Here is a 71,423-nt window from a genome sequence, read left to right on the forward strand (position 1 = left end):
TTGCAAGAAATTATCTTCTACGATGAACTCAATCTTGAAAGTTAGGGCATGAGCAACATGGATTTTTTTAAATGCAAACTATGTATCTCATATCTTTTATTTTCACCACATGGAATTTCTCTATAGTCCCTTCCTCATTCACTCCTTTAGGATTAAGTTTCACTTCCATCTGGATCTTTTGTTTTGCTTCATTTTAGTGATAGTGGGTCGATACCTCCAATGTGGCCTAGTCTTCCCTTTCACCTCTTTACTAATTTGTGTGGCATCTTCCTCTATTTTTTCCTTACCATTTTGTAGAGGTAATGCCATAATGACTTTTCTTGATCTAGAAAAATGAATACAATTTCCATGACTCTTTAGCAAGAATTCACAGCTCGACAATTCATTTCTATTTAAGGCAATAGCAAGATGGTAACTTTTGCTATTTTCTTTTAAGAGTATGTAGGCCATATATTCTAATAGTAGCTAGTTTAACGGATTTCCTTGTTAATTATCATTACTTTGTAGTAATAGCTACTATTCAAATATACATTAATTTAATCATAATTTGATTTAAAATTTTAAAAAAAGTTGTGTAAAATTTTATAGTAATCTTCTCGAGAGAAAAAAACATCACTTGCAAATTAGATATCAAAAAAATATTAAAATATTAAAATATTATAAAAAGATAAACATAATTTTTATATGATTAAGGCATCAAGATATGATATTTAAATCCAAAGTACATATAAAGATATGATTATAATTTCTCTTTATATATATTATATAAATAAAAACATAACAAAGTTGAAAAAGAAATGTTGTGGCAAAACTCAATATGTTGTTGACCACATTAATATATTTCAAAAGACTATCCAATACCTCATAGACTAGCTAAGATACCCACTTGGTTTTTAATTTTTTAAAGAAATTAATATAAAGAGCACTTTAATTTATATTGTATATACATACTATAATATAAAGAGTAATGTATTATAGAGTACTTTGCTTAATCTCATTTGGGTAAAAGCATGATAAGGTGGGACATTGGTAGCATGTGGTAGCTATCATCAACAATAACCTCCACATAAAATAAAAAAGGAGAATCAAGAATTCATCAAACCCCTATTATTTGAATATTGTTAGAAAATGCAATGAAGTGCCTTCATTTTGAGCTATTGAGCACCAAATTTGAAGTCAATATGATTAGATAATACCCAATAGCTACTTGTTTAGGACATTGGTATTTGTATCACCTTATCGTGCTCATACCCATTTATTTAAAAATGGATTTGAAATTTTTATAAAAGTTTAAAAATTGATTGTGGTGGTAATTTTTTAAATAAAAACATATTTTATATTTTTTAAAAATCTAAAAATTCTTTTTTGTCATGCCGAAAAATGCATATTATATATTTTTATTTAAAACATCGCATGTGGCAACCGCATTGGCATCATGGCCAAAGAGTGTATTTATGACCATTTTTTAAAAATGTTCTAGTGGACATGTTTTTTGTTAAAGAAATGGTATCGTAGCCAAAAACATGTAATTTTAAATAATTTTTTGGAAACTATCCACATGGGTACCATGTGGATGTCCTTTTATTAATGCAATTGTGTCCAAAAAATATATGGTTTATTTTTTGAAAATCATCCATATGTTTGCCGTATGGACATTTGCACCGATACAAATGTCCATGTGGCTGCCATGTGGACACTAAGAAAAAAGACCGTTATTTATAAGGTAAAGAAAAATAAATTTAGTAGTATACATACTTCATATATTTAGTTATACAATTAATTATTTTTATTTCTAATCAAGGAGCTATAATGTTGTTTAGTGCTAGCACTAGCTCTACACAATATATTTATGTATTTAACCAAGAAAGAAATGTTCACTATCAAGGGGATTATCAAGAAACAATATGGATATAAAATGGTCTCTGTTGCTAATCCATGGACTGGAAAGGAGTTCTTTGGTATCCTATTTGCTTTGGATTGGGACAATGAATATGAGGTGATAGTAGCAGATAGGCCTAAAGTATCTATAAGCACAAAGTTGACTTAAAGCTAGAGATATTTTTTTAATTAAAAAATGTTAATCTCATTTCTTATTATGAGTGAGTCAAATTGATAAACAAGACTCTCATTTCTTTTCCTCCCATGCTCCACCCTACCATCCCAACCTCCATCTTGGCTACTATAATGCAAGTCTATCCTTGGCCACCTCTTACATACCCTCACCTCTATCTTGATTCTCATGCTTCTTCACTGCACACAACTTAGGTCCATGTTCTATTAGAGCTACCTAAACTATTAATTTTTCTTTCTTATGTGTTATAAATCCAAGGGACATTTCCCATGACCTAAGGCTTCAATCCATGCATAAGTATCATGAAGGGTGCATTAGCCTCCAAGCCCATCATTCTTATTAGCAAATATAGTGAGAGAGAAGAATAAATGACCTCTCACCACGCTTCGAGATTCATCACTAGGCCTCATCCCAGCCCTGTGATCCTAGTAATTCAACTAGACATTAACTTTAGAAAAAGAAATTTACGGTAAAAAAACTGTGGTACTATTACACAATGAGGGAAGTCAACCTCAAAGATCTCTTGGCCACTTACATACATTTTTATGGTATAGGATTTTCAAACATAGAACAAGGTTATGATCACTAACTTTTCTATCTTTTCAATTTTCTATCATGTCTTCTTTAATTGCTAAATCAAACAATGGAATAGTAGCCATTGAGAAGTTTTTTGGCATCAGGTTCTCCACGTAGAAGGATAAGATGTAGCTACTTATGTGAGATGACTTATGAAAGCTCATCACAAATGACAATGAGGCAATATAGCTTAACATCAAAGTTGTCTTGACAAGACCAAAAGTTCATAGGCAATCATTGCCCTAGTCATGGTAGACAAAGTTCCTAGACAAAGGTAGTCTTGACAAAGCTGAGAAGGTATGAGGCAATACAAAACATCAAAATTGTCTTGATAAGACCAAAAGTTCCTAGGCAATCATTGCACTAGTCTTGGTAGACAATCTTTTTGATCAATTTGATTTCTTCAAATGTGCAAAGGACATATGAGCAACCTCAAACTCTTGTTTGGTGGTAACATTAACAATTCAAATCTCTTTCTAAAAATGCAAGTTTGTAATATCACTATTGAGGATGCACTCACACTAAAAGAGTACTTAGATACACTAAATGTCAACTTTCAAAAAGTTGCTACTCTCAAATACACTCCTAAGGATCATGAAAAGTAAGAAGTGCTTCTAAATAGTCTTGCCAATGTTGACAAGTTCAAAGAGACAACCACAGTATTCAAGGTTGGACAGGAAATGTCATATGATAAAACTATGACATCCATCTTCATGAAAGAAGATTGACACAAATAGATTGAAATGCCCATGCTACAATTTGCATGATGGTAAGACCTAACTTATGCATGTCAATTTGATGCATATTTGATTTATTTCTTTAAGGGTAGTTTTTACCTAATGGGGATTTTTATTTTCCATATAGTCTCTGAGCCAAATCCAAAGACCACGTGGGGATTTACCTTTAAATTATGTGCCTGTTCCTTTGAGCCATGTTGATGTTTGTTCAACCACCACTGAGCCATGCATAGAGTACCTCTAATTGTGTTGAGCACTTCTTCTTTGAATTTTTCTGGTGTAGGATATGCGATGTTGGTGTTTTCCACAACTTCTTACTTGTTCTATACCCTTGACTTTCTTGTGCAAGAATGACATTGTTCCCTTGAGGAGTAAGATCTCCCCCCTTGGATCTCCAATTGCATGAATATTTAGGTTTCATCTCATATGTTTCAATGACATATGAGTTGAAAGGGTGTTTTCTAAGTTTCTTACTCTCTTTGTGTGAAATATCTCTACCTTGGATCTCATCATTTTGTGAGATGAGCAATGATGTCATCCTAGGAGGTGCATAAGCAACCTCATTATACTTTCACTCCATCTAATCTAGTGATGGATATTGGGTGATATTGAGTCTCTTTGTGTCTTTGTAACTCCACCATGAATACTAATAAAGTTGTGAGTATACCCACACTTAGCCAAATGCCACTTCAACAACAACTTGAGAAGTTACGATAGAGCTCTTACAAATGTAATTTTGAAGACAATGTAGAGGATAAATGACATATCAAGGTGCTTAGACACACCCTAGATGCTCAAGCCAAGAAGAAATAAAGCAAAAGCTCTTGATGAGCATTTACTTTTACGAAGTACAATTAAAAAAAGGATCTTGATATGCTACAATCATAGTTATTCTCTTTGGATGACTACTTTCAAGGAGAAAACCTCCATGAACAAGATATGATCACGTGCATAGCAAATTGAATGACCAAATGTGCTTCTCTTTGGTGAAACATGACCCGCAATAGACATAAGAAACCAAAGGCTTGGATGAAATTCCAAAGAGTGATAAAGAAATATTTTCCTCTTTCTCAATATAAAGAATTAGCTAGATATGGGTGGGATACCCTTCACTCTAGGAAACATGAAACCGTTACACAATACACATACAAGTTTTGGAAAATTATGCTCTCTTAAAACATGGAGAAATTTCTTGTTATGAGGACCATGCAAACACACATATGATCAAGATCTATACCCATGCCTAGCAAAAACTCAAGCCAAAAACACTCAGTTTTCAACATTGGATGTGTGGGTTATTTATTTGCAAGTTTTGTAGGATGAGGAAAGGTACCATTTGATGTCTTCCTCCATGATCTTTGCTTCTTTCAAATGTTTATTTTGTTGATCCTTGTGTGTGTGTTTTGTAAGCAAGGCTTGCAAAGGAAGGTAAGAGAGAAATCTTTGATTGATATTTATTATTATTGGGGGCCTTGGGTATAATAATTGAGGTTTGATTTATGTTTTGCTTTTATATATATATACATAAATACATGCATACACATATGTATGTTTGTATGTATGAATATATATATATATATGTGCATCTCCAAGTTCCTCACAAAAAAAGTGCTTAGCTTTAGACATATAAGAAGAACTTATAAAAGAGTCAAGAGGATCAATAAACTATGATTTGATCCTCACATGTTGAAGACCCAACCATAGGAGATTCACGAGCTTGATAGTGGTGCACATTTGTTCTTTTATAATGAATCACATTTGTTCTTCTATAATGAATGTTTGAAATAGTTATTGTACAAATAATCCTACATGTACTAAACCCCCAACACCCACCAAACTGTATTTAAACTATAGAGGGTTCTAGAGGAATCAAGTTAACCATGGTTGTAGTCCAAAAAAAGGATTTATTCCCCAATAAAGAAAAAAAGATTAATTCAATGATTGGAATTAAATAATAATACCAAAAAAACTTTTTTAAGCTGTACATGGTTCTAGGGGAGGCAAGTTAACCATGATCATAGTCCCAAAAGAAGGACTACTTTGCCCATAAAGACTATAGAAGTCTAATGGAAATGGTTGGGATAAAAGAACAAGTTATGCTTCTAAATGTACATTAAATCAAAATCACTAGACATAATTGATTTAAAAAATAAGAGTTCTTAGCTTTTTTTAAAATACTTTACACACTTTTAAAAGTATCAATCTTCAATCTTAGTAAAGAAATTTTCAAATGTACAACGTTTTCCACAATATTTTTCACCTCAAATTTTTTATTAAAGGTCTCAAAATGCTTGCATTCATGCTAACATTATGTAGCCCTATTGGATGTATAAGTTATAGAAATAGAAGAATACGAGACTTTCTAGCCTAGCCTAGTCTGGTCAAAAGAAGAAGGAACTTTATACCAACAAAGAACAATTAAAATTTACTTTTTGTATAGATAGAAGTGATTCTTAGGAGAAAAGAATTCGATAGCTCTTTTGTAAGTGGTCCCTTCGAAAGAGATCAAGCCCTTTGAATGACCCAACTTTCCTTTCCTCTTGTGACCTTGGTATATGCCTACCTATGTCTATTTTTAAAAGAGCCTCGGTAGGACTAGAGAGATATATATTAGGTGTTTTGAGGCAAAATGAGCCCTTGTATATCTAAACATATCCTTCTCTAGGATGAGTCCAACTTCAATTAAATTGGGTTAAGCTTTGTTGGAATGTGTAAACCAACATAGTTATACTGTGTTCTAGAAAGAACCATCCAACTTTAATTAAACTGCTACTTCATCAAGCTGGTAAGTCCTCCACCTTAACAAAACAACTACTTTACTTACGTTTAGTAGGTTGATAGCCAAAGTAGAAATAGAGGTTAGACATCCTTCCAAAGGATTCAATTTTTTCAATTCATAGGGGCATCAAGAGGAGAAGCAAATTAAGGAACCTTTAATAGGAATGAAAAGAAAGCTACCCTTATCCTAAATCCTATATATCCCATGTAAATAAAATATATCACCTTGATTCAAATAGTATGTTGCAGGGACTCTTTTCTAACCTCATAGGTTTCCACTACAAGATATGGATAAGCTAAGATGTTCCTCAATGTGACTTCAACTAAAGCATTCTTTCCATAAACCATTTTATTAGCAACCTCATAACCTACAATATGATCAAATCATAGTGTAACATCCCCTCAACATCTCACCAATAGAATAGAATGCCTCATGCCCTACTTTTAGAATTATCATGTCTTCCATATTTTTAGGGAATGAAAAAAAACAAAAGAAGGTATACATAAATTAGGATCATGAGATATGCCATCCCCAATTGTTGCATGCAAGCATTTGAGTTTGACCTTGAATGAATCCTATATTTTTCATTTCTTTGGAGCTTGCCAATGCTAAAAAAGGATATGCTTCTCTTTACATCAACTATGTATCAATGAATCTTGAGATCGAAAGTCAAGCTTTGGAATAGGATCCATAATGCACAAGCATTGGCAAGCCAATATTTAAATGACTTGGGAGGGTCACCCAAAAGAAAAAATTGGATTCAAACACTCTCATTCAACCATGGCCATGGCCTAGCAAGCTACATCAAAATAAAAGGCACTGAGAATTCAAGACCCAGGCAAAGAAAGCAATATTTATAGCAAATGTATGCATATACATATGTACACATGGCTAGACCCTTCAGAATTATAGTACCTTAGGCCCCATTAACACTACTTAGGCAATAGCCAATGCATGCTTTTTGTCGTGATGTTTTGGTGGAAACATAAGCCATGAAGTTGGCTATTGGGGATACAATTCACATTACTAGGGGAAAGTCAAGAATTGAAGCATTCCATGGATGAAAGAAAACACCCAAAAATGGGCAACCTATGAGGTTGGAATCTTTTTGTTTAAACCTCGGCCATAAGTCTATATACAACTAAGCATGACCTTCTCCTAGTGTGAATGGAGGCCTTGGAAGTTGGAAAGATGAATGGGCCAGCTCACATAATTCTATGTGGGTGCCTCCTAGTACTAGTTTGGAAAAGCTACGATTATATTGAATTGGAAGAAAAGAAAAAGATTACAGAGCTGCCCCAAAGTAGTGTCAACAACCCCAATTACAAAAGGGATGTCCTATTCAAAATGGAGGTGCCTCTGCCTCACATCTAATGAGGATTTCTTTCACAGTCTACAACAAGTTTAAGATCTGACTTTTGAGTAGTGACAAGGCTACAAGGATTTCTTCATGTTTGATCCGATTCTCCTCCATATGAGCCAACTTGGGATCTTGATCTTTGTACATGTAGCATTTCATCTTTTGCTCCAGGGCTTGCATCTTCTTCCTCACTTCTTTGAAAGAGTCTTCAATTTGTATACAAATGTCATGGATTAGAGGATGCACTATATCTTTATGAGTGAGTCTTCTTCCTCACTTCTTTGAAAGAGTCTTCAATTTGTATACAAATGTCATGGATTAGAGGATGCACTATATCTTTATGAGTGAGTACCTTGAAAGAGCATGTTGATACAGCTTATCCATACATTCCCTAATTTTCCTACTCATCTCGTTCCTATACCGCCTCCTAGTACTAGTGATAAAGCAACTAAAGAACTATAGACATACTATAGTGGAAGCCGCCAGAGCAATAAACACTTATTATTAGTCTTGAGGTTCACACATACTTACTATGAGTCATTGAAGTTTGGAGTAGAAAGAGAACTTACTATTGATCCCCTGGTTGTGACAACACAAATCTCTCCATGTAATCGGGGAATCCACCCACACTACACTTGGAATCTGGAAGAGACTTGAACACTTCCTGGAGGCTTGGGATAAGCCAAGCAACTCCGATCTTGTGCAAAGGTTGACAGCGACTTCCAATGCAAACCATAATGACCTCATGTACAACGTCGCCATGCAAGACAATATGTCCGAGCAGTAGGAGATGCACGCAGAAGTGGGTGAGGCGGGTTTCAAGATTATAGCAGTTAAGGCGCACAATGCTCTGATGGGTGAGGATGTTAAACTGCACCAACGAGGGCCACTCTGTGGAGTAGGCAGGCAACAGCAGAAAAGTAGGCATTGAATGTGTAGGTAGCTCGCACCATATTGCAGGAGGAGTTTTGAATGGATTCCTGTATAGAAAAAATCACTAGATAGAAATAAACATATGTAGAAAAAGTGCAAACTAAGAAAAATAACAAATTTACTCGGGTCTCGTCGAAAACTCGGAGATGGAAAACGTTGCCATCCTGTTCATCTCGACCGAAGCGACAGTCGCATAGCACCTTCACCTCAGACAGCAGAAGCGTTCCATCCTCCTGCACACTCTCCACCCTCAAGAGCCCTACAAAGTACCTCATCACATGGGCCTGCTCCGCCACCGCCCTCTCGCTTCCACACTCTACATCCTCCTGCAGTTCATGCAATTGCTTCAGCCGACGCCTCTCGCGCCAAGGTAGCTGCCGGTGCTCCTCGTGTCCGGCTAGAGCTACCTGCCCGCCTGTGAGATGAAAGCCCTGCTTCAGAGATGGAGCCCATGACATCCCCTCTGCAGAGCTGCCCACGAATTGCGCTATGCATAGTTTCATCAGCGTCGTCTCGTTTCCGCTTCTGATGAGCCGTTGCAGGTCTGATACTCCTCGCCAAACCCATGCGCGCAGACATAGCAGCCAGTGCTCTTGGCGTAATAGATGCCCATATTGCGGAGCTCTTGGCTTTTCTCTCCCGTCTCTCTTGCTTGGTTTATGCACAGAGCATCCAGCCACACGTACCTCACACCGTCTGCCTTCAGCAACAGCAAGAACTCTATGAAAGGACCATAGCAGTGGTGGGTGCTGAAATCCTCCCTTTGAAACAGATCCTCATAGTTCTCGCTGATGTGTTCTTCGTTGCCAGGCGATGGAGATGGCAATAACATTTTGCCAATCGTGTTGGACCACGACTGCACACCTTTACTCCATGTATGCGATTTGGTGTGAAAGTCCCAGCTTGTGGGCTTGTGGAAGATGATGCTCCCATTAGAGCTGCCAGTAGTCTGCTCCACATCAATAACTCGAATAGGGTAAACCACAGACATGGACTCTGCCCCTGCTATCGATCGTATGCTCACACAGAGAGGGGAAATGATCGATATCGGGCTGCTTGAATACGTGGCACCCGCTATCAAGTTGCCACACGGAGAGAGAGAGACTGATTAGAAAGGACTCGGTCGTGAGAGGTATTCAAAAGGCTTCAGCCTTCTTCTTCCTGCTGTGCATTGGTTCAACTTCAACGATGTGGATGCAGCGACGATCATTTGTGCCTTTTGCGCACTCAGCTTTTAGTTGACGTGCCATGATTGATGTACAGCGCCATGAATTTTCTGTGATAGAAATTTGGAACGAGGGCTCATTTTGAAGGATCACCCGAAACTTTTTCGATGGTAAAATCAATCATGCCTTTAAAAGGAATTTCACCGACAGGCTTTTTCTGGGGTGCCCTTAAGGGTAAAATGCCTCCCAAGGGCACCGAAGGCCCTAAAAATGAGCCTCGCGGTGTGACCTTAATTCAATTTCTTTTTCCCTGTAGCACTAGGTGTTCATGAAAAGACTAGTCTTTAGTGTAATTTCCATCGGTTAAAATTTCAAAATCTAAGCTAGAAAGCTTCACTCTCATATCGGCAAATATATACACACTTTAGTGTAAAAATCTAATTTAGCTAAAATAAATTGGGAGATTTACAACCATGTCTGTTTTTCCACTTGATGGAAAAAATATTTTTGTGAGGACTAGGCTAGAAGGTCTATATACTCAAAATTGAAGCCCTACTTTGTGAAGTCCCGAACGGTCCTATGGTCTTCAATTGTGCAACTTAATTTTCACAAGCAAACTAATTCACAAGTGTGAAACACACTTTTAACACGTAAACTTCACATACAATATGTTGCATATATCTTCAATGAAGCTATGTGCCATGACTTGATGAAAAACTTTTTGCAAACCCTTAGATTTGAAGGGAACCATTGAATTTAGCCCTTATAAATTCCTATTAATCTATCTGTCTTAGCATTGATTCTTCTTATATAGTTAAGATCCATGTATATGTATGCTTTTAGCCATGTATGCCATGGTCTAAGGCATGATCATAGACAAACTATTCATTTTTTGTTCTATTTTTTCTAGTGTTAGCGACATATGTCCCCTTTACATGTTCTCATGTCTTTATTTTAGCCGGTTGTGTGTGTCTATGTGTATCTTCCTTACTAGGCTTTAGAGTGAAGACAAAGCTCTCTCTTTTTTTACAAGGAACACAGGTCTGTATTGTTGAGTACAAAAAACCCCCAAAGATGCTTGAATAAGTCTATCTTTGGGGCAGTACAACAAGGCATAACTGCAGAAGCGACCAAAGCCAAGAATTGTTACAACTAAAGCACAAGGCTTATAAAAGCTGGAAGAAACCAAGGAAACTGTGGCAACTAAACTACCAAGGCCAATACAACTTGTAGTAACATGGCCCAAAGGCCTATACAACTAAAAAAATCCAAGGAAAAAAACCTCTCCTAAAAAGAGTAAAAAGTGCCCTGGGAGCTAAGAAGAAGAGAGATCTCCAAGCAGTAGCATCTGGAGGATAGGCACCCCACATCGATAGTCGAGGAGCATTAGTAGTCGAAGAGAAGCTGGCCTATGAAGAAGACCAAAGCTCATAATCAGCAAGCTGGCTACACATGAAGACACTAGACCGGACCACTATGTGAAGCTCAGAGTGAAGACACAACTGCAAGGGAGAGTGAGAAAACTACAACCAACTAAGGAGACCAAAGAGAGGTGTTGATGGAGAGGCTATGGAATCCTTAGTAAGAGAGGAATGAGAAGGTGTCAAGTCAAACCAACCATTAGACCAAACCCACCTCTAGGATCCATAGAAACCATGGAGACTGGAACACAACAAGAACATGAACCCAATCGATAGGGTAGGGACTGGAGCAGACAGTCTGGAAGCTGGCAAAAGAATCCCTGGAAATGAGGCTCCACAATGCGAAGGAAGAATCGAAAGGCTTGAAGTAGAAGAGGCTCATCTCCAACCACCAAGAGCTGAACGCCAGTGGTAAAAGCTCGGACGTCTGCAACCGAAAGAGCGGCTTGGGGGTGGGAAGAGCACCAATAGGCTAACAACTTTGATGCTTTGACTGGAAGGATAGATTGGAGGATTGACGGGAGAACCTTGGCCTGGCAAGGAAGTAGAAACACTAGACACTCAACTCACCTAGAGCCCATGCACCCACAGAAATGCAGTAACCACCCATGATCACACCCACAAAACACACTCACCCGCGCAAAAAAAAAAAGGGTGAAAAGCACACAGACTACACACACACATGCACACCCACACCAACAACCTCACACACACACACTCACATGCATGCTTATACACACACCAAACACAAACATACATACACGTGCACACACACATGTGCACACGTATACATGCACACACACTCTCACAACCACACACGTGCATGCATACCAAGAGTGAGCACTGAGGAGGCAGACCGGAAGGGGCACGTTAATGCAAAACTGTGGCACAAGTGAGGGGGAGGGGGTTACGCCATGAACAAAGGGAGGGGAGGTGGGCAACACTCTCTCTCGCTCGCTCACTCTCCCCCTATGTCGTGCTTGCACAGATGCAAAAGGGGAGGGGAGTGAGGTGTCGCTTGCTCTCTCCCTATGCACAGATGCAGAAGAGGAGGGGAGGGGAGCAAGCTACAACCAGTGCTCCCTCTCTCTTGCTCGCTCTCCCCGTGTCTCATGCTCTACATGTGTAGATGCAAAAGGGGAGGGAAGCGAGCTATTGCTCGCCCTCCCCCTGTCTCGTGCTCCCCTTCTACTTCTGTGTGTGCAAATGCCGAAGGGGACGGAAGTGAGTTGTTGCTGGCTCTCCTCGTCTCCTACTCTACATGTAGATGCAAAAGGGGAGGGGAGGGGAGCGAGCTGTTGCAGCTCGCTCCCCTCTAGTGCTCCTCTCTCTCTCTCTCTCTCTCTCTCTCTCTCTCTCTCTCTCTCTCTCTCTCTCACACACACATTGGCTTTGGCAACCTTTGGAAGGCAATAATCCACTTTACATAGGTGGTGCAGATATCTCACAAGACTTAATGTAAGAAGATAAAGCTCTCTCTCTCTCTCTCTCTCTCTCTCTCTCTCTCTCTCTCTCTCTCTCTCTCTCTCATTTGTTCTTTACTTTTAGCCAACCTCTTGGAAGAAGGCAATAATCCATTATTCATAGGTGGTGTAGATATCTTATGAGATTGTACGTAAGAAGATAAATCTCTCTCTCTCTCTCTCTCTCTCTCTCTCTCTCTCTCTCTCACATTATTTCTTTCCTTTATGTAAGAAGATTGGATAAAAAATTAAATTTAGAAAGTTAAATGCATTCCTATGCTAAAAGACTTATATGCATTTTTATAATCTCTCTTTTCTTCAATGAAAAATAATTATTTTAAAAACTCAAACCAAACTATGATTGCTCTAAATATTTGTAAGATATGTTTAATAAACTATATTCCTTTCAATATTTAAATATTGTTTTGGGTATCACCCAAAACCCCTCTATCTCTCTCTTCTCTATCTTGATAGCCCATGGTGAGAATTTTTTCCATCTTGTTTTTCAACCTTAGTGTTACCTTAGTAAACAATTAAATACCTAATGTGCTCTCTCTCTCTCTCTCTCTCTCTCTCTCTCTCTCTCTCTCCCCCTAGTTTTAAAAATTTCTCTCTAATTATAACCTTTTGATCTCTTTCTACATCCACACATTCAATAAGGTTTCAAAAAGACAACACTAAGTGTGCCTAGAAGGGATAAATATGGTTACATCAAGCGATCCGCTCTTACTCAAATAATACACATAATAATGCATCAAAGAAATGTACTTTTTTTGGGTATGGTGCTTCTTGGGAGATGGGATATCGGTTGTGGGATCCCAGAACCAAAAAGATTGTCTGCAACAATGACTAAACTTAAATGAAGAGAAGACAATCTTTATGGTTCAATTTTTAAGTTAGACATCCTTCCACAAGATTCAAATTTTTCAGTTCATAGGGGCATCAAGAGGAGAGACAAATTAAGAAACCTTTAATAGGAATGAAAAGAAAGTTACCCTTATCTTAAATCCTATATATCCCATGTAAATAAAATATTTCACCTTGATTCAAAAAGTATGTTGCATGGACTCTTTTCTAACCCTCATATGTTTCCACTACAACATATGGATAAGCAAAGATGTTCCTCAACGTGACTTCAAATAAAGCATTCTTTCCATAAACCATTTTATTAGCGAGCTCATAACCTACAATATGATCAAATCATAGTGTAACATCCCCTCAACATCTCACCAATAGAATAGAATGCCTCATGCCCTACTTTTAGCATTATCATGTCTTCCATATTTTTAGGGAATGAACAAAAACAAAAGAAGGTATACATAAATTAGGATCATGAGATACGCCATCCCCAAGTGTTGCATGCAAGCATTTGAGTTTGACCTTGAATGAATCCTATATCTTTCATTTCTTTGGAGCTTGCCAATGCTAAAAAAGGATATGCTTCTCTTTACATCAACTATGTATCAATGAATCTTGAGATCGAAAGTCAAGCTTTGGAATAGGATCAATAACACAAGCCTTGGCAAGCCAAGATTTAAATGACTTGGGAGGGTCACCCAAAAGAAAAAACTGGATTCAAACACTCTCATGCAACCATGGCCATGGCCTAGCAAGATACATCAAAAGATAAGGCACTCAGAATTCAAGACATGAGCAAAGAAAGCAATATTTATAGCAAATGTATGCATATACATATGTACACATGGCTAGACCCTAGCCTCAGAAGTATAGTACATTTGGCCCCATTAACACTAGTTAGGCACTAGCCAATGCATGCTTTTTGTCGTGATGTTTTGGTGGAAACATAAGCCATGAAGTTGGCTATTGGGGATACAATTCACATTACTAGGGGAAATTCAAGAATTGAAGCATTCTATGGATGAAAGAAAACACCCAAAAATGGGCAACCTATGAGGTTGGAATCTTTTTGTTTAAACCTCGGCCATAAGTCTATATGCAAATAAGCATATGACCTTCTCCTAGTGTGAATGGAGGCCTTGGAAGCTGGGAAGATGAATGGGCCAGCTCACATAATTCTATGTGGGTGCCTCCTAGTACTAGTTTGAAAAAGCTGCGATTATATTAAATTGGAAGAAAAGAAAAAGATTACAGAGCTGGCACAAAGCAATGTCAACAACCTCAATTACAAAAGGGATGTCTTATTCAAAATGGAGGTGCCTCTACCTCACATCTAATGAGGATTTCTTTCGTAGTCTACAAAAAGTTTAAGATCTGACTTTTGTGTAGTAACAGGGCTACAAGGATTTCTTCCTGTCTAACCCGATTCTCCTCCATATGAGCCAACTTGGGATCTTGATCTTTGTACATGTAGCATTTCATCTTCTGCTCCAGGGCTTGCATCTTCTTCCTCACTTCTTTGAAAGAGTCTTCAATTTACATACAAATGTCATGGATTAGAGGATGCACTATATCTTTATGAGTGAGTACCTTGAAAGAGCATGTTGATACGGCTTATCCATGCATTCCCTAATTTGCCTACTCATCTCGTTCCTATACTGCCTCCTAGTACTAGTGATAAAGCTACTAAAGAACTATAGACATACTACAGTGGAAGCCGCCAAAGCAATAAACACTTATTATTAGTCTTGAAGTTCAAACGTTCTTACTATGAGTCGTTGAAGTTTGGAGTAGAAAGAGAACTTACTATTGATCCCGTGGTTGTGACGACACAAATCTCTCCATGTAATCAGGGAATCCACCCACACTACACTTGGAATCTGGAAGAGACTTAAACACTTCCTGGAGGCTTGGGATAAGCCAAGCAACTCCGATCTTGTGCAAAGGTTGCCAACGACTTCCAACACAAACCATAATGACCTCATGTACAGCGTCGCCAGGCAAGACGATATGTCCGAGCAGTAGGAGATGCACGCGGAAGTGGGTGAGGTGGGTTTCAAGATTATGGCCATTAAGGCGCACAACGCTCTGATGGGTGAGGATGTTAAACTCGGCCGGTTGACCTGCACCAACGAAGGCCACTCTGTGGAGTAGGCAGGCAACAGCAGAAAAGTAGGCGTTGAATGTGTAGGTAGCTCGCACCATATTGCAGGAGGAGTTTTGAACGGATTCCTGTATAGAAAAAATCACTAGATAGAAATAAACATATGTAGAAAAAGTGCAAACTAGGAAAAATAAAACATTTACTCGGGTGAGATCGTCGAAGACTCGGAGATGGAAGACGTTGCCATCCTGTTCATCTCGAACGAAGCGACAGTTCCATAGCACCTTCACCTCAGACAGCCCAAGCGTTCCATCCTCCTGCACACTCTCCACCCTCAAGCGCCCTACAAAGTACCTCATCACATAGCCCTGCTCCGCCACCGCCCTCTCGCTTCCCCACTCCACATCCTCCTGGAGTTTAAGAAATCGCTTCAGCCGACGCCTCTCGCGCCAAGCTAGCTGCCGGTGCTCCTCGTGTCCGGCTAGAGCTATCTGCTCGCCTGTGAGATGAAAGCCCTGCTTCAGAGACGGAGCCCATGACATACCCTCCGCAGAGCTGCCCACGAACTGCGCTATGCATAGTTTCATCAGCGTCGTCTCGTTTCCGCTTCTGATGAGCTGTTGCGCCATGTCCAGCAGCTGCGCCTCCAGGCTCTTTCCTGCCCTCAATTGCACCACTCTCTCCATTCCTAATAGGCCTAGAATCGACAAGATCCTATCTTCTTCCCGTGTACAGTCTCGCCTTGCTACCTCCATGACTACTTGTACCGGCTCACATACGCACATTCCAGTTTCTAGTGCAGTAATAGTGTTCTCCTCCTGCCCACCGGTAGATTTTCTTCTCAGCTGCTCCATTATCGTCTTTAACCTCAAGAGTTTCCATTCCTCGTCCTCCGTGTTATCCATTTCAGGAGAATCTGCTGGTTCGCTTCTCGGAGACATGACCTGTCTCTGCTGCTCAAGAGCCATAGTCATAAACTCCACAATGCATTCCCTCTCTATAAAATAGAGATCTGAGTTTATCATTCGGGTCCCGGGCGGTGGGAACTCATCTGATTCAGCTAGCAGATGCAAAGTCCTCTTTGGCAGCTGCAGGAGCAGTACTTGCAGCTGGTCTTTGCTGGGTTTGCGGATGAGGGGATACCCCCTGCATCGTGAGCAGGCGGAGCTGGTGCTTGCGCAGATAATCTCGACCCGCTCTCCCATCTCGTAGGGATCCGAATTGGGGGACAGAACAGGCAAGCGTGCGCTCAGCACACACTTGCAGGGCCCGTGTACCCCTTCCTGGAGCACATCAGTAATGAGTGAGTTAATGGTTTTCTTGAGGAGCTGAGAAAGGTGGAAGATGAAGATGAGTCTGGGAGGGAGAAGCGACTCTTGAAGCGTCCATACTCTGCTGAACCAGCGCGGCAGCAGCAGCACCTTCTCGTTGACATCGCCTCCACGCCCACCCTTGCCTGGCATTTCCCTGCTCTTCCAGGGCTGATACCCCTCGCCAAACCCATGCGCGCAGACATAGCAGCCAGCGCTCTTGGCGTAATAGATGCCCATATTGCGGAGCTCTTGGCTTTTCTCTCCCGTCTCTCTTGCCTGGTTTATGCACAGAGCATCCAGCCACACGTACCTCACACCGTCTGCCTTCAGCAAAAGCAAGAACTCTATGAAAGGACCATAGCAGTGGTGGCTGCTGAAATCCTCCCTTCGAAACAGATCCTCATAGTTCTCGCTGATGTGTTCTTCGTTGCCAGGCGATGCAGATGGCAATAACATTTTGCCAATCGTGTTGGACCACGACTGCACACCTTTACTCCATGTATGCGATATGGTGTGAAAGTCCCAGCTTGTGGGCTTGTGGAAGATGATGCTCCCACTAGAGCTGCCAGTAGTCTGCTCCACGTCAATAACTCGAATAGGGTAAACCACCGACATGGACTCTGCCCCTTATCGATCGTATGCTCACACAGAGAGGGGAAATGATCGATATCGGGCTGCTTGAATACGTGGCACCCGCTATCAAGTTGCCACACGGAGAGAGAGAGACTGATTAGAAAGGACTCGGTCGTGAGAGGTATTCAAAAGGCTTCAGCGTTCTTCTTCCTGCTGTGCATTGGTTCAACTTCAATGATGTGGACGCAGCGACGATCATTTGTGCCTTTTGCGCACTCAGCTTTTAGTTGACGTGCCGTGATTGATGTACAGCGCCATGAATTTTCTGTGATAGAAATTTGCAAATTTGGAACGAGGGCTCATTTTGAAGGGTCACCCGAAACTTTTATCAATGGTAAAATCAATCATGCCTTTAAAAGGAATTTCACCGACAGGCTTTTTCTGGGGTGCCCTTAAGGGTAAAATGCCTCCCCAAGGGCACCGAAGGCCCTAAAAATGAGCCTCGCGGTGTGACCTTAATTAAATTTCTTTTTCCCTATAGCACTAGGTGTTCATGAAAAGACGAGTCTTTAGTGTAATCTCCATTGGTTAAAATTTCAAAATCTAAGCTAGAAAGCTTCACTCTCATATCGGCAAATATATACACACTTTAGTGTAAAAATCTAATTTAGCTAAAATAAATTGGGAGATTTACAACCATGTCTGTTCTTCCACTTGATGGAAAAAATATTTTTGTGAGGACTAGGCTAGAAGGTCTATATACTCAAAATTGAAGCCCTACTTTGTGAAGTCCCGAACGGTCCTATGGTCTTCAATTGTGCAACTTAATTTTCACAAGCAAACTAATTCACAAGTGTGAAACACACTTTTAACACGCAAACTTCACATACAATATGTTGCATATATCTTCAATGAAGCTATGTGCCATGATTTGATGAAAAACTTTTTGCAAACCCTTAGATCTAAAGGGAACCATTGAATTTAGCCCTTATAAATTCCTATTAATCTATCCGTCTTAGCATTGATTCTTCTTATATAGTTAAGATCCATGTATATGTATGCTTTTAGCCATGTATGCCATGGTCTAAGGCATGATCATAGACAAAAACACTATTGCATATAAAGTGGGTAACATTGCGCACAAACGAGAACTAAATGGAATATTCCTTTTGGAAAGCAAAATTTTAAGACTTTTTAAGTCAATCTAAAAAATAGTGTTGCATAGTATCGTCGTGAAAAAAATAGTGCTAAAAAAAGAGGCCTAAATTTGAACGTTATTTTCATAGCAATTTTGAAAATGAACAATATTTATGTAGTTTTAAAAAGTGAGGCAGTTTTCTTTTACAATGATGTTAAGAAAAATCCAACATTTTTTACATAGCTACAATATGAGAAAATATACATGCATTTCTAATGTTAATATGCAAAAAATAGTGTAAGCATCGATGATGGTTGTGATTCAATGATGATTCTGATTGATAATTGAACATTGTCATATTGGTGGATCATCAAAGGAAAATAATGCAACGGAATCAATGGAACTTAATGGTCATCTATTACAATTGTTCAGTGAGATTATAGGCCGACTTGCCTTGAGGCTATTAATAGCCATTTACTAGATCATTAGAAAGGCTAGCTGTAGTTAGTGTCAAATTATATTTGATGATATTACTTGCTCTATGAACCAAGATCTACATTTTCTTCTTTGGACAGTGATTCTTGAATAATACCAATGGGGCATCATTTCCTCCCATAAATGACATTTTTCTTTATTTTATTAAGTAATATCTTCCAAGAAGGTTTTATTAGATAACGATTGCAAGGCAATGATACAACATGAATTGGGTAGCCTACTGTGATATCAATCTTGTTGCTGCTTCAGCTCCATGTATTCTTTTGGAGGTGTCGTCCTTTCATCGCTGCTTGGCGCTGCTTGCAATTGACCCAACTCAAGCTTTGTAATTTGAACTCTGGTTTGTTTCTGGATATGTATCTTTGGCTTCAAGATTGTCCTATTTGTCTCAAATTGCATGTCAATTGCTGCTAACATAGAAGAATCCACCCATCTCACCCATAGCTATGGATTCTACGACAAATTGCTCTTCTGCGAACCCGATGAGGCTTCCTTGCATCGTACTCCCTGCTTGTTCTTGAAATCTAATCAGTACTTTGTCCCTTCCCTGTACCTCTATCTTCCTCAATTTAGAGAGGAGCTAGATCGGCTTTTCCCACAACGTGAGGCTGTCTTCCATCATATTGGGTGTTACTTGTTCTACCCTACCAACTCCGTCTAGAGCTCTATCATGCCTATCTAGTGAAGGTGTCACAGAGGGTCAGCATTCAGATCTGCACCTTTGTATCGAACCCGGCAGAGCTGTCTTCATATGTCACACAACAGATACTGACTTGCGCTGTTGAGAACACAGTGCTTCTGAAACCCCTCGTCTGATGCCAATAAGCCTAGCCCTTTGCCCAGATTTTGGAAGTATTCGTTGTCAAATATCTTGGGCATCATCATGTCGTTGAATGCCACCACCATCAGGTCCAAATTCTGGTTTGAACACGCTTGCCTTAAGTCCATCGCGTATCGTAAATCCTCTTCATGAATTGGTTGCAGTGCGAGAAGTCGATCGTATGCATCATCATCTCCAGCTCTGGCACCCTTTACGAGTACTCAAGCTTAAGGTATGCAGTCTTTCACACTAACACGATACCCAATCAGTGCAATTACTACTACCCGATCTACCAATCCCTTCCTTATAGTTGAATTTTGTGCAAAGACCCTTCGGATCCAATGCCTACCTCAACTTTGTTGTCCACCCCAGTTGCTTGATGTTCCAATTTGAGGTTTATACGTTGAATGGGAGAACGTCGCTTAACAATGTAGCTAAGCTAGTTTGCTAGGTTCGTCCAATTTCCAGATTGTCTAACTTGTTTCCTTTAAGCAAGAAGCATGAAGTCAATTATGGGGAGCTGTTCACAAGCTGCTTGCAGCACTCATGCCTTGGCCAGTAATAACAAACCTGTGAATCTTGGTTGCTTTGATTTTGATGTTTTAGACTGTTTTTAAACATGGCAGACATAAAGTTCATACAGAATGCTCTCGATGTATAATAATTTCCCAAGGAAACCTACATGATTGTGCTTATCAGAGTTCGTTGCATCTTCGCACAATTAACAGGTATAATGGGTCTTCGTTCCAAAATCAATGGAAGCCACGGCTAACGAACAATTCGCAAGTATAATGGGTCTTCTAAAACAACGACCAAAATTCGAAGGCCGCCGAACCCTCCTCTAATTTATCGTCGGCCTCCATGATTTCATGGAACCCGCCCTACTATATATTCCTTTCCTTCCCCACAAAGTCTTGCAGCTTGCAACTCCATCCTTGATATCCAACAACAAGCGTCTCTTTTTGTGTATGAGGGAGGGATATCTAGGGAGAGAGATATATATATATATATATACTGTGTGTGATTTTCCCTCTGTTTGTGTTTGAGAATTATCAGAGAGAGAGAGAGAGGACTATAAATGATAGAAAATGTGCTATAGTTCTTTCTTCTACACATTAAGCACCCTCTGGTGACGATTGTCCAATACGCAGCTGGTGACGATGGTGGAAATTTCGTGCATGGGCAGATGATCACGCATCGCTTGTTGAAAGGATCATGGCAGCTCCAACAACAAAAGCAGTTGGAGGAAGAAAGGGCCTCATGGCCTCGTATGTCCAGCGAGGTGCATGTGGTCGGCAGCCAAAAAAAAAACGACCAAAATTCGAGATTAGCGAAGAATTCAAACAATCCCAGCAAAGAATTACCGACGGAATTGATCACCAGCATACAGCAGTAGCAACAACAACACAATTCGCCCATGATTATCAGTGAGGATGCAGTTTCTGCAGATAGCTTTTGCGATAGCAAGAGAATTTTCATGTATGATTTGCTTGCCAGGTGCCATCACCATTTCAACTTCATCCCTCTCTCTCAACAAGGAAAAAATGGGCTTGTGGAGGGTAATGCTTATCTTTGCGGATACGCAACGGGTCGCAATTGTTCAGGGCAATCTCCATCCCTGCCATTCCGCAAAAGGTTCAAACAGCATTATTCACGAATCTAGTTTCGAATGAATGCTGATTGTTTGGCGCGACTTAGAAGGAATCTTTAATTCCTAAGGTTGGACGGATTTTATTGACGTGCAGGGGTTAAATGTGGATCAAGGCAAACCAGGGCAATCCTGATAGCAGCAATCGTGACACCATTGTTGATAGTTTCCGTCGTACCGGTATTCATCTTCATCTGGTTCAAGAAGCGGGCTTGCACCGAGTTTAATCGTGAGTGCCGATCAAAATTGGCAAGATTGGTTCGCGACGGATCCATACATGTTGGAGGTGATTTTTCATGCGAGAATGCAACACTATAGGTGCCGGACGCTTGATTCTGGGCGAGCAGATGCGTTCTTCATACCTTATTACAGTGGCTTGGATGCGCTCCATTTTCTTGTCACAGCTGAAATCTGCGGAAGTAAGGTCACTTACCCGAAAGAATCATGGTCGTCAGATTCATCCACATTCATGGTCAGCTGTGGAAGATTTTGAGGAACTTGTGATGCAAAAAGGGAGATGAGATCGGATTAGTGTGAAGCAGGGCAGTAATCCGATCCTGGGGATCGGATTAGTGTGCTGTTTGCATTAATATTGGATTACCACTAATCCAATATTAATGCAAACAGCGCTGTTTCATTAATATTGGATTAGTGGTAATCCAATATTAATGCAAACAGCACACTAATCCGATCCTCGGGATCGGATTAGTGCCCTGCTTCACACTAATCCGATTGCATTAATATTGGATTAGTGGTAATCCAATATTAATGCAAACAGCACACTAATCCGATCCCAGGGATCGGATTAGTGCCCTACTTCACACTAATCCATAATGCTTATGATCTCTTCTTGCATCACCATTGTGTCAAGGCTTCTGGGATGTATATACTATGCCACTAACTATGCACGGCCAAGCCCAACAACTTACCACCTGGTGTGAACGGCATGGCTCTTGTTGGCACCGTGGTCGGCTAGATCTTCTTCGGCTGGATGGGAGACAAACTCGGCGGGAAGAAAGTTTATGGCATCACGTTGCTGATCATGATTCTATCGTCTATCGGCAGCGGATTGTCATTCGGACACAGACGCCAAGCGGTGATGGTGAGCCTATGCTTCTTCACATTCGTTGGACCGGATTGAAGCAGAGCACTAATCCGATCCCCAGGATCGGATTACTATGTTGTTTGCATTAATTTCGGATTACCACTAATCCAATATTAGTGCAAAAATCACACTAAGTTGATCCTTGGGATTGGACTAGTGTGCAACATGCTACTAATTCAATCCATTGGGTCGGATTACTGTGCTTTTGGGACTAATCCAATATTAGTCCAAAAAATTGTTGCAACATACTTTTGATAACAAGCTGTTTGTGGATTGGCATTGTTGTATGTCTTCGAATCTCCAAAGTTGAGCCGATGATTTAGCCCACAAAGCCATATATCCACAATGAGGAGGCTTGTGCGAGCAACAATTAAAGGCTCAATAAGAGAGAGCCTTTATTCAAGAATACGTAGTTCAAAGTAAGAATGATTTTTTGCGTCACTTCTACTTGTGTAGAGTTGCATCTAAATTTAAACCAATGAAAAGTTATCATATGAATGATATGGAATATTATCCCAATGAATTTTTTCAAAGAATGGCATGTAAAAATGAAATTTTGAAAATGTATTATCTTCTTATCTCTTTATATTTTTAAATTCAAGCATAATTTAGAATTTTTACTATTAAAAAATAGCATTTCAGCAAAATTCAAAATATTTATGTGTTTTTGAACAACAACATTACAAAATCTAGCCTTACTTGGACATGTTAGTAAAATCCTAGGCATTTTTAAGGGAATCTTGAAACGGGTAACCTACAATAGTTCTCACTTAATATGCAATAGTGTTCAAAGTATTCATTTTTTAATCTAATTTTTCTAGTGTTAGGGACATATGTCCCCTTACATGTTCTCATGTCTTTATTTTAGCTAGTTGTGTGTGTCTATGTGTATCTTCCTTACTAGGCTTTAGAGTGAAGACAAAGCTCTCTCTTTTTTTTACAAGGAACACAGGTCTGTATTGTTGACTACAAAAAACCCCCAAAGATGCTTGAATAAGTCTGTCTTTGGGCAGTACAACTAGGCATAACTGCAAAAGCAGTCAAAGCCAACAATTGTTACAACTAAAGCACAAGGCCTCTAAAAGCTGGAAGAAACCAAGGAAACTATGGCAACTAAACTACCAAGTCCAATACAACTTGTAGTAAGATGGGCCAAAGGCCTTTACAACTTAAAAAAACCAGGGAAAAAAACCTCTTCTAAAAAGAGTAAAAAATGCCCTGGGACCTAAGAAAAAGAGAGATCTCCAAGCAGTAGCATCTGGAGGATAGGCACCCTACATCGATAGTCGAGGAGCATTAGTAGTGGAAGAGAAGCTGGCCTATGAACAAGATTAAAGCTCATAATCAGCAAGCTGACTACACATGAAGATACTAGATCGGACCACTACGTGACTTGTCTCCTATTCTACAGGTAGATGTAGAAGGGGAGGGGAGGTCTCTCTCTCTCTCTCTCTCTCTCTCTCACACACACACACACACACACATTATTTCTTTCCTTTATGTAAGAAGATTGGATAACAAATTAAATTTAAAAAGTTAAATGCATTCCTATGCTAAAAGACTTGTATGCATTTTTATAATCTCTCTTTTTTTCAATGAAAAATAATTATTTTAAAAACTCAAACCAAACTATGATTGCTCTAAATATTTGTAAGATATGTTTAATAAACTATATTCCTTTCAATATTTAAATATTGTTTTGGGTATTGCCCAAAACCCCTCTATCTCTCTCTTCTCTCTCTTGGTAGCCCATGGTGAGAATTTTTTCCATCTTGCTTTTCAACCTTAGTGTTACCATATTAAACAATTAAATACCTAATGTGCTCTCTCTCTCTCTCTCTCTCTCTCTCTCTCTCTCTCTCTCTTCCCCTAGTTTTAAAAATTTCTCTCTAATTATAACCTTTTGATCTCTTTCTACGTCCACACATTCAATTAGGTTTCAAAAAGACAACACTAAGTGTGCCTAGAAGGGTTAAATATGGTTACATCAAGCGATCTGCTCTTACTCAAATAATACACACAATAATGCATCAAAGAAATGTACTTTTTTTGGTATGGTGCTTCTTAGGAGATGGGATATTGGTTGTGGGATCCCGGAACCAGAAAGATCGTCTGCAACAATGACCATACTTAAATGAAGAGAAGATGCATAAGAGCCCTTCACCTAATGTGGAAATAAGGTTATCATTCAAGAGGATGGACATGTGCATGAGGGGGCTAATGCACACCATGGACAATAAGCACCTATTGTTGAAGAACAAAATTAGCCCATGGTTGATGGTGATGGAGTGGAACAAATCGATTATTCAGGCTCAACCAATTTTGAGGATGTCTACAAGGATTTCTAGACCTCTTGATTGTTATGTTCCATCTCAAGATTATGTCATGTTGACAGAATGCAAGGGGCCATCCTACTATGAAGAAGCTATGTTAAGAGATGAAAAGCTTAAGTGGGAGCGAGCTATGCAATTGGAAATGGATCATTAGAAGAACTCGGAGCTCATTTTGGGGCCCTGTAAGAAATTCACTATTTTCTTATTTATCTAGCTCTTAAACTACATAAAATAGTCACAATAGGTCCAGAACCGTCAGTTTAAGGCAATAAATATACTGTTGCTCACAAGTAACGAGGTCTTATCATTAAAAGCTTCGACAAAATACCTTTTTCATAGGTTTGGCTCACACGTGTGAACGATTCTTCTGTCAGTATTACATAACTAATCTCTTTCATTTTGAATTTAAAAATATTTAGCGCCTTCTTTAACTCTCAAACAAAACAATATATAGTAAGAAAGAATACAGGGCATTGTTGCGAAACATGGCAGAAGGAGAAACTAGCAAGAAACGACTCCATCATTTCCATGTCGACTTGGAACAACACTATGCACCAATATTGAAGCGCCAAAAGAGTATGCACCAAAGCATTGAGCAAAGAGACATGATGCGGAAAGGAGGTTTGCAGCATATAGACTTGTGGTGTGATGAAAGCATCTACCCAACATGCGTAATTGGAAATTCAACACCTCCATTCTCTAATCCGACAACTCTATTGAAGTTTGTAGGCGATGGAATAAATGGATTGTATGGATACGTATCAGCTCAATGCAATAATGCAAATATGTACAAGAGTTTATATCTACAAGAGGAGGCAATCAGAAGGCAAGACAAGATAGAGTGTGTGGCATTGAAGCAACTTCTGGAAAGTGAGAAAGAAGAGCATAAAAAGACAAAGGCGATGCTACTGAAAGCGAGGAGAAAAAGCACTGTTTTAGGAGAGAGAATACGGAAGAGAAAAATCCGCAACATTGCATAGTTGAAGGCTGGCTCTGGAGGATGTAAGCGCAGAATTCAAAAAGCAAGGTATTGCGATATCTTATTGTTAACTTCCATTATTGAGCATCTACCAATGTAAGTATTTGCATGATTATTTCTTTATTGTATCCAAACTGTTTACATGAAAGAGGAAGCTCCAAAGTTTATGACTTCATAGATAAATATATCCATACTGTAACCAAAGAATTTTAATGTAAATCAATGAGCTTTTAGATGTGAGTTAAAAGCGTTCCATTGTAGAGCAGTTATATATATTTAAAAATGAAAAATTGTAGATGTGTTTCTTTCTTATTGCAGGGAAATTTTAAGGCTTGGTGAAGTAAATGAAAATTCCAATCTTGTTCCAGTGAAGCAAATAAAAGGTTTAGTCTCTGAAGTTGTTGTAAAGAGCTTGATAGATGAAAAAAAGTTCAAAAAGGTGAAACGTGATACTGTCGAAAAGTTTATATCAGAAAGTAGAGTTGATGTTGAGAAGATTCAAGAGGCCCTTGATACGAGTGGGGTGAGCAGAAAAGGATATGCTTCAATCTTTAACATCGTTTCTTCTACTCTCAAAGATAAACGGATAAAACGTGTATTGTTACCCACCCCAGCAGCAGTGTGGCGGCAAAGAGGTCTTCTAAATCAGGAAATAGATGACTTCATTGGACAATATTTACATATAGAAAATGTATATGAAGGGGCCAAGGGAAGGACTGTATATGATCCTTTCAACAATATTTTTGTGGAGCTGCAACAATTACAGAGAAGAATGGTGGAGTTTTATAACATTACACTTGAGGAATGTAAAGGAGTTTTAAAGTTTGTTGTTAAACTTGACAAATGTGAAATTGTAAAAGAGAAGAAGATAGAAAGAGTGACTATTACCTTGATGAATCGGGCACTTGATCATCCATCAATCACAAGGACTAGTTCGAAGTACTTTAGCGTCCAATCAGAAAAACATGTATGGTGGTTGGGATCATTTGAGGTATGTATTTTTTTATTTTCGTGTTAGCATTTCTTGAATATATATATACATTTTAATGAACTTCTACCATATCATTCTATTGAAATGGCAGGTGAAGACAGAGGACCATGAAACACTTAACTGGGTTTTTCATCAGACAGATATACCATCAACTATAAGGAGTCAAATTTTGGGGGGACATCTTCATGTTCCAGGCAAAGGTGATTTCCAAGTAGAATGGCATATGGCCGGTGATCTTAAGACATTGAAGTGTATGTACAATATCAGTAAGGGGGGTAACTCCAAATCTCCTTGCTTGTATTGTAAACAACCAGCCCATGTCTTGGATTTCAAATGGTGGAGAAAAGCACCCAATAGGGACAAGGAAGATCCAAATTTTAATGCAGTTCTTGATATTCCATTATGCAATGTTCACATTTGCACATTGCATGCATTGTGTAGAATTATTGAGAAACTTGTTTTTCTGTATATTGGATTTGCATGGAAACTTCGGCCTGAGGTGAAAAGAAAAGAGGCAGTAAAATCATTGGAAGCAGTATTATCAGATATTGGACTACATGGTGGAGATGTTCATATAACAAAAGATCTTAAGAAATCTACAAATGGTAAGGAAGTACCTATCAAGCCATCAATTGGTGGAGTAAAAGCACGAAGGTTTTTGTCACGTCCACAAAATATAACAAGAAACCAGGGTAGACAATCACAATATATATCTAGAGTAAAATACAATGTGTGGAAGCGAGTCCACAATGCAGTAAAAGATCACATTAGGAAAATTCTGGACTCAAAAGAGGGCTGTTTCAATAATAATAAAATAATAGACACAAAGAATGAGTCACATGAAATCCTGGCAACGATATTCACTGGTGGTGGGGCCTCTGTACAAAGCCACCTAAAATGTGGAGAAGAAGGTGTCTTCAAGAAATAATAAAAAAGCCATCACCGCGTCTTAAAATATGTTAAACCGGTTTTCTTGTCAGCACCTAACACAATAAAAGAATGTTTTCCACATTCCTATGTTAAGACGTGGAGCATTAAAAAATTCTTTCCACCACCCCTAGAACTACTGATTTTGAATGCTTGGAATAGATAGATACCCAATCTCCTGGTTATTCCCTCATCTTGGTTTCACTTTTGAAACTCGCAACATCTTTGGCGCCCAAAAGGACACACCATCCCTCATTTCTTGTTCCCTCCTTGATCCACTAAAGTGGTTAGCTCAGTCATCAACTTTCTGCTGCGTCTTCTTTCTCATACGTCCGCTAATATCTCATGGCAAGTGAAAGTGGACGCAAACGAGCAAGGAGTAGTATCTCATCTGTTGTGTTGTATAACATAAAAGACGAGAACGAAGATTGGATTCCCCAAGTATACAGGAAGTACTCTTGGGTCACTATGCAGCCAGGAAGCCGTGGCCAATACCGAGTGAAGGGAAAGGCATCTGAAGACTTGGCCAAACATTGGAAAGGAAGGATCCTTGACTTCAAGATGGCACTAGGAGGGAAAACTGTCAAAGAAGTGTTGATCCACCAGCATGTATTCATGCAAAAAGAGATCAATGTGGGACCATTGGAAGGACTTCCAAGACACAGACCACATTGTAAGTGCTTGTGTTTTGTATTCCAATGTTGCAAATGAGGTGAATGATATACATTTTTCTATCTTGCACAGATTTGTACCCATCCAATCTCCAGGAGTGGGAGCCTGCACAATGCTTAACGGGATTCTTGAATGTCGTACATGGTGAGGTGGGGGAACTTCAATATGAAGGCCGTGCACCAAGTGATCTTGCGAGAAGTAGAACATATTTCTATGACTCATTTTATACGTTGCCCACACAATCTAGCCAACATGGAAAGTTGGAACGTATTCCTTTGCCTGCACTTGATAGTCCTAAGTGGCCATTGCTTGATACAGAAGTGATAGAGTCCTATAGGACCAAAATGTATAATGATATTAAATGTGCTATGAAGCCTAGCATTGGAGCAAGAAATGTCCACTTAAGTTTGTTTGTTCCAATTGCATGCTTTGTTCATTTATTTTCTGATTGTAAACAATTGAGAAAAACTAGAACAACTTTTATGTGCAAAGATATAGATGAAGCCTGGCTTGATCATTTTTTTGACAAAGGTTGGAGAGTGAAATCATCAAAGGGAGATGATTTGATCGAATGTCGATTGAACACCTTCGACATTGCATTTCGGTGAGCATTATAACATTCAAATGTCTTTTTGTGAAACAAATACGAAGCTTATTTGATTTTACTTGAGAAATTATCCTAATGATATTTTGGAATCAGATACTATATTGCCAGGCAACATCTGTGCATGTCATTTACTTATAGAAGGTGGCGATGGATCAACAACAACTGGGAAAGCATGGACCAAGATACAAGAGATGGCAGCCACTCTTGCTTGATAGAAATAGTTTTGATTCGACAGAGTCACCCATCATTGACATTGGAAGTGGAAGAGAATTGGACTCTCGAATATGTTAGGAAGGAATTAGAAGTAGCTATTCAAAATCCTCCAGATCAATTTTGTTTCAAGCTAGATGGTCGGAAGGTTAGCAGAAGAAGAGAGCATCAGATCATTTGTAAAGATGTTGCAGCCCCACATGAATTGGAGGCACTTGAAGATATATATGAAGTGACCATGTATATGTAAATGGTGACAATGAATTTTCCATATGCAATATACTAATCTATTTAAAACATTGCTTTTGTAGTGCTTTATTGTTTAAAACAATGTATTGAAGGCAAAAATATACACAATTGAATTTTTATATACACATAAAAGGCCTAAAGTAAGAAAACAAGAAGTGAACGAACGCAGTGGCAAATTTGATCCTCTGATTTTGAAATAAAAAGTGCATTTACAATGGATGTTCGCTCTCCAATAACACTAAGTATGTGTTAAAAAATGTAAATGTACATGGGTTGTTGCATTTTTACAAATAGCATGTTACAAAGCAGTACATTGTTGGAAGAAGAAATCCAACAAATTCATTCATAAGGAAGAAACTATGTATCACTGAACCCATATGCCTGGGCTTCAGGATGGAGCCAAGGCTCTTCTCCCAGGTATGGAGCCCATCTAAGCGGCTCCGGGGGGCCTATCCCCCCTCGTGGGTTTGGCGGGATGAAGTCCACCGGGCCGTCCGGAGGCATTCCTTCCGCAATCTCGATCAACTTCGCTATCGTCTCCTCCCTGAACGTTTGGACGTCCAGGTCCACGTAACGAGACAGTGATGGAAACTGCCATCACAATTCATGAAGGCATAAGATCAACATGACAATACACAAGAAAATAAACCGTGAGTACGCATGCATATGGGAGCTGAAAAATACTTACATCCTCAGAAGGAAGCTGAAAAATGCTCCGAAGGAGCAATAGCGCGTTGAGGGCCACCCTCCACCCACAGCTATGACCATCATCCTGTTTGGGCACAGTCACCCTTCGGATGGTCATTCGCTCCAGGGTGTCGGTGTCCATGCTGAGGCTCTCATACGCGGCCATTAGTTTACGCACGCTACTGTAAACAAAAGAAAACAAAGACCAATCACTATCCTGATCAATCCGGACTTCTAATTTAAACAATAATATGTGACGTAATGATTTGAACTCACAGCAAAACATTTCCATGGACCCCAGATGTCGAATTAGCAAGGTACACAACGTTCTCTTGCACGTCCACAAGAATAAGGCTCCAATGGGAACTGCATCACATCCAAAATGATTCATATTAGATTCAAGAAACGCATTGTGGTTAACTGTGAAGCGAGAGCATGTGCCAAAGGAAGCACTATATAACTTGTGAGTGGTAATTCGTATAAACATCATGCAAGAGACAAACTCACTTTTCGTGATATGCCAAAAAAATAACTCGAGCGTCGTCCAGCTGCACCTCCCGAAACCAGTTCAACACATCCAGGTAGGGAACTGAATCCACTACCAGAAGTGTTGAAACCAGCGAGTCAATCTGGTATACTTGATGCTGTACATCCGCGGGCAGTTGCGATATAACAAAACTTCACAAGACGACAGATCAAGAGTTCGGGTTTATTAACTTTGAAGAGCCAAGAATGGAAAATTGTGGGAGGATAGAGAAAAGAGTATACCTTAAGACACATCGAAGCACTTTGTCGTTCACTTCTGTTCTAGGGTCAAACAAGATGTTTATTTCCTCGGCATGAATTGGGAAATAACATCTTTGGCCTCTAATATTATACGGCACATAGAACTCCGGCAGTAAAAACTGAAGCGCCTCCCTGTTCATTTCATGGAGTGCACGAACATTCTCTCTTTTGATTTGCAATGCAAGCATTGCAGCATTGTGCTCCCTATGAGCGGCTGCCTGAATATTCGCCCGGGTCTCGTGCTCATGCTCTGCAGCACCCTCCGTCACCTCTTGAATTCTAATTTTCTGAACTGGCCGCACGTCCAAAATCTGCACCATTCGTGCATCTGTAAATGTGACTGGAGTAAGTAGCTTATCGTATCTGAAACGCAGGGCGGCGAGGCTGAAAAAGTCCTTGTTCATGACAGTGACCCTGTGTGCATGGGCCGCAAGAACATAACTGTCCAAAAAGAATTCAATCAACCAGTCCTCTGCCGCCTCCTGCAAGCAAAACAAGGCCGAAGCCTTCCACCTGAACAAAATTCCATTCCTCTCCGCAATCCTCCTGACAAGCCTTTGGAAGGGCAACCTTGGAATAGCTGCAGTTGGGTGCTTCATGAATCGTTTGATTTCTCGCAGGACCGAAGAGTGCTCAGCAAAACGCCTTTCTCTAGGCTGCACTTTGGACAATCGGGAAGGACTGCCTTGTTTCCTCGATCTTGAGGCCTTAAGACTCACCATCCTCTTTCCACTAGAAGAGGGACCTGCACTGTCCTTCGGTCTCGCAGTTTGCCTTACACGAGCCATCTGAAAATGCAAACAGGAGCAGAAAACTTAGCAATTCCTTGGTACACTATTAACAATTCACCATAACGCGATAGAGGGTGGCAAAGAAAACAATATGCACTTTCTCGCGTTATGATGAATCGATTGACAACAATGAGAGGTAACTATCAAGCATACTCCGAACATTGCTCTTGCGTAATGCTGAATTGATTCACGATAACGCGGGACGAAGGCATAGTCGAACCAAAACAATCTTCCTCGCGTTGTAGTGAATCGTTTCGCTACAACACATAACACAATGATTCACCATAACACATGGAGACGTATTAAGGTTCTAAACATTAGTCGTGTGCTTTCAGGTGAATCGAATCCCCATGATGCAAGATTGAATGGAAGAGGGCAAAACGTCGCAGAAAACACAAAACATTCAAGTACAATAGAAAGCATTCACTATAATGCGAGATGAAGTGCCACTGAAAGCACAATCATCCTCCTCGCATTATGGTGAATCGCTTGACACCAATGCGAGGTGGCCATCAAGCATTCTCTGACCTTTGCTCTTGCGTTTTAGTGAATTGATTCACGATAACGCGGGACGAAGGGGAAGACAAAACAAGAAAAACCTCCTCGCGTTGTAGTGAATCGTTTCGCTACAACACATAACACAATGATTCACCATAACACATGGAGACGTCTTGACGTTCTTATCATTTGTCGTGTGCTTTCACGTGAATCGAATCACCATGATGCAGGATTGAATGGAAGAGGGCAAAAAAGCGAAGAAAACACAAAACATTCAAGTACTATAGAAAGCATTCACTATAACGCGAGATGAAGGGCCACTGAAAAGCCAATCATCCTCCTCGCATTATCATGAATCGCTATACATCAATGCGCGGTGGCTATGAAGCATCCTTCGACGTTTGCTCTTGCGTTATAGTGAATTGATTCACGATAACGCGGGACGAAGGGATAGTCAAACCACAACAATCCTCCTCGCGTTGTAGTGACTCGTTTCGCTACAACACATAACACAATGATTCACAATAACACATGGAGACGTATTGAGGTTCCAATCATTAGTCGTGTGCTTTCAGGTTAATCGGATCCCCATGATGCAAGATTGAATGGAAGAGGGCAAGAAGTCGCCGAAAACACAAAACATTCAGGTACTATAGAAAGCATTCACTACAACGCGAGATGAAGGGCCACTAAAAGCACAATCATCGTCCTCGCATTATGGTGAATCGCTTGACACCAATGCGAGGTGTTTATCAAGCATACTTCGATCTTTGCTCTTGCGTTATAGTGAAACGATTCACCATAACGCGGGACCAAGGGGTAGTCAATCCAAAACAATCCTCCTCGCGTTCTAGTGAATCGTTTCGCAACAACGCGAGGAGGATTACCGTGAATATTTTACCATTTCATCTTGCATTTTTTTTTTTGGATTCACCATAACACACGGATCCGTTTTGAGATTCTAATGGACCGTCGTCCGCGTTAAGGTGAATCGAATCACGACGATGCAAGAATCTAATGGCAGGGGGCAAATAGTCGTAGAAGACACTAAACAGTCAAGGAATATACAAAGAACTCTCAAAATAATAAAGTTAGATTGAGAAACTCACGTTTCATTCGAGGGAAAGGCTGGAGATTGTCGGGTAGGAGGTTGAATGTCGGGTCAGTACGGTGGGGGTAGTCGGAAGCAGGAGGGAGGCAAGCAGGAGGACGGAGAAGGCGAAATCGAAGACGGGACGAAAAGGTGGCGAAATCGATTATAGGACGGAAAGGTGGCGTAATTATCGTCTTTGATTAGTCTTTAAAGCGTGCACACGTGTGACGTGCATTACGTGCTGCCACGTGGCATTCATTGAATGGGTGAAAAGGCGGTGCTTACGTGTCTCGTAACATTTATACCGCTTTTAATAGCCTCTCTTGGATTCCCATCATTTACCTCGACACCAACGGCATTTATCCATCATCCTCCTCCAACGACCATCTCATCCAACCTCCTTCATCTATCGTCCTCCCTCAGCGTCGTATACCAAACGACGCAGTGAAACCTTCATCCATCGTCCTCCCTCCAACTTCCTTCATTCCCCTCAAGGATATCGACAGCATCCTTCATCTCCATCTCCTGCGACCAACGTCGAATCGTTCTCCAGGTATTTTTATCTCTCTTGTGCTTCTTTATCCTTCTCTTATTTCGTTCTCTTCGTTTTTCATGCAAGAAACGTTACGGTGAATTAAGTAGCCACAATGCGCGGTTGTCAATTATAATTCGTTTGGCACCTCCTCTCCAAGTATGGGTACATCGGACGTTTTTTTTTTGTAATTCACCATAACCTGAGAGGTGGCTCGAAAGGATTCCAAATTCCTCATATAGTGGTGAATCTATTCACCATAACGCGATGGAAGGTCCCCTAGGTAGCACAATATGACTCCTCGCGTTATGGGGAATCGATTCGCCATAACGCGATTGAAGGTCCAATAGGAAGCACAATATTCTTCCTCGCGTAGTGGGGCATCGGTTCACAATACCGCGATGGAAGGTCCCTTGTGGAGCACAATTTGCCTCCTCGCGTAATGGTGAATCGATTCACTATAACGCGAGGAGGCATGTTGTGGCACCTAAGGGACCTTCAATCGCGTTATGATGGATCGCTTCACTATAACGCGAAAAGGCATACTTTGCCTCATATGGGACGTTAAATCGCGTTATGGTGAATCGATTCACTATAACGCGATTGAGAGTCCCATAGGAGGATAAATATGCCACCTCGCGTTATAGTGAATCGATTCACCATAACGCGATTTAACGTCCCATATGAGGCAAAGTATGCCTTTTCGCGTTATAGTGAAGCGATTCATCATAACGTGATTGAAGGTCCCTTAGGTGCCACAACATGCCTCCTCGCGTTATCGTGAATCGATTGCCTCTTTGCGTAATGTTCAATCAATTTATTATACAGGGATTTCGTGTTTAAGACCGTCTCTTGATTCAACCCCTTATCTTTTTATTTCCATGTCTTTTGATGGCCCTTGAATTAGCCATGGCTCGAGTTCAGGTGGAGTTTGATGTGGACGAAAAGATTAAAGAGACACCTGCATCTCTTTTGTATGACTTCCTGTACAAGTGTGGTCATCATGCTTTGCACCCATCCATTTCGATTATGTTCAATTGCGATCTTTCTTTGGAGGAGACACTTTCCTGCCATCCTGGATACTTTGAAGAGGCGAGGCAAGAGTTTGATGACCTCACTCATGAAGATACAGTGATGATCGATGGGAAGAATTACATTCACTTCAATCTCAAGGTGTCTCCGGAGAAGAAGCAGCGGTTAAACAGGGATTGGCACAAGGTGCCATCCGATAAGAAGAGAGCGGGAGAATTCCAGCTCACCAAAGAAAATGCCGCTTGATGGAGTACTATGCTGCCTTCCTGTGCTTCTTGCACATGAATGTGCAATTTACAGACGAAGAATCTACAGAGCCGCAAGCCACAAATGAATGTGAAGACACCGTTTCTCGTGAGGCTGGTCCCACCAATGAAGAAGGTGCTGAAGAGGACACTCCTCATGTTATTGAGGAGTTTAATGATGAAGAAGAGAGAAAACTCAGTGCCGAGGTTGACATCGAGGCACTGAGAGGACAAACCACTGAAGTTGGTCATCCTGCAATTGAAGCAGATGAGGTCTCCCCCCTCCCAACTCCATTGCTCCCCTCCTACCAAGTAGGAGATACAGAGTATATCTTGCTGACAGATATACAGCATGTTTTTAAGTTAAGGGAGGACCACTGCATAGCGTTCATAGCCCAAAATCTTGAGGCTGACGACAATTTTGTGGATGACGATGGGATAGATAAATATTTACTAGTCGACAGCCACGTGAAGGATACGGAATTCCTGTCTACTGCTGAAACCTTAAAGATGATCTATGCTGATGCACTTAAGTACGAAGGAAAAGATGCCACGGAGGAGGAGCTGCAAGAAGCAAGGGAACGACTTAATATCACCAACATGGGGCAATTCAGGGATATGCCAAGCACGTCAGCGGAAACTGTTCCAAGTTCCAGCACCAATTTATGGCAAGACGCCCTGCTTGAAGCAGATGAGAACCAACAGGTTATTTTCTTTTTTTGTGTTTTCGTACTCCTGTTGCGGATTAGCTTTATTAACTTTGTCTTGGATTGTTTGGTGATGTTGTTACTGGGCTAATGCTCCTTTATTTTTTCAATTGGAAATATATGAAGACACGTTCCTGAAACGTGCTTCAGGCAAGCGTATGGGCGGATTGGGCCACGACTCGACGCTAGGAACGTATGTACATAGACTAAAATTTCCTCAGGTTGTAATCTTTCACGCCAGCTTCAGCAAGGACCATGCCAATTTTCCACTGATGGCAATAAAGACACTTTCGAGGTATCTGGGTGGGTCCCATGTAAGGCTGAATGCAAACAAGGCCATTTTTTTGGAGCGGCAAGCAGCTGTTCGTTTTTTTGGGGAGGGACCAGGCCTATATTCATTGAGATGTAAATATTATTTAACGTATGCTGCTTATGGCCTGTCGTGTGGAATCACAGATCCACGTCTATTGAGTGATTGCGGGAAGAAACATCTTCTTAGAACAGCAAGGCCAATGGAGCCTGCTGTACCATTAATAGAGGAAGAAGTAGATGTTGTAGAAACTTCTTCAAAAAGGCCTCACCTGGGGGACGTCTCTACTCCAGACCAAGAGACTTAGAATGTTATAGTTGTAAAAAAGTTTCTTCACATTTGTTGATACTCTTATTGAGTCCTATGAAAAACTATGAAATGTATATATATATTGAAAACATTTGTATGGGACATATATGAAAGCTCTTGTTCTTTTAAAATCTTTTGAAGTCATAAATATATTGAAATCATTTGTATGGGACATATATGAAAGCTCTTGTTCTTTTAAAATCTTTTGAAGTCATAAATATATTGAAATCATTTGTATGGGACATATATGAAATCTCTTGTTCTTTTAAAATGTTCTGAAGTTACATCATTGTTTCATAACTTGTATTTCAATGATCAATTTCCTTCCACCCTCTGCCCTGTCTTTGTCGTTGTCTTAGCCATTCAGCATTATTCTGCCTCCCCTGTGAGGAGACATATATTGATCGTCTCCGTTCAGCCTGCATCTCTCTTATTGCACATGACACAGCTGATTTAGACTGTTTGATCTTCACACGAGCCCTCACTTGAATCCGCCTGTACCACCACTGACATAGTTGCCTCATGGGATTACTTTTCTTCACTCCTCCTCCATGTTGAGTGGCCCTTTGATAGGCACAACGTGCTTGCCAATGAGATCTTTCCATGCCTTGGGTAGACCAAATCCCAAGGCTTCCACACTCCTCCGCAAAAAAGGGTCCATGTGCATGCAAAATGTGCTACAAATGCTCACCAACAACAAGCCATTTAGTATCGTACAATATATTTTGAACAACAAAACAAAACTCAAAGCTGTAGGTATTCAAGTAATAACCATGTATTGTGTCAAGTTTGTGGCACTCCATGCCTTTTCATAGCTAGTGTAGAACTCTGTCACAACTGCCTCAAATTGCTCAACATCCCCATCTTCAAACCTGGCTTTTTGCAACAAAGGTGCTAGGCGATCAAGTGCCAACCAAGCTCTGGCCTTTGCCACCCTTGCTTGTCCTGAAGAGCCTCGATTAGGTACAACTGCATGAAGCTTTCTCCACACCTCAAAATCTGTACCCAGGTGACCTCTCTGGGTATGATTAGATAAGAACTTTCTGGCTTTTGCACCTCCAAAACATGGTTTGCTAGGAACGTTTCCTGTCTTCCCCGATCTTTTCAAGTCCTTCTCAATCTTCACTTGACCACAATGCAAACCTGCATCTGAAAGCACTTGCTCTATTTTTTTAATAGTTCTTTCACTCTCTAATGTTGGTTTCATAATCCATGCAAATTTGATGTACATGTACACTAGTTTTTCAATTATTCTAACCAGTGCATGCAAAACACAAATATGAACTCTGATCAAAGGGATAGCAAGAATTGGATCCCAATTAGGATCCACTCCTGGAGCATCACGATTTGGGGCTTGACGCCTATTACTGTTTGCATTTACGTATTTCCATTCTCTCTCTTTTCCTCCTTTAGAGACACCTCGTTCGGCCATGCAATACAGGCAAGGATACTTGGCCATTGCTCCTTGGGAAATACCAAACATGCATTTCAAAGTTTTGAGATCTGCAGCCAGGTGCCATTCAACCTCATATTCCCCATATCCTTCTACATAAAGCTTTTCACCGTTCGACTGTTGCTGGATAGTGGAAGGAAGCTCTGTTTGGTTAAAGTGCCACTTTAGAATTTCATGGGTCTCTGTTGGAACCTGTTAACAAGAGGCTAGTTAAATTGTCTACAACATGTAATGAATAGCAACATAATATTACTTTGTAAAAAATGGATAGCACCTCACCTCAAATGCAGCCAGCCACCAAATCTCATTTTCGGATTGTACACTAAAGTGCCTCTCATCAGCATTACTGATACTTGCATCCAAAGCTCTATTCATTAAAGTCAAGCTAACCCTTTCCAGCTTTTGTCCTTTGATCAACTCACTCTCATCAAGTTTTAAAACAAATATCAGCCTTCCATTGCACTCATGAACACTGATGTCATAAAATTTCACCATAGCCATTTGTAATTTCCGAACATCTATAATGAAATTGTTGAACTCTGTGAGCTCTATGATTTTCTGTTCCCCGCTCTTTTTGGTCACTGTCAATGTATTAGACACGTGACAAGGCTCTCCAACAAGTTCGACCATTTCCAAGTTGAGAATATTTCGAGCTTTGTTCACGTGAAATGGTTTGGGAAAGGGAATTACTGTTTTTTTCCCAAGCTTAGAATTGAAACCTTCTTTAACTTTATTAAACAACATCCTATAAGACTTTGTGCTTATGCCAGCCATGTCACATATACCTTGTGCATCTGCAGGAGTGAATGCTTCACTCACCTTCTGTAAGGATTGCTTTGCTATGTCTGATCGAAGTCTTGCAAACTTTGGATGATGTATTGCTGACACCACGATGTCTTTTGTCAGCACTTTGCCAAATATATCAGAACCTTGCTCTTTTGGACCCACAACATCCGTGACCATCCTGAAGCAACAACGATAGTTATTTCAGTCCAAATTTCATCTAACTATACCACCCCCCACACCGAATCTCCCATCTCCAAAAAAGGAACTAAAGATGAAAATGAAAAGTGAGTGCTCACAGAAATTATGGATCCCATAATACGTGCAAGCCTTCACACGACGCTTCCATTGGCCACCTCCAACATTGAGTTCTTCCAATGGTTTGAACTGTCTCTTGCGTAATCGAGCACCCAATGGCGTGTCTTTCAAATATTGTAATTTTTTGTTGAACTTCTCGAGTTGTTTTCTAAGGTCTGCATTCTCACTCTCCAAAGTGAAATTATTGATTTCTCGAACTGCTACCATTTCATTCTTCTCCTCAATAGTGACCTGCATCTTCCGAATAGTCTGCTGCAAATGATCTATCTCTTTTTGTAACCCAGAACAAACTCTTGCTTTGTCTTCATATGAAGCTTGCAAAGCTGTTGTGATTGATGCCAAGTAAAAATTTGCACCTTCAAGCATTTTTATTCTGGCATCTCTATCAATCAACTGTCTTTCAAAGTTACATTGAATGACACTTTGACATTGGTCAAGCAATCGTTTGCAATATCCAAGCAATCCATTTTCACCCTCACACACGAACTTGAAGAAACTTGTCAACCCAAAGAATGATGGAGATTGAGAGGAGGTTGGATCTGGTGGGTAGATACTACCATCCAACCATAGGTCCACATTTTTCTTTCCTTCGTTTCGAAGCTCGATAATGTGGGCTTGGTATGCTGGCCTAGACCAATTTCTCTTACAGCAGGGAGCATAATCGGCTTCTACTTGAAAGTGGACGTCCACCTTTTTCTTTTTTGGTTTCACAGGTTGCATTGCATTGTTCTGTACTTTAACAATACCAAAAAGCATCATGAACTCACACGTTAACCAAAACAAACCAAAGACAGTACACTTATCTCCCGTGAAGAAGATTGCTTCATTAAAACCAAAAGACAACATCACTAACTAATACCTCCTTATCCATGAAACAAACTTGTTGGTATCCTGGATGCACTAAAAGGTACACAATACTTGTAAGCACAATCCTCACTTGAAAAGGGTAATAAATGGGATTGTTGTTCATGCACAAGCAGGTATGGCGCATGAACAACAAATTCTTTTCCATCCTTTTTCAACACCCGCCGCCTCAGTTGCTCCTCAAACCTTGATGTATGCTGAATCAATGTTCCATTGAATGTGCCACGAACCTGGAGGCAGGCAGGCACTCATGAGATGGAGAGGAAGATTCAGGCGTGGGAAAGACGCGGGAGGTTATGAGCTTCCAAAATGGAAGGAATGTGAATGAGAAGAAGAGAAAATCAAAAACTTCCCGCTCAAAACAATTCGGATTTGGAGTGGTTGTGGAGTAGGGAAGAAAATGAGGGAAACAATGCAAGATGATGGGTTGCAGGGACGAAGTTTGGTTGGTGAGGTTGGCTTGGTTTCATTCAAAAGTGTAATGAAGAAAGATAATGGAGCCTTTTTTCAATAAAATAAGGCACCATAGTGGGAATAAAAAACTATATGTAAGAGGCATTGTTTTGAATTAAAAAACACCCCACATGTCAGTTCATGGAATAAAGAACTCAAAAATGACGCATCTTCCCTCCAATATAATATGTGGGTTTATTGGCTGGCTTTGTCCACATCACCATCCTAAGGGAGCTGTTACAAGGCCCCTTTTTGAGTCCAAAATTTCCCTAATGTCAGGCAGATGGGATGGCACGAGATGTGAAGGCTGAGGTGTGAAGATCGTTGGATAAGCTATTTGTTTATTGTGACAAAGTTTCATGGAACAAAAATGATCAACAGGCATTTGAGGAAGAGGTTAAGAATTTCGGAAAGGCAATGAAAGAAGCATGGACAGCCCACAACATTACCCATTACATGGTGACAACACTAACTTCACCCCAATTTTTCAATTTGCAGAACAAAATTATTTAAATTTTCAGTGTATTTTAATGCCACACTCTTTCTGTGTCAAAACAGCACATTATCTACAACCATCTTCCATTCTTTGTAAAAAAGTACGGATGCCCTGCAATCTGGTCGACACAAGGCATGGAAAAATCACACTACATGGCCCGTAATGCTTTCTTTAGACATACACAACATTTTGGAGGAAAACAAAGAGGCAACAGCTTAAAGGAAGTGTTTCAATGGTTTTATCGAGGCATACTTCAAAAGATCCAAACAAAGAGAAAGGTCAAAGCATCTCAAGTCAGGATAGCCTTTCAAGTAGCTCAGAAGCAGAGAAGACAGATAATTTTAGAGAGTTCAAATGCAGCAGAGAGACATGCTGAATGGAGAAAAACAAAGGTCTTTGTAAATCACAAATGGGTGGATAGAATACAAGTGTAAATATTGTGTATCCCATAATCTCAGAATTGAAAACACTTCTAAGTTTTTGATGAATAGAAATACAAAATGTGTATTTGCAATTTCTTTGGTGGTGGACGTAAAACATACAACACTCAGATAAATTAAAGAATTTTATTTCTAAACTATATAATCTCATAATTCATCAACGGCATGTGAGTGTCAGTGTAGTTACTATCGATATAATCGAAACTTAATAAATTTTTGCGTTCATTTATACAAGATCATACCAGACATCAAAGACTTTGCACAAAGCAGTTCAACTTCAACGTAATGTTTGCACTATATTTGATGACTAATACATATTACTCCCATGGCCTGCCAATCGGAACTCTCTTTTTGATCTTCAATGGACTCTTTTTCTTCCTTGTTGGCTTCATGTCAGATGTCTGTTTATCAATGATGGCCTCTGGTGCTTGTCTGGGAGGGGTATCCTTGTTTTCAGCTACATCCACGTGTTTTTCTTCCTGGATTGTGTCGCCCGATGCAATCATGGGTGGCTCTCGAAACCTTATGAGCTTGTGTTTTCCATAGCCCTCCAGACATTTGGGATCATTAACACCGCATGCCAATGCATACGACGTGTAAGACAAAAAGTAAGAGGCCCTAGAGGCCTGCTTATTTACATAATCCCCAAATATATCTATGGCAGATAATCTCTCTATCAAAATGATCTTTTCCTTTTGCCATGAAAGTTCATGTCCACCTAAAACCCTAGACAAACATTTAAAGAAATACACAATGGCTTCTCCATTGTTGCTCAACTGCCTGTGGTAAATCAAAATCTTAGCACTGGCTAGATCATGAATGTAATGAGCCACGCTCGACAGTTTGCCAAACCTAGCCTGCCTGCTTCCACTTGATCTCTGGAGGAATGTGTCATCTTCAATTTGTAGCTGCCACATATCAAAAGATTGGAGTGAGACATGATACACAACCCACAAAACAATTGAACACAAGATAAAGTAATCGATTTGAAGTTATAAGATCATACTTTCTCATTTTCATCCGCAACTAGGAGTTCATCTTTCCAAAGATTAACTCCTCTCCCCTCTAGTCCAGCCTCTTCTTTAAGCTTTCCCCTGTATACGGCTGAGAGATTCATAGCTTGCTGTGTGCGCTAGAAGGCAAATTCATCTGGTTCTTGGAACTGTTCAGCCTCTTTGAAACACATAGCAAGGGCTTCGGCAGGATCAAATGTTGTTTCCAAAGCCAGGAGTGAGTGGTCATCCTCTATGCCAACCTCCTTGTCAAGCCTGGAAGCCTGGGCAATGAGGGAAATGGCATAGTCCTCCCTCAAATTGAACATACATTCTATATCATGCAGAAAAATATAATCTTTTCCACCAATCAAGACACCTGGAAGCATGGGCACTGCATAGTTGCTGCTCTCAACATCAAAATCTTCAACAGGTTGTGCTGCTCTAAGAGTTTCATTCCTCAGTTGAACAAGGTCAAGAGCAGCCACTTGCAGCCCCTCATCCTGGAGGTTGATATCTTCTTCCTGCTCTGCCATTTCCATTGCCAGATGAACATCCTCTTTTCCTTCAGATTCAGCTGGGTCTTCTTCCTCAGCTTCCTGCCCTTGGTCTTCTAGAGAATCTTGATTATAGACAATGTACATTAAGAATGCCAGGGTTTCCTCAAGCACTCTACACTTTCTGGTGTGCAAGTTACAGTTGATTTTATATTCTTCAGGAAGGCTGTCAAATCTTCTATTTACATGATACCTCAGCCTGTCGATGGAGACAATATGATTGAGATGCACAAAATTCTTCTCCCCTTCCACAATCCTTCCTTCCTCTGTCAGTTGCTTGAAGGTATCCCAGTGTTCTGAAAGAAAATCCCTGTGCTGCTCCAGTACAAAGCCCATAGTGAATTCCCTGTTGAAAATATTATGGTAAATGTGAAAGTTCCTCTGGGCCTTGCATTTGTGGAGAAACTCAAAAAGGAGTAAATCTGGAAATTTGTCTTCTTCCTGTTCTTTCTGTTTTGGAAGGGAAGACTCAGGTTTCTGTCCCAGTCCCCTCCTCTTGCCTGAAACAAAATTTATAAATGATGAAGTCTTTTTGCTAAAATGCAATCAGGGAATGTATTTGATATCACCTGACAAATCACCTCATGAGCACTCATGACTCACCTGGTGATTGCTGAGGTCTTATTATAGAAGCAGAAAAGTCCAGCTTCCTCTTGAAAGGAGGGGCCTGAGAGTCAACTGTTTCAAACAAAGAACCTTTCTCATCATCATGGAAGAACTCAAGAGGGTAAGAAAATGTAAAACAATGATGAAAAAATGAAGAACTAAGGGGAGACAAGAATTTGCAGGAAAACGCGATCTGGATACGTTTGAAAAATGTAAAGCACCCTCTTCGCGTTTTGTTGCAAATTTCTCTTGATATTCATATCCAGCCAAATGCTAGGACAATTAAACATATCTCTCAACATATAGATCTTTTGAGACAATCAAAACATCAGGGAAGAAATCTCAGGGCTATTAAAAGTGAAATATTGAGAAGAAAGTGAAATCTAAGCTGAACAAAACAATTTGCAGGAAAACGCGATGTGGGGAGGTTTGAGAAATGTAAAGCACCCTCCTCGCATTTTGCTGCAAATTCTTCATTTCTGATGTTATTCATCTCAGAATCTCCTGGATAGTTGGATGTGATATGCAGAGGGGCAGGATGAGCTAACTGTTGCTTTTAATGAGGATCTTGTGGAGGAAAGGATTTTGCAAAAAATTTTGAGATAAGTAAACTTGAGACATGCAAAATTGGAGGTGAGATTCATACCCATCTCAAACCAAGTCCTAGTGTGATCTGAAAGATTTCTGGGCAAAGGCACTTGGACATGTAACAAGAAGATTTGAGATAAATGAAAATATTGATAAGAATGTGTCGGGGTAAAAAATTTGCAACAAAATGCGATATGGGTTGATTTGAGATTAGTAAACTGCTCTCCTCGCATATTGTTGCAAACATACAGGATGTGCTTTGAGATAATTGGATAGTAAGACTTGGACATATGAAAAGAAATGTTGGATATGACACATGGTGGATGGGAATCACATAGATATCTGAACATCAAGAATCCTATGAATGGAAGAAATATTTATCAGAAATAACTGAAATGAATTCAGAGCTCTTACCTTTCTTTTCCTTTTCCATGCTATTGGAGTTGAACTGGTGAAGCTCCTGCTGTCTGCCAAACTTGAGCTCCAAACTTGTAAGTATTCTGAAGGCAGGTTGCTATCTGGATGCAGTGTGTTGGGTAGTGAGTGATGAGAGAGGGAAGGGAAAGGATGATGGGAGTGTGCTCAGAGGTATGAAAGATTGAGAGGAAGAGGAAGGAAGAGTCATTATGGACATCATAATGAAATCATGCTTGGCACAAGTTCCAAAGCAGGAAGTGTCCCATCCACATGTGCGAAAAAACGACTCCATTTCACACGTGTGGGATTAAGGAGCTGCCTTGATGGGATTATGTACTGATCTTTCCTTCCTGTTAATGCTCTTCTGCCTCTGTCCTCCCATCCCAACTGTCTTGCCTCCCTAAAATTTCAACCATAGCATCATCAGCGTCCTCAGCAGCACAGCAAACTCACAGCATCCTCATCATTCCCAGAACAAGTTGCCCATAAGCAGCAAAGCACACCCACAGAGAGGTTCCAGGTCAGTAACACTCTCTTCATCCTTATCTTCCTACTGAATACTTTTCATCACAAACACTTGGAATCCTTAGCAATGTATGCAATCCTTAGCTTTCTCCATTATGTGTCATAAGAAGGAAATCTGCAAGATGCATTGATTGTCAAAAATTTTTTTATGGGGTTCCCTTCCAGTCTGTGAACTCCTCTTGCCTTCCATAGACCACATCCATCCTGAATGTAGTTGCAACCAAAGTGAAATGACTAAAAGTATTATCTAGCATGCTGCCTAAGGAATTTGCCAGAAAACGCGAGGAGATGGTTTTAGGAATCTCAAACAACTGAAATCGCGTTTTGTAGCAAAATCTTAAATCCTCCTTCAACAATACATACCATTGTGATCTGTTGCCTTTTTATGTTGTTCTCTCCTTTCATGAACTCTATCCAATGTGCATTGAGCTTAAGAGGCAGAGAAATCGCTGTTGGGATGCACTAGACTGTTATTTCCGTGATTTGCAGAAAAACGCGAGGGTGAGGTTTTAGGATTTTCAAACTGCCGATATCGCGTTTTGTTGCAAATTCCGAAATGTTGCTTCATATTACTTTGGCATTGTCCTTTTGTGACATTTCATGTTCTTTGTGGCTGTTGTTCAGATTTCAGAGTGATGGCAAGAACCAAGTCCACTGCAAGGATTCCTGGCAAAGGACCAGGGCTTGCAGCAACAGCAGCTAGGGCAGGTTCCAGGAGCTTGAGTGTGCCTGTGGAGGGAAGAGGTGCACATGTTAGAAAGGGGAAGCCAATGAGCCTTCTCCAGCAAAAGTCCAAGAGATTGAAGCATGGTGCAGGTGTGCTTAGGGAGATCAGGAAGCAACAGAAAGCTGTTGGCTTTGCAATCCCCAAGGCACCTTTTCAGAGGCTCGTGAGGAGCATATGTGATGGTTGGCACATTGGTTTCAGGTGGAACAGGACTGCCATTCTTTGCTTACAGGAATTGGCAGAGGATTTCTTGGAGAAATATTTTGAAGATGCCATGCTTGTAGCAGCTCATGCTCACAGGGTTACTCTTATGGTCAAGGACTTCAACACATTGTCCAGAGTGAGATGGAGGTATGACAAGTTGGTCCATCCTGTGGAATGGCAGGACTTCAGGATGAGAGACATATTATTAATTCCACCTACAAGAAAATCTAAGGTAGATGAGGTAAAGGTTGTTGAGGTAACCCATTCAAAGAACACCAGAGGGAAAGCTGCTTATGAGGAGTCACTGAAGCAACAGAAAGCAGATTCTAAATCTGTTATAGATCTGGAGACTGCACAGATGGAGCTGCAGATACAGAGAAAGTTGCAGGAGCTGGGCCCTGACATAGTAGTCCATATTGAGGATGAAGTCTCAGTTAATAATTTCCACTTGACAAAACAATGCTTAGCAGCATTGGCTATTAAGAATGAGTATTGCTTAGATACTATCATTCTTGGCATGCTCTAGTAAGTGTCTTTTATTTTACATTTCTTTGCAAAACAATCATTCTTGTACCTTCTTTACACAATACCCTTATTATTTTTTGGTCTGATGCAGCATGATGAGAAGTTGGCTTAATCACTCTGTACAACACACAATTTATATTATTGATCCTGCCATTTCCTCCAAGTTAAGAGATGCAAAGGAAACTCCCTTGGAGCTTTCCAAGTGGTTCACATACTGCAATTTTGAAGTGGTCGATGTTTTGCTACTTCCATACCATAACAGGTATGTGGGTGACTCTGCATCTTTTGGGATTCTCTTTTAAGATTGAGAAGTCTTGAAGCCTTTGATTTCTTAATGCTTTTTTCCTTATGCAGTGACCACTGGAGTTTTGCTTCTATTGACATCCAGCAGAAGCAATGCTTTATATTCAACTCTCTTAAAAACACACATAGAGAGCTGAAATTGTAAGTGTTGTGTGTTCTTTTACTTTACTTCAAACTTCATTATTTTGATTATATGCACACTAACTGAATTATATGTATTGCAGTTGTATTAGAAGGCTTTTGGATGCATTAGATCACTGTCCTCCTAATGTCAATCTTTTGGATTCGATAGATCCAGTAAATTTAGAGGTAAAAAGTCGTTCCCTCTACTGATGTCTTTTTCATGCTATGCCACATAGTTTTGTTATGTTTTGTTGTCAACAATTTCTTACATCTCTTTCCAACTGTATAGACACCACAACAAGATGATTCAAGTAGTTGCGGCTGGAGGGTGCTGATCAATGCCAAATATATACTTTCAAGCTATTTTGAGATTGGACAGCCAGAGCTTGTAAGAAAATGTAATTCTCATTTAGCTTCAAAATTATTGATATTGGTACAATGTGTTCTTAATCATCATATGCCATTGCAGATGAAAGAAGATAGCTTCAGCTCGAACTATGTATATAGTTTTAGAGCTGATACAATTTGGAAGTTTTTGAAGTATGCCTCCCCAAAACCTATTGTACCAGCTACTGTCATGTTGGATCAGAGCTATAAAGTCCAAGAAGGAGTCGTACACCTTGACACAGATCATGCTGATGAGGAAAAGCCACGGGAGCAAGGAACTAGTGCTGATGAGGAGAAGCCACAGGAGCAAGGACCTGTTGTTGATGTTGTTGAGGAGAAGATGGAGCAGCAGCAAATAAATACTCCAGAGGCAGTAGAGGAGACAATGCAGCAGCACCGAGAGACTGTACAGGACAAGATGGAGCAGCAGAAAAGAGATCCTCCAAAAAAAGATGACACGGAGGGATGGACCATGTAGAGCAGCCTCTGGATCAGGCTGTAGATAGATAGGAAATACTTGTCAAGAATATGTAAACACTGTACAATTAAACACTTCTGTACAAAATTTTACTTTATTGAATACAATACCTTTGTTTATGGAGTCTGTGTTATTTCAATTTTCAAATTTTCAATATCTTTGCATTTTATTGAACTCTCTCTTCTTTTGAGTACCTGCAAAAAAGCAATATGAATCAGTAGGATAAGGTAAACTTATAGCAGTGCTTAATGAGACTAGGATAAGTCAGATGGTGTACCTTCTTATTGTTGTAGATAAATAAAAAGTCCTTTGAAATAGAGCCTTCTGTCTCAAACAGAATGTCATTACGCAATTGAGCTAGGGAGCAACATTGTCTTAATGAGATATTGACTAGTACATCACCATTCTCAACAACATCAATATCAAGAAGTTTATTTTCTGCACCAAAAGAGTCTTCATCTTGATCCATTGGGACTAATTTTGTGCCTAGTATTCGACTGCGCTTATAATAAAATGAAAAAATAAAATTTTGTGATGCAACCATGTACTTCAGTTGCATAGAAGGTTGGACAACCTCACAAAACACTGAGCTACATGTCTTCTTATCCCAACCTTTATCCAAAAATTGTGGCATGCATGCCAGAGTTGTTGCTTTAACTGTGAACATTGTTTTTGAAACCTTCACTGGAAAGGTATTGAACAAGTCTACAAAAACTGTGAGAGGCATGCATAAAGAAATTTTTATTATCCTTGTGGCAATATTGGGCCTCAGAGCTTTCTGTACTTCTTTGAAAAGCTTGGCCCTATATGCCTCTGTAACACTAAAATGTGGGTGAGGCCAATCCTTTGAATTCCATGCCGGAAGGTCTTGTTTTCTTAACACACCATGTGTGTTAGCATTGTCCTGCAACTGATAAAAATGATCAGTAAAAAATATTCCCGATTGAGCTAGCTCTGTTGCACATCGACCTTGGTATTGTTGTTCTCCTATCGATCCATGCAAAACATCTATAAATCCCAGAATACAATCAATGTTTTGCCATGTCTCATACGATGAGGGGTATAAATCTGAAAAAAAATAACACAAGAATGCCAATCAGCATAGAAAGGAAGCTTCATCTTAAAAATCACTACACCTCATAAAGAACAAAACCACAATAAAAAAATATACAATTAGGCCTGTGTTGGGGAAGATCCTTTGGATAGTCTCGCAAGACAAGTTCTTTATGCATGTACACATGCTGAATCAGAACTTCTTTCACCGATATCTTCCCTTTGGTGATTTTAAAATCTCGTACTCTTCCCTTCCATGATGCCAAGAAAATATTTTTTGTCTGGGGTCTCTTTCTTTTGCTAGGTTGCATGAGCACCCATGCTCCTTTCGAGACACTAAACCTTTCCCAAGTTCCTTCCGTTTTGATTGTACTTGAATTCTCTACCGAAGAAATAGAAGAAACAGGTCGACGGGGTAAAGATGTGTGGTATACTTCTGCCTTCATAGCATTATCATCCACAGAGCGTCTTCCACAAGAACGGCCATAGTTTTTATTCACCATGGAGACCTTGTGAATCTGTAACAGCAGCAAAGTAATGTCAACAAGATATTCTAGTGAAGTTTCAAGAAAGAGAAAGTGGGCAGACAAACAGTTGACAAGAAGCATCTTACTCTAAGCCAAATAGGATCAAGGGAGTAGTTTTGGAAAAGAAGAGGCTTCTGCACAATGAGGCAGTGGTGTAGAATGGTAGACCTTTCGAAGGAAAGGCAGCATAACATTTCAAAGTTCAAAGGAAGGTGGAAGCGGGAAGGCCCTTGTCAGAGCAAATGTCAGACTAGATTCTATCTTCATGTCCAAAGATCTTGTGAGAATAAAAAACCAATCTCCACATTAATGTAGCACGCTTGTACCTACATAAATTATTGTTTCTTTTATCTATTTTCTCTTATTTTTGTGAATTTCCAACGTTACGTTGGCCCTCTGTTGATTGGTCGAGAGCTTATTTTTCCAAACCGTAAAAGGCCCCAAAATGAGCTCCCTTTTTTCCTAATGTCACTACATGAGAATGCTTTTTGGGGTTTGGTATAGTTTCCCACCAAGAATAAGCAAGCATTACCTTGCAAATGGTTATACAAGAGATGAAGATTATGCCCAGTGAGGATGGCAAGCCAAAGAACAAAGCATGTTTGGTTTTGCTAAGGATTTAGGCAACAACAAGGTGTTAATTTTGATTAGATATTCTCTCCCGTTGTTGAGATGACCACTTTGTAGTGTGTGCTTGGGTTGGTTACCACCACAAAGGACATGGATCTTGTTCAAGTGGATGTCAAGACAACATTCTTGCATGGTGATCTTCATGAAGATATTTACATCAGTAGCAACAGAGGGTTTGTGGCTAAAGGCAAGGAGCACTTGTTGTGTAAACTAAAGAAAAGCCTCTATGGTCTTAAATAGGCACCAAGGGAGTTGTATGCAAGTTCCATGGTTTTATTCTCTCTTAAGGTTATCGAAGGAGAGATGTTGACCATTGTCTCTACACCAACAAGCAAGCTATGGATGGTAGTTTCCTAATTTTGATCCTTTGTGTGGATGACATAATGATTGCCATGGTGGCCGAAACAATGATGAAACTTCAGCCCTAAAGTTAAAGTTAAGTGAGAGCTTTGACATGAAAGATTTGGGGGAAGCAAGCCATATTCTTGGTATGCATATTGTTCGAGATAGGGGGAAGGCATTCAGTACTCCATTGCCTCCATATGTGAAGTTGAGCTTGAATGACTATCCTAAATCTGTTGAGGAGAATGCGGAAATGACAAAAGTTCCCTATTCATCTACTGTGGGGAGTTTGATGTACACAATGATTTCTATGCACCCAGACATTGCTTTTGCAATGGGATTTCTGAGTAGATTCATGTCAAACCCTAGCAAGAAGCACTCAAAGGGGTCATAAGATACTTCAATGGTACAAAGGACTTGTGCATATGCTTTGGAAAGCAAGAAACAAGTGTAGTTGGCTACACAAATGTGGATTATTAAGTGTTATAGACAAGAGAAAGTCCACATCAATCATGCTACATCTTCATTTTCACTGGTGGTGCAGTTTCATGGAGATCTCAATTATTGAAGGATTGCATAATTATGTCTACCACATTGAGGCAAAATATGTTGCAGCTTCAAAGGCATGCAAGAGAGCCATTTGACTTAGTCATCTAGTGGGAGATTTGGGTATAACTATTGAGATGCCATTGTTATACTATGATAGTTAGAGTGCTATTCAGTAGCCAAGAACCCACTATTTCATGCAAAGATAAAGCACATAGTTGTGAAATTTCATTTCATCCAAGAAGTGCTTGAGGATAAGTGCATGCAGCTTATTAAGGTTCACATAGATGATAACCCCATGATCTACTAACAAGGGGGCTACCATCGGAGTGTTTTGCACATTGTCGTGTACTTATTGGTTTGAGATAGGTGGTCTATCTCATAGATGTATGTACATATATACATAGACACCCTGAACTTAAATGTGTTGAGATATAAAGCTCCACCCGTGATATGCTAGGGTGACCATTGTGCATTTATGTCACCAACTGGTTAGCTGCACATGCGGTTGGTACACCGCCCATGAATAATAGCTGGATGAGAGCTATCCTTATGTACTCTAGTTCGTGGCTCAGTTAGTATGCCACCTTAGTTAGCTGAGTTTGGTTTGAAACCCACATATGGGGTTCTTCTATTTCTTTGTACCAAAGTTCTTTTGGCTTTCACAACTAAGAAGAGGAAAACTATTTTCAGCCTCCACTTTTGTGTATATTTCCCCATTGTGAATGTGAGAAAGCCGCAAGTGAGACTCCTTCCTTCTCTCCCACTATCTTCACATGGTATCAAAGCCTGGTTCGTGGTAAGGAGCTCAAGAAAGCAAACCAAGTTCGTAGTGTCCTAGTAAGAGGACCAGTGTTGCTTTTCTTTTTTGAGTTTGGGAGCAAATCTCGACAGGTAGCACAACTAGAAAGTTCAAGAGTGCATTGTCTCAAATTGAGACGCCCTTCGCGGTGTGGCGAGAGGGTGGTATATGCTACAGGCAAGGCGTAGCCCTCGGTGACTTTATTTTTTTGATTCGAGGCCATTTCGAGGCCCATTTTGGAGGCAGAAGTTCTCCACACGCACTCAAAAAAAGGCCTTGTTTTTGTTGTGTGACCACTGTTCTGCAGGTCAGTGAAAAGTTGCCACAGAAATTGCATCGTATGCTTGTGTGCAGAGATATTGGGAGTTACAGAATTATCCTTGTTGCTTGTTGACACAAAATCATCACTAGGAAGTGACTGTGTGGTCAAATACCACTTTCCTTAGTTTTGCATATTTGCCCTTGTGAGCTAAAGCTGTGTTTTTTACAGTGGCACAATATTTTGTAGTGTTCTATAATGGCGTCTGATTCTCTTTCACAGATTGTCACTAAAAAGCTTGACAAGAACAACTTGCAAGCATGGAAGTTTAGAATGACGAATTTCCTTATGGGAAAAGGATATTGGGAATTCATTACATGAAATGAAGAAGAACCAACTTTTCCTAATGTTTCCAATCAACAGCAAATGCATGCATTTAAAGGATGGCGACAAGATTGGAGTCTTTGGAATCCAATTGGATAGTAAGGCAGGCGCATGGTATCGAGCGCTTAAGGACGAGGAGAAGAATACGTGGGAGACGTTGAGGGGTCGTTCATTTTGGAGTATTCTCCAAAAGGTCCGAAGTGGAGCCCTGTCAACCAATTGAACCAAGTCAAACAGGGTAAGGATTCCTTGGGGGATTATATAGCAAAAATCAAAAATTTGAACGCAAGGTGCGAGCCTCATGAAAGGCTCAGCGACGAACAGCTCTTGCCTCGATTTCTATTAGGGTTAAGAAGTTTGAAATTGCATGACCAGCTTATGGTCTTAAACATAACATCATTCGAGACATGCAGTAAAGAAGCAATCAAGTTAGGGGATAACATGAGAGAGGGCGATGAACTTGTTAATACCTTGGTACCCTCAATCGTGGGATCCAAGGATCTTGATGCGAGTTCATCCAAGATCTCCAGGGAGCAGTCCAAGGAAGCCAAGGACTTGAACATAGATAAGCTTGCAGACTTAATAGTCCAAGATTGAACCCTCAATCGAAGAATGCAACTCATCAAGATACACATGGAAATGCGCACTTATACCTGAGAAGAGACATGGTATGGTGCAGTGTATGTTCAGGGAATCATCCCTCGAACGAGTGTTCAAGGTTGAGAGCAAGACCACCGGCCTTGTGGTGCGGACACTGTAATAGATGGGGAAACCACGATACATCACAATGTAGATACCCCAGGATGTTGCCGCCAGCACAAACTTAGACCTATCAACCAAGGCTGCAACACCTAGCGTTGCCAACTCCTCCGTTGCAATCGAATCAATATATGCAAGGAGCTAGTAGTGCTAGGCCAATGCCATATCAACCATAGAACGTGCCATTACCACCACCAATACTAGGACCTCAACCACCTCCACCACGAATCACGCCAATGAATCAAGTGATGGTGGAAGAATTGTCCCAACGTTGGATGGAACCTGATCCACGGATCACAGAGACCTACGCGAAACAACCATTAACCATGCAAGAGGATGACGAATATATGAGTTACCTCAATCACTATGTTGTTCAGGGGGATCAACATATCCCAGTGTACCAAATAGCACTAGTTAACGCCAAGGCTAGGGATATGAATAACACAAACATGAGACCTCCAATCCAATGCTACAAGTGTAGTGGACCACACAAGGCAAATGAGTGCCCACTGAAAGCGCAAGCAAGGCAACCAGTCCAATGCTATGGATGCGTGAGACCTCATTATTACAAAGACTGTCCATATAGGCACAATAACGCACCGCCAGTTACACCTACGGTCGCTGCCAATGTTCCATTGTGTAGTGGCTGTGGTATTGACCATTTGTACAAAGACTATTCGATGAGATGAGCACCTGTTGATGCTTCAAACCCAAGAACGACAAGTCTTAACTTGTTAGGGATTGAACCCGGATGCATTGCTCAAGTGTCTCTGAACGCGATTACACGCATGCAAGCCAAGGCAATTACGCGAGAATTGCGCAAGAGGGAAAGAGAAGGTCAAGTTGGGACATCACAAAATCCAAAACCCCAAAATAACCTAACCAAAAAGCAAGCGATCAAAGTGGGTAAGGGTAAGGATAAAGTGATAGTGCAAAGTGGTTCTGACGAGGACACGGCCACGGTCACAACCTCAGAGACCATAGGGAGCCTAGAGTGAAAATCAAGTCGAAATGGCAAAGGAGAGGAAGGTCTAAGAAAAGAAGAAGCGCAAGAGCCAAGACCAAACACACCAAGTGGATTCCACGAATATCCTAATCCTATTTGGGAAAAGGAAAACTTGGTGAAAGCAAAGGCTCTAGTAGAAGAATGTCAAGCAACGAGGGTGGAGTCTAGGGCACCGGTTGACATTAAATTCCCACCAAACCAGAAATACCTCACAAGAGAGCATATGATGCCGCGGATACACATGGCCTAGTGCAACAAATGCTCAACCCCTTGGTCAGCAATTCGGATGTGACACCGGCACCAACAATGTTGATTCCAGACTTACCGATAGAGATGCCACAGGTGGAAGAAGAAGAGGATGCAAAGCCAAGCAGAACACCAGAGCCACCCAAGGAGTGGACCGAGCATGTCTACACCTTCCAGGACCTACAAACACAAGCCAACCTTTGCACTTGGACAGGCGAGATGCAGAAACAAGGCATCAGAATGATAGACATCATGGATGTCCGCACCCTCACCCGCTTCATACAGAAATCCATGTGGTGTTGGGTGGATGATCACCCACGAAAGTCACGTGGAGGATACGAACAACCACAAGCAAGCAACTTCCCGCCGACCACCGAACAAATGGGGACTACAGCTAGCCTGGCGAGTCAAATTTTTGCAGCAAAATCTTCTTGCATGGAGCTACTATTCCAATGAGCACAGGGATCGACAAGTCAACCCAACATTTATGCCCATGACAAGAAGGTGGAGCTGGAGCACTTTTAGGGATTTGCGGAAGCAGAATCCAAATATTGTATATAATTTCCCAAAATTCAATTTTGCTCCTACAGCAACCTCTACCGGCTTAGCACAACAACTCAAGGATTGGAACCAAATCCACCAGGAGGTTCCAGATCCAGCTTTTGTCACCGCAAGCCACTTCAATTGGCTGATCAGTTTGCTCTTGGATACGATGCCACGGGAATCACCAATTTTAGAAGAGCAAGAGCTGGGACTGCGGCACGAGATCACATTCAACCCTGACATCGGCCCAGATCTCAAGTAGATATGTCGACTATATATCCGTGTTCGAAATCTACATGCTTGTCACATAAGGACATTTGAGGATATGGTCGATACCCATTTTTGGCCACCACATCCGTACTTCACAGGGTTGTCCAAAAAGTTGTTTGCCAGACATGCTCTAATTAAGACATGTCTGACAACCAACATTTTGAAGCCAAAGCATAGCTATGTATTAAAATTCCAAGGATGGAATTTCGAGCAGGAAGGGGGGCATGTTACGCAAGTCGCAAGTAACATAGTCCATTCAATTGTATGCTATTCAATATAGGCCAAGGGCCAACAAGGGAAAGGAGAGGGCAAAAAGGCCTTAGGGCAATTTTAGGGTTGAGCCTCTCTTCAAAAGGACTATGTATAGAAGGCAAGTCATTTGACTTGGTCTTCATTCTCCTTGTACGAAAGCAAGAATAGAGAGCATTGCTTCCTTTACCCTTGTGTGTTGAGTCTTGTTTCTCTTCCCATTTGCTTCCATTGTTGCTACGTTTACGATCGATTCACCCTTTCACCATGCTCACGATTCTCCTCCTCTTACTCTCTTCCCCATCCCCCTTACGATCGCGTAGTAGCATGAGTGAGGATCTGAGGATGATGCCCGTGACAACATCGCAGCGACATGAGTGACCAGCTCCCACAAGGAAGTGGCTTGGAGGATTGAGCACCCTCAAGCGGCTCGTTGCAAGATCCCCATGACACGTGAGTCTCCGTCAAGGAGAGCTTAACAGATGTATTAGCTCTTTGCAGGGTGCCTCAAATGGGAGGCTTGCCTTGCTTATATACAACTCCGACGGGGGGGTGGGTTGGGAGGTCTTATCCATCTTTTCAGTGGATAGTGTCTATCCCATGTGATACCCATGTGCTTCCCATGTACAAAAAGGTAAAAATAATAATTTTCTGGGAGGTCTTATCCATCTTTTTGGTGGACAGTGTCTATCCCATGGGATACCCAAGTAAAAAATAATAATAATTTGGGGTGATGTTATCCATCTTGTCAATGGACAGTGTCTGACCCGATACAATGTCTTTTGGTGCCTTTCGGCAGGTTTTTTATTTTTTATTTTTTCTGTGATTTGTATGTACATATTTTTACATTGCACCTTCACGAGTAAGCATATCCACAAGGGAGTTAACTGTACCTTTCTTCCATTCCACTAAGAAATCAAACTTAAGGAAAAACTCCTGCCATCTCAGAAGTCTTCCTTGGCCAAGCTATCTTAAAATTTTTCGATCTTTGAAGGTCTCAAAGTTTTTGTTATCAGTGCGAACGTGGAAGTCCTCATTAAGGATGAACATTTGCAATTTTTCAATTGCCCTTTTTACTGCGAGGATCTCTTTCTTAATGGAGTGATATCATAGTTCAGCCCCTTTGAACACGTTATTTTCTCAGAATCCAAAACGATCCTATGCCAGCAAAAGATCGACTTTTTGGGCATCGAAATCAACAAAGGTAAAATCACCCTCCAAGATCATGTCTTACAATCCTTGAAGAATTTTCCTGACAAGCTTACAAACAAAAACCATCTACAAAGATTCCTAGAGTGCTTGAATTACATAGCCCCATTTTATACAAACCTCACCAAAGATAAAATACCCCTCCAAAAATTGCTCCAATAGAATGGTGATACATGGACAGAAGAACACACTACTAGTGTAAGAAAAATAAAAACTCTTCTCCCCCCTACAACTACCTGGCCCTGGCAAAAAGATCATTGAAACGGATGCATCTGACACACATTGGTTTGCCATCCTTCTAGAGAAGGTCAATGGCAAAGAAAAAGTTTGCACTTATAGGTCAGGCTGTTGGGATATCTCAAGGTGTATGCCTCAGGCACACCTTATGTTTCTATGTGTGAGTGCTAGAGGCACAGTTAGGTGCCCACAAGCACAGTTAGGTGGTGGAAAAGCCACATAGGATGATTGAGTGAATCTAGGAGCAGATTGAGGAGATGATTGTGGAGCTTTGAGGTCATCAGTGATGTCAGTGACCTTGTATGAGGTGCCTACTTAAGGACCTCTTTCTTCTTCATTCTATAAGCAAGTATTCTGATTTTGTGTCCACTCTTTGCTTTCCTTTCAGTATTCCAACATGGTATCAGAGCCCTTTGATCCCCCTTGAGCCCATTTCTGCCACATCATCATCTTCTTCTTCTCCATTTTCCTCTTTCTTCCCAAAATCTTTGAGAGCTTGGTTCTCCATCTACAAACAGCCATTGCCCAAACCCTCTGAGCTGGAAACTCCTCTAGTATGGGCGAACTTCCACCTGCAAGCAATTGAAAAAAAAACGTCTGTGGTGGCTGCCATTCTCCAAACAGCGAATTTCTTCTGTTGCTCAATACTCCCTGCCTACTCCGCCATTGCCTGAGCCCTCTTAGGAGTAGATGGGCGACCTCAAGACGAAGATTTTGAGCCATTTTTCAGGTCATTTGGTTCAGTAACAAGGGAGAAATCATCAAAACTCAGTTTCAGCCTGTAGCAACTCTCCCGGGCAAAAGTGCGCACCATTTCGTCCAACCTCTGTGCTGGACCTTCTCTGGTATATGAGCTTTCTTTTGCTTCAGAAAGCCCTCTTTTCCTTGCTTTGAAGAGTGAGCTACAAGCCCTCTAAGTTCAGCTTTTCAGTTTTGACAGTTTTGGACAAGTTTTTGAAGATGATGCTACATAAAATGCTACTCTAGCATTTCTGGTTTTTTGAAGCTTTCAATAACTTCAGTACAAGTGTGGATTCAGTTTTGTTTTGACTTGCTAGACCTGGTTTTGATTGGAAAATGTTTATTTCATCCACTTCTATGAAGCATGTAAGAAGAAGCATCATTGTTTGAAAACTAGTCACTACTATTTGCTACAACAAGTGGCTATACTTTGGAAGTATTTCAGTTCTTTTTGCCTTGTAAGAGAGAAGACACTACCCAATACTTGGGTTAGAGCCTCTCATGGCTTGCTTATGCCAAATATGTGAAAAGCCAAAACATAAAGCAATGTCTTGTTATGCTACAAAGGATGAAAATGCCAACCTGACTTCCTTATTGAAGATTGCCAAAACAATGGTTGCCAAAAAGGAAGCAAATACAGAGATCTACACTCTCATGGCATTTTTATTTGACTCCAAGTACAAGAAAAAGATGAAGGTCAGACACCTAAGATATGCTTCTCTACACAACTATGGAGATGACAAGATAATTGTTCTCATGAAGGATATGACTTTCAGATCCACTTGTTCTATCATAGTACCATCTTATAAGGCACTAGACACTGCCCATGTGGTAAGACCTTGCCTTGACATGGATATTTTGCCTCCACAAGATGAGGCATCCCATGAAGATTATGCATTTTAAACTCATCTCTATGTATGCTCCAGATCACTCTTTTTATGTCAAGGTACTCAGCCTGGATAGTCCTCCAAAATGAATGAAAATAAACTATTGTGTGTTGTGTGTTTTGTAAACACCTCTGGTCACCTTATGATGTAGGCCATGTGTATGGTTTGTTCCATGGTACCTCCTACAGACATTGTGTGCATGTACATGTAGGAGAGATAACCATTGGAAGGTCTGTTTGTATCCCTTTCTGTTTACCTTACACCCAAGGGAACCCTTGCTAGCATGAGAACCTAGCCATAGATTAATCCTTGACCACCATGAGATGGCATGAGAAACTATGAGACTAGATGTATCCTTGACATAGCCTGAGGCATTTCCTTGAGGGGGGGTTTGTTGGGATATCTCAAGGTGTATGCCTCAGGCACACCTTATGTTTCTATGCGTGAGTGCTAGAGGCACAGTTAGGTGCCCACAAGCACAGTTAGGTGGTGGAAAAGCCACATAGGATGATTGAGTGAATCTAGGAGCAGATTGAGGAGATGATTGTGGAGCTTTGAGGTCATCAGTGATGTCAGTGACCTTGTATGAGGTGCCTACTTAAGGACCTCTTTCTTCTTCATTCTATAAGCAAGTATTCTGATTTTGTGTCCACTCTTTGCTTTCCTTTCAGTATTCCAACACAGGCATGTTCAAAGGGGCTGAACTACAACATCACTCCATCGAAAAAGAGATCCTCGTAGTAAAAAGGGTAGTTGAAAAATTGCAAATTTTCATCCTTAATGAGGACTTCCACGTTCGCATTGATAACAAAAACTTTGAGACCTTCAAAGATTGAAAAATTTCAAGACAGCTTGACCAAGGAAGACTGCTGAGATGGCAGGAGTTTTTCCTTAAGTTTGATTTCATAATGGAATGGAAGAAAGGTACATACAACTCCCTTGTAGATATGCTTACCCATGAAGGTGCAATGTAAAAATATGTACATACAAATCCCAGAAAAAATAAAAAATAAAAAACCCGCCGAAAGGCCAATTGGTTTGATTCTTTCAGAATCCAAAACGATCCTATGCCAGCTTCCTAGTGATGCTCCGTCATTGACTTCCTAGCGACGCTCTACCGTTAGCTTTCCTATGACGCTCTGCTCGCTTTTCCACCACCGTCTCTATCTCAGTCTCCCCTTCTCTCCACTCGCCACCAGTCGCCATTCGTTCTCTCTCTAATGGTAATTTGGGATGGTCTTATCCATCTTGTCAATGGACATTGTCTAACTCGATACAATGTCTTTGATCGGAATTGATCTCAAATCTATCTCTTCTGGTAAGAATCTAGGGCTTTCTTCGTCGTTTGTTGTGTACGACCTGTACATTGTGTGTTGGAGATCTCTATCAAGTTGCTCAAAAAAGGGCATTCTCAACATGTTGATGCGTGCTGGTTCTTCATCAGTGAAGTAGTCATTTATCTGCTGGCAGTCAAAACATTTGAAAGTGTCGGTTTTCGATAGGTCCATGAGGGATTCGCCGTCAGATCCTTGGGATACTATTTCCCATGTGTCTGGTTCTTTTGCATAAGTAAAGAAAGCTTTGACAGCTTCTTGTTGGTGATTCTTGGGCTTCTTACGACATTTGTTGGCAAAATGTCCTTTTTGTTCGCATAGGTAGTAGGTTTTGTCGGCTTGTTTGTGTATGCGGCAAACAAAACGTCCAGTCTCTCGGAACATTCGGTTCTACCATTTGATTTTCTTAATTCTTGGCTTCTGTGCCTTGTGACAGGGGTAGCTTTATTCTTTTTTTGTTTTCTTTTCTTTGGCTTGGGTCTAGGGTTTAGTGTTTAGGGTTTGGGTTAGGGCTTAGGCACGGCACCTTATATCTCATTTTGCCCAACCCGCATGCATCTAGGTGGGGAATGACTTCTGTGTCCTGTAGAGCTGCATAACATTCAGAAGTGTGATAACACACTTTGACAAGTACATGGATTTTAAACATAGTCCATAGATTCCCATAAAGAGATCTCTTTAACAATTCAATGTGTTTCCATCTTCAAATTTGAAAAAATTAACAAGGCCATACCTTACACCAATGAACAATATAAACTTCATGTAAACGGGGAAGGGAGATCTAGGTGAGAAGAGAGAGATGATAGAGTACACAAGTAGTGGAGGCAACAACAACAACAACCATCTCATTCACACACCAACATGATAAAACCCTACATCTACTATGACTAGCATAAGGGAGTCATAGGCTAAGTCCAAGCCATAAGTCCTACCACACCATACATGGATAAAAGAAATCTAGACTAGCGTGGTATACCAACCATGTGTCACCCGACATCCTCCTAGATACGACGAGACTCTGAGCTTGATATCTCAACACTCTCCCTCAAGCTCACATCAATAGACATAACACCAAGTGAGTTCCTAAATTGTTGGAACTTCTCTGTACCCAAGGACTTCGTGAAGATGTCAGCCACCTGCATAGTAGTGCTGACATGCTGAAGGTCAATCTCACTTGCAATGACATTCTCATGTATGAAATGGTAATGGACCTCAATATGTTTGGTCCTGGCACGAAAAACCGGATTGCTAGAGAGCTTTATACTGCTCATGTTGTCACAATAAAGGACAACTGCATAATCCATCACAATATCAAGAGAATGTAAGAGCGTGCATAGCCAATTAATCTCACATGCCACAAGTGCAGCTCCTCTATACTCCATTTAAATTTTCCACACATAAAATATTACATTATTAGTCAGCTAGGTAAAATGCCCACCAATGTATCCGAGGTCATGTCATCTCGGCTTGAGCATAACACTATGCACAAATAACAAAAGCTAGTATGAGCACTCAAGCTCTCAATTGCAAATATCAAACACTGTACGTGAAAGCCTCAAGGCTTTTAAAAGCATATACCAAACTGATACAAGATCACTACCCAAGTGTCACTGTTGCCCACTGAAAGAAGGTCATGAAAAGCCAAATCCAGAGGCATAAAGGCCTTGTCAACTGTGCAACAAAAAGGGTAGATGCTTACCAAGAGTACCTGAAGAAGGGGAACAGCAAATAGGCACCAAATAGTGAGCAATAATCAATGCGAAAGCCGAGAAAATGTGAGAACAAACACACAATCTATATGTAGCATTCAAATGGGACTGAAATGCAGCAACAAGTAGTGGTTGGAAATCAGGTCACCTCGCAAAAGAGAGCCTATAAGTGGAATATCTGGCTGTTCTAGGCACAAAATCAAGTGAAAATAGTTGAAATTCGGCAAAAGAAAGTTGCTACACAGTAGTAATCTTGCACGTAAAAACCAGCTCTAGAAAGTCAGCCAAGCACTCGAGAAGTGAAAACTTGCTACCCGAACAGTAAAAAATACTCACCATGAAGTAAGTAAGTCATGCTGAATGGCAGCCTGCAAACCGGTTTAGATTTTAGGGTTTAGGGTTTAGGGTTTAGGGTTGAGGGTTGAGAGTTCGGGGCTGAGGGTTCAGGGTTGAGGGTTGAGGGTTTAGGGTTTAGGGTTGAGGGTTTAGGGTTGATGGTTCAGGGTTGAGGGTTGAGGGTTGTGAGTTCGGGGCTGAGGGTTCAGGGTTGAGGGTTGAGGGTTGAGGGTTGAGGGTTTAGGGTTGATGGTTCAGGGTTGAGGGTTGAGGGTTGTCGGTTTAGGGTTGCCAGTTTAGGTTAAGGGTTAAGGGTTTAGGGTTTAGGGTTTAAGGGTTTAGGGTTTAGGGTTTAGGGTTTAGGGTTTAGAGTTCGGGGCTGAGGGTTCAGGGTTGAGGGTTGAGGGTTGAGGGTTTAGGGTTGAGGGTTTACGGTTGATGGTTCAGGGTTGAGGGTTGAGGGTTGTGAGTTCGGGGCTAAGGGTTGAGGGTTGAGGGTTGAGGGTTTAGGGTTGAGGGTTTAGGGTTGATGGTTGAGGGTTGAGGGTTGAGGGTTGAGGGTTTAGGGTTTAGGGTTTAGGGTTTAGGGTTCAGGGTTTAGGGTTTAGGGTTTAAGGGTTTAGGGTTGAGGGTTTAGGGTTGAGGGTTTAGGGTTGATGGTTCAGGGTTGAGGGTTGAGGGTTGTCGGTCTAGGGTTTAGGGTTGAGGGTTTAGGGTTGAGGGTTTGGGGTTTAGGGTTTGGGGTTTGGGGTTTGGGGTTTGGGGTTGGGGTTTGGGTTTAGGAATTAGGGTTTAGGGTTTAGGGTTTAGGGTTTAGGGTTTAGGGTTTAGGGTTTTAGGGTTTTAGGGTTTTAGGGTTTAGGGTTTAGGGTTTAGGGTTTAGGGTTTAGGGTTTAGGGTTTAGGGTTTAGGGTTTAGGGTTTAGGGTTTAGGGTTTAGGGTTTAGGGTTTAGGGTTTCTCATACTTGTGCATACCTGAACTTCTCCTTTTCTCATACTTGTGCATATGCCTTCTCTTACTCTTGAGTTGCCTCGCAAGAACCCTGCCCTCCGGATTCATTACTCGCTTATGTTTGCTTGTACTCGTGACGATCGCTCTTGTGATTCTTCTCCGTCTACGCCATATCCGCGCTATCTTCTGCTTATTGTCGTCTCGTCTCCGCAGTTCCATTTCAGTCTCCCTCTTGCTATCATCATCGGCCACCGTTTCGTATATGAGATTTGAGTTGAGTTGAGTTCAGCTGAGTTGTTGCCATTTGGTATCAGAGCCTAGTTCCGGTTGTTTGTGCTTCTCTCGAAGAGTGTCTGGGACCCTGTCGCTGCCGCTCCCTTAGAGGCCAGAGGTGCCGTGTTGGTTGAGCATAGCGTGACGTTAGAAGACATTCGCTTGTTCTAGTCTCTGTGTCCAGTATGGCCAAGCTCATCCGCGCCCTTTCCGCTCGCTTCTCTACCCCTCGCTCCGCTTCCACGTCCACTGAGCTTACGGATTCCAAGCACTCTTGGAATTTACCCGTTATAGACCCGGAGGAGGTCTATAAGTTTTCTATGTTCCAATACAAGGCACTTCGGCATATCAAAATATCCGAAGTATGTATTAACATTGCGGATGAAGGCAATACGGGAGTTTATCTCCCTCTCTTCTCCCAAACCGAGATCGACGGTTTCGTTCGCTCCGGTTATAACTATATCCATTATGGATGTTTCGTCCTTGCTATAGAACCATTATTCAGGTCTGGCGTTAACGCCACCTGCATGGTTAGTCTTGTAGATACCCGTCACTTGTCTCTCAAAGCTGCTCGCATAGGTCTTCTCCATGGTTCCCTTAACAAGGAACCCGTATATACCGTAGTCTACCCCAACTTCAAGATGTCGCTCGCAGACCCTCATCTCTCTACAGCCCTCCGATTGTATGTCCATGTGCAGGGGCTGCAGATGAAGCCAAAGGCAGAACACTGTGCTATCCATGTACGGTGTGTGAATTATTTGGTTTCAACAATTAATCCTATTCCTCGGAACATTCGCTCTCCGGACGAATGTATTTTGTATGGTGCTACTAATGCCGAGGTCACAAGGTTCAAGTTTGATGCGCTCCCTATGCCTACAGCATGGGAAATGGACTATCAACAGATAGTCGATGAGGTGGATGTACAAGAGGTTCCGTATACTATTGAAGAGACGCCCACTCGTGCTATTATTCGTCGTCGTTCTGGCGACCGCTCCAAGAAGGTGATGCGTCTTGCTTTCCCTGCATCCTCTCATGTCTCTATCAGCAGTGCTCCTGTCCCTGAAGGTTCGCAGACAGCAGAGAGCTCTGCCCGGATGGAAGCCGTTCGTGATTGGGTGACTCAGTCTACTGCTTCCCAGTTTCCATCCGACGCCAGTCTCTCGTACAGACAGGAGATTGCGGTGAATCATCGGCCTCAATCCCACTCCAACTTTGAGGCGATCACCTCGAAAGTACCACTCATGATGTTCACTCCTACCAGCTGGCCCACTGCCAGTGGTTATGAAAACACCATCGAGGAGGGTAAGGTTATCTTCTCTCCTTTTGCTGTAGCTGATGCTTCTGCTCCTTGCAATCAGATCCCTGTAGAACAGCAACAGATGAATTGGTGTAATGCCCACAACATTGAAGTTCAGGCAAATCTGGAAGTCAGATTGGCTCTTTATAATCTGCAACTTGCCATCGCTGCCTTGGACAAGAAGCTCACAAATGCTTTGGCAGTTTCTACTCCTTCTACTTCTTCAGTTTTCCCTCCTTTCCAGTATATATTGCCTCCTTCCTCTGCTTCTCCTCCCTTGCAATATACCTTTCCTCCTGCTTTGATGTTCCCCTCTCACTCCTTCCTCAAAGATTGTACAGTTACAGATAAGTTGCCATATGATGCTGAGAAAGCTGCTGAATGGTTAGATCCAGCTCACCCCATTATTCGTGCTTTTCGCTGGACTGAAAATGACCATGCCGATCAGACAGCAATCCAACCTCCCCTTGGAGGAGTTATTCCTTTGGAGCCTCAGCTGTTCTTTCCTACTTTGCCTTTTACTGCCCCAGGACCAGTCGGAGATGCTACTGCAGGTGATCCTCATGATGACAGTGATTCTGATGAGTCTGCAACTCTTCCTTCTTACTCCTACCCTCTTCTGGGCAGTACTTCTTCTGATCCTTCTGTACAGCCTCCTGTATATATGAATCAAGGAGCCATCAAACAGGAAGTTGAGCCTATGCAACAGGACCCTCACAATCGTGCCACTGTGTTTCCTTCAGCACCTGCGGCTCATGGCCTACGTGGCGAATTGCTTGTTCCTGAATACACAGATGGGACTCTCAATGAAGCTGGTGAATTGCGTGTACGCCTTCAGCACAAATCTTTCCCTGGGTATGTTCTTAATATCGATGGTGCTTCTCCCCAGGCTTTGAAGGATACATTAAAGATTTTCTATGGCCACATGCAATCTTTAGTCTCTGTGTATAAGTGGAATGCTCGTGATGCAGCAGTTGAGACCACAAAGGGGTTTACAGGCATTCTTGCTAATTGGTGGGAAGTATTATCTGATACATCAAAGGAACACATTTTTGCTAGTACAGATTCCTTTGAGATCCCGAATGCCCCTGATGCATTGATAGCTGCTATCTCCAATCAATTTCTGCCTACCTTCTCTGATGATCGCACTCAAGCTGCCAATGAATTCTTTGCCTTGCAGCTGTGTGATTTGTTCCAGTTGGCACAGTATAATGCTCATGCACAACAGTTGGTTTATCGTGCTGGGCTGTTTGCAGACGTATCGGCTAAACGCCATTATTTGTTCAGTCTGCCTTACAAACTGGGTGAAGCCTGCAATGCTCTCATTAAGGCTCAAACCAAAATTGTCAACATTGATAATCATCCAACAGAGGTACATAAATCAGTTGATGATTTTACGTTTGCTAATCTCTTCCAAATCGTTCAGGTCTACATCAGGAAGCAATGTACTGAGTACTCCATGAAGCATAAGATCAAAGAGATTAGTTTAATCTCCCCAGATATATGCCAACAATTCGTAGGCAATCAAGAGTTTTGCCCACAGCCTCGCCAGGCCCGACAGTTTTCAACTTCTTCCTCTCGGCGCCGTCAACAAAGATCTCAGAAGGCTCCCTGTTCTTGTGGTACTTCCAGATTTCCTCGCCTTCGCAAGATTCAATGGCGCAACCGTTATCAACGTCGGCCTCAGAGGTTCCTTCGCAAACGCAAGTTCTCTGCCGCTTCCAAATCCGGATGTTTTATTTGCGGCAAGAAGGGCCATTTTGCAAAAGACTGTCCACAACAGCCAAAATCAGGACAGCAGAAGCAGTTAAAAGGTTTCTTCGCTCAAGTCGCTGATCCCGATCAATGGGAAGTTGTATCTCAAGGTATAACTGACGAATCGCTATATGAATGTTCAGAATCAGATACCCCTGAGTGTCTGACTTGTCAGTTAGCTCTTCCTCTTGAGTTCCCCGTCGGTGCTTATATGAATAACGTCAATTTTATTGACTTAGAGCTGGATGAAGAAACAGATTCAGATGACTCGAATGGTCTTTGGGATATCTCTGACCTTCCACAGGCTCCCTCACCTCCAGTACCTCCAGTTCGGCCTCCTCGCCCTGCACTTCCTGTACAGCATTGTCCCCCTTTGTTTGCTCCTCCTCCTTCTCGCCCTTTGTCTCATCATGGACCGTCCGCTTTTCGTCCTCCACAGACTGTCCATACATCTGTTCCTCAGTATCTTCCTAAACCCTTCACACAGGTCCCTGTCCATACGTTGTCTTCCTCCTCCTTAACGCATACAGCTTGTACAGCGCAGTTTAAGTCCCTCCAGGAAAATATTACCATGTTAAAAACCCACACTGCTACTATTCTTGCCCAGTGTACCAACCTTACCTCTACACTCAATTCTTTAGATCATAAGGTTGTCCATCACCTCCAGCAGTGTACCTCTGGTATTCCTCCAGTCTTATTGTCCTGTCAAGAGTTCTTCACAACTCCTGCCCTTCCTGTCCATAATACAATGAAGACTTGGCTCATCTCTATCAAACTCTGTCCTCCTGGAGTTCCTCCTTATTCTTTAATTGCTTTAGTTGACACAGGGTCTGGTTTTAATATTTGTAAATATCACGCACTTCCTCCTTATTGTTGGGAACCTTTATCTGATGCTAACCTTATGCACGGTTCCACAATGGGTGGTGGCACTATTGCCTGCAAGCGCTATGCTGCCAATATCCCTGTTTCCTTTGGAGACCAATCCACGGAAATGAGTTTCTACCAATTAGAATCTCAAGGGATTGATCTGGTGGTAGGCAATGACTTTTTAAATCGCCATCTGCCATTTGGCTTTTCTACTGACACAATGGCACTCACTATTAATAACCTACTAATCCAAATCCCAGCTCGTGAAAAAGTTTTTCAGGTACTTAAGCCCTATGACGAAGACTTGCAGATTGTCAACCAAGCTTCGCCCTTTTGTGATGTGCCTGACAAATTTCGGGCATCCCCATCTCCACCTCTGCCACACCCACTCGAATTCAGTCCTCCCCAGGATGCTCAGCAGTTATTAACGGAGACTGAATTACAGGATTTAGTGACTGATCTTGTGGCCCAAGATAATGCTAAAGTCTTGCGTACCCGAACTCATGCACTTATGGTATGCCAATCTTTAGCAGAGATGGAACAACTGTAGTTAATTACTAATTGTAGCAGTAATTCTCCGCAGGCTTTTAAGCACATTTTCCATCACCAAATCGGCCTGCCTCTGAAAGATGGATCAAAGCCCTATAAAGAAAGCCCGTACGGATTTACGCATGAAGATCGCCTCCTCTGTACAGCGGAGATTACAGATTTGCTTCAACAAGGTTTGATTCGCGAATCCAAATCAGCTTGGGCTGCTGCCGCCTTCTATGTGAATAAACACTCTGAGCAAAAAAGAGGTAAGAAGCGGCTAGTCATCAATTACAAGCCCCTGAACAAGTGCCTGATCAATATTGCATATCCTTTGCCAAATAAAGAATATCTGATGCAGAAAATCAGTGGGGCCACGGTCTTTTCCAAACTTGATCTGAAAGCCGGATTCTGGCAAATTGGTTTACTTTCGGAAGATCAACATAAGACTGGGTTTGTAGTTCCACAGGGTTTTTATGAATGGACTGTATTGCCATTTGGGTTAAAGACCGCTCCTGTGGAATTCCAGAAATTCATGGATTCCATTTTTGCTAGTATTCATGAATTCTGCTTAGTGTATATTGATGACATACTAATTTACAGTAAAGATCAGCATCAACATCTCCAGCATCTCCAACGGGTGCATGATCTGCTGCAGCAACATGGGCTTGTTCTGTCCCCCACGAAAGTCCAAGTAGGAAAAGCAGCTATTGATTTCCTCGGTGTTATTATTCAGCATGGTGCCATCCAACTGCAAGACCATGTGCTCAAAGCACTGGCAGCTTTCCCAGCAGAGATTCATGACAAGCAACAACTGCAACGATTCCTTGGATGTCTAAATTATATATCTCCATTTTATCAACATTTGGCTAAGGATCGTTATCTGCTTCAACTCTGTCTGCGCAAAGATGGTCCGAAATGGGGTCCCGCACAAACAACTGCTCTGGCACATATACAAGAACAATTGTTAGCCTTACCACCTCTTGCCATTCCTTCGGCTAATGCAAGTCTGGTCATTGAGACAGACGCCTCTGATGATTTCTGGGGTGCCATTCTCCTAGAGCAGGTAGCACCAAAAAATGAACGCATCTGTGCATTCCGATCTGGCATCTTTCAAGGTGCAGAGAGGAACTACCATTCAATAGAAAAAGAAATCCTCGCCGTCAAGAAAGCAATTCAGAAGTTAGAATTATTCATTCTTAATAAACCCTTTCTTGTCCGCACAGACAGCCAGAATTTCAAAACCTTTTGCACCAGGAAAATTGATAAACAAATTGGTCGAGGTCGCCTGGCTCGTTGGCAGGAATTCTTTTCAATGTACGATTTTAAAGTTGAATGGAAAAAGGGCGCCCTGAATTATCTCCCAGATATGCTCTCACGGGAAGGCGCTCCGTACTGGGCCCAGCACCCCACTGAGTATTGTGCACCTCTCTGACAAGATGTGACAAGATGTTTCCACTAACTAAAGTGTACAGTGAATAGACACTGTCTGACAGTTGTCAGATAAGACCTTCACTTTTTCCTCCACTAACACAAGTGGTTTCATGGCTGGCAAGCACTTGGCATGCCTCTCGCCCAAGTGTATATAAGAGCCCCATGGCTCTCATTCTCGGCGGAGTCTGCCTGAGCATTCTTGTATACTTCCTCTCTTGCTCTCTTGAGCCTCCGCAGTAAAGCTTGCAGTTGCCAGTAGCTTCTTCTCTTAACTTCTCCTTTTCTCATACTTGTGCATATGCCTTCTCTTACTCTTGAGTTGCCTCGCAAGAACCCTGCCCTCCGGATTCATTACTCGCTTATGTTCGCTTGTACTCGTGACGATCGCTCTTGTGATTCTTCTCCGTCTACGCCATATCCGCGCTATCTTCTGCTTATTGTCGTCTCGTCTCCGCAGTTCCATTTCAGTCTCCCTCTTGCTATCATCATCGGCCACCGTTTCATATATGAGATTTGAGTTGAGTTGAGTTCAGCTGAGTTGTTGCCATTTGGTATCAGAGCCTAGTTCCGGTTGTTTGTGCTTCTCTCGAAGAGTGTCTGGGACCCTGTCGCTGCCGCTCCCTTAGAGGCCAGAGGTGCCGTGTTGGTTGAGCATAGCGTGACGTTAGAAGACATTCGCTTGTTCTAGTCTCTGTGTCCAGTATGGCCAAGCTCATCCGCGCCCTTTCCGCTCGCTTCTCTACCCCTCGCTCCGCTTCCACGTCCACTGAGCTTACGGATTCCAAGCACTCTTGGAATTTACCCGTTATAGACCCGGAGGAGGTCTATAAGTTTTCTATGTTCCAATACAAGGCACTTCGGCATATCAAAATATCCGAAGTATGTATTAACATTGCCGATGAAGGCAATACGGGAGTTTATCTCCCTCTCTTCTCCCAAACCGAGATCGACGGTTTCGTTCGCTCCGGTTATAACTATATCCATTATGGATGTTTCGTCCTTGCTATAGAACCATTATTCAGGTCTGGCATTAACGCCACCTGCATGGTTAGTCTTGTAGATACCCGTCACTTGTCTCTCAAAGCTACTCGCATAGGTCTTCTCCATGGTTCCCTTAACAAGGAACCTGTATATACCGTAGTCTACCCTTGTTCGCTTGTTCTAGTCTCTGTGTCCAGTCTGTGTCCAGTATGGCCAAGCTCATCCGCGCCCTTTCCGCTCGCTTCTCTACCCCTCGCTCCGCTTCCACGTCCACTGAGCTTACGGATTCCAAGCACTCTTGGAATTTACCCGTTATAGACCCGGAGGAGGTCTATAAGTTTTCTATGTTCCAATACAAGGCACTTCGGCATATCAAAATATCCGAAGTATGTATTAACATTGCCGATGAAGGCAATACGGGAGTTTATCTCCCTCTCTTCTCCCAAACCGAGATCGACGGTTTCGTTCGCTCCGGTTATAACTATATCCATTATGGATGTTTCGTCCTTGCTATAGAACCATTGTTCAGGTCTGGCGTTAACGCCACCTGCATGGTTAGTCTTGTAGATACCCGTCACTTGTCTCTCAAAGCTGCTCGCATAGGTCTTCTCCATGGTTCCCTTAACAAGGAACCTGTATATACCGTAGTCTACCCCAACTTCAAGATGTCGCTCGCAGACCCTCATCTCTCTACAGCCCTCCGATTGTATGTCCATGTGCAGGGGTTGCAGATGAAGCCAAAGTCAGAACACTGTGCTATCCATGTACGGTGTGTGAATTATTTGGTTTCAACAATTAATCCTATTCCTCGGAACATTCGCTCTCCGGACGAATGTATTTTGTATGGTGCTACTAATGCCGAGGTCACAAGGTTCAAGTTTGATGCGCTCCCTATGCCTACAGCATGGGAAATGGACTATCAACAGATAGTCGATGAGGTGGATGTACAAGAGGTTCCGTATACTATTGAAGAGACGCCCACTCGTGCTATTATTCGTCGTCGTTCTGGCGACCGCTCCAAGAAGGTGATGCGTCTTGCTTTCCCTGCATCCTCTCATGTCTCTATCAGCAGTGCTCCTGTCCCTGAAGGTTCGCAGACAGCAGAGAGCTCTGCCCGGATGGAAGCCGTTCGTGATTGGGTGACTCAGTCTACTGCTTCCCAGTTTCCATCCGACGCCAGTCTCCCGTACAGACAGGAGATTGCGGTGAATCATCGGCCTCAATCCCACTCCAACTTTGAGGCGATCACCTCGAAAGTGCCACTCATGATGTTCACTCCTACCAGCTGGCCCACTGCCAGTGGTTATGAAAACACCATCGAGGAGGGTAAGGTTATCTTCTCTCCTTTTGCTGTAGCTGATGCTTCTACTCCTTGCAATCAGATCCCTGTAGAACAGCAACAGATGAATTGGTGTAATGCCCACAACATTGAAGTTCAGGCAAATCTGGATGACGTCAGATTGGCTCTTTATAATCTGCAACTTGCCATCGCTGCCTTGGACAAGAAGCT

The 71,423-nt window shown here is 41.4% G+C and overlaps 5 protein-coding genes and 3 pseudogenes across 5 annotated transcripts; 4 read left to right on the forward strand and 4 right to left on the reverse strand.

Annotated features, from left to right (window-relative positions):
* Positions 1 to 8,091: 8,091 nt before the first annotated feature.
* On the reverse strand, positions 8,092 to 9,447 carry LOC147879113 (uncharacterized; annotated as a pseudogene).
* A 5,723-nt stretch (positions 9,448 to 15,170) lies between these two features.
* LOC147879114 (uncharacterized) lies at positions 15,171 to 17,396 on the reverse strand. The gene is made up of 2 exons (XM_087372311.1): positions 15,671 to 17,396; positions 15,171 to 15,574 (listed from the first exon to the last, which is right to left on the reverse strand). Exons 1-2 carry the CDS (start codon positions 17,394 to 17,396, stop codon positions 15,171 to 15,173), a joined length of 2,130 nt encoding a protein of 709 aa, XP_087228437.1.
* Positions 17,397 to 26,623: 9,227 nt separating this feature from the next.
* LOC147879115 (uncharacterized) lies at positions 26,624 to 46,343 on the forward strand (annotated as a pseudogene).
* Positions 28,136 to 29,529, forward strand: LOC147879116 (uncharacterized). Its single transcript, XM_087372313.1, has 2 exons — positions 28,136 to 28,341; positions 29,163 to 29,529. Exons 1-2 carry the CDS (start codon positions 28,136 to 28,138, stop codon positions 29,527 to 29,529), a joined length of 573 nt encoding a protein of 190 aa, XP_087228439.1.
* LOC147879117 (uncharacterized) lies at positions 28,352 to 29,070 on the forward strand. Its single transcript, XM_087372315.1, has 2 exons — positions 28,352 to 28,463; positions 28,535 to 29,070. The coding sequence occupies exons 1-2, from the start codon at positions 28,352 to 28,354 to the stop codon at positions 29,068 to 29,070; spliced, it is 648 nt and encodes a 215-aa protein (XP_087228441.1).
* LOC147879118 (uncharacterized) lies at positions 29,760 to 31,789 on the reverse strand. The gene is made up of 5 exons (XM_087372314.1): positions 30,984 to 31,789; positions 30,723 to 30,893; positions 30,492 to 30,581; positions 30,217 to 30,397; positions 29,760 to 30,119 (listed from the first exon to the last, which is right to left on the reverse strand). The coding sequence occupies exons 1-5, from the start codon at positions 31,787 to 31,789 to the stop codon at positions 29,886 to 29,888; spliced, it is 1,482 nt and encodes a 493-aa protein (XP_087228440.1). The 3' UTR covers positions 29,760 to 29,885.
* Positions 46,344 to 46,800: 457 nt separating the features above from the next.
* On the forward strand, positions 46,801 to 47,789 carry LOC147879119 (uncharacterized; annotated as a pseudogene).
* An 84-nt stretch (positions 47,790 to 47,873) lies between these two features.
* Positions 47,874 to 49,418, reverse strand: LOC147879120 (uncharacterized). The gene is made up of 4 exons (XM_087372310.1): positions 48,929 to 49,418; positions 48,699 to 48,825; positions 48,035 to 48,149; positions 47,874 to 47,951 (listed from the first exon to the last, which is right to left on the reverse strand). Exons 1-4 carry the CDS (start codon positions 49,416 to 49,418, stop codon positions 47,874 to 47,876), a joined length of 810 nt encoding a protein of 269 aa, XP_087228436.1.
* Between the last annotated feature and the right edge of the window lie 22,005 nt (positions 49,419 to 71,423).

The sequence above is a fragment of the Dipteris shenzhenensis genome, unplaced genomic scaffold, assembly GCF_047967505.1.
Source record: "Dipteris shenzhenensis isolate YYH24624 ecotype China unplaced genomic scaffold, Dip_SZ_1.0 scaf0090, whole genome shotgun sequence".
In the NCBI taxonomy this organism is placed as follows: Eukaryota; Viridiplantae; Streptophyta; class Polypodiopsida; order Gleicheniales; family Dipteridaceae; genus Dipteris; species Dipteris shenzhenensis.

What these genes read in the sequence shown, in the direction of transcription:
- LOC147879114 (XM_087372311.1), bottom strand. Translation starts at nt 17,396, where the DNA reads ATGTCGGTGGTTTACCCTATTCGAGTTATTGACGTGGAGCAGACTACT. An exon ending in CTTCGACGATCTCACCCGAG is followed by an intron (nt 15,575 to 15,670) that starts TAAATGTTTTAT and finishes AAAACTCCTCCT; the next exon opens with GCAATATGGTGCGAGCTACC.
- LOC147879116 (XM_087372313.1), top strand. Translation starts at nt 28,136, where the DNA reads ATGGCAAGTGAAAGTGGACGCAAACGAGCAAGGAGTAGTATCTCATCT. An exon ending in CATTGGAAAGGAAGGATCCT is followed by an intron (nt 28,342 to 29,162) that starts TGACTTCAAGAT and finishes TTTTGGAATCAG; the next exon opens with ATACTATATTGCCAGGCAAC.
- LOC147879117 (XM_087372315.1), top strand. Translation starts at nt 28,352, where the DNA reads ATGGCACTAGGAGGGAAAACTGTCAAAGAAGTGTTGATCCACCAGCAT. An exon ending in TCCAAGACACAGACCACATT is followed by an intron (nt 28,464 to 28,534) that starts GTAAGTGCTTGT and finishes TATCTTGCACAG; the next exon opens with ATTTGTACCCATCCAATCTC.
- LOC147879118 (XM_087372314.1), bottom strand. Translation starts at nt 31,789, where the DNA reads ATGGCTCGTGTAAGGCAAACTGCGAGACCGAAGGACAGTGCAGGTCCC. An exon ending in GTGCTTCGATGTGTCTTAAG is followed by an intron (nt 30,894 to 30,983) that starts GTATACTCTTTT and finishes CGTCTTGTGAAG; the next exon opens with TTTTGTTATATCGCAACTGC. An exon ending in GTCCATGGAAATGTTTTGCT is followed by an intron (nt 30,398 to 30,491) that starts GTGAGTTCAAAT and finishes TTTTGTTTACAG; the next exon opens with TAGCGTGCGTAAACTAATGG.
- LOC147879120 (XM_087372310.1), bottom strand. Translation starts at nt 49,418, where the DNA reads ATGCTTCTTGTCAACTGTTTGTCTGCCCACTTTCTCTTTCTTGAAACT. An exon ending in TCCCCAACACAGGCCTAATT is followed by an intron (nt 48,826 to 48,928) that starts GTATATTTTTTT and finishes ATTTTTTTTCAG; the next exon opens with ATTTATACCCCTCATCGTAT. An exon ending in GCAACAGAGCTAGCTCAATC is followed by an intron (nt 48,150 to 48,698) that starts GGGAATATTTTT and finishes TGGTGATGTACT; the next exon opens with AGTCAATATCTCATTAAGAC.